Source organism: Vipera ursinii (assembly GCF_947247035.1).
Source record: "Vipera ursinii genome assembly, chromosome: 6".
NCBI classification, from domain to species: Eukaryota; Metazoa; Chordata; class Lepidosauria; order Squamata; family Viperidae; genus Vipera; species Vipera ursinii.
In genome coordinates this window covers 33442167-33514255 of record NC_139515.1, presented here as the reverse complement: position 1 = coordinate 33514255, position 72089 = coordinate 33442167, and positions in this window count along the sequence as shown.

Here is a 72089-nt window from a genome sequence, read left to right as displayed (position 1 = left end):
CGGAGATAGCCCATGTTATATCTTGCATTTGTTAGGAAAAACTGCTTATAGCATGAAAAGTGCCCTTTGCAGATAGAGCTCAAATTCGAAAAACAAACACGTATTCATGTTCCCCAACCTCCCCGAAGACCAAAAAACCATGCGTTTTGCAGTTCTGATGTCTCCTTGCGTAGATAGCCCATGTTATATCTTGCATTTGTTAGGAAAAACTGCTTATAGCATGAAAAGTGCCCTTTGCAGATAGAGCTCAAATTCGAAAACCAAACACGTATTCATGTTCCCCAACATCCCCGAAGACCAAAAAACCATGCGGTTTGCAGTTCTGATGTCTCCTTGCGGAGATAGCCCATGTTATATCTTGCATTTGTTAGGAAAAACTGCTTTTAGCAAGAATAGTGCCCTTTGCAGATAGAGCTCAAATTCGAAAAACAAACACATATTCATGTTCCCCCGGCTCACCGAAGACCAAAAAACCATGAGTTTTGCAGATCTGATGTCTCCTTGCGGAGATAGCCCATGTTATAATTTGCATTTGTTAGGAAAAACTGCTTTTAGCAAGAAAAGTGCCCTTTGCAGATAGAGCTCAATTTCGAAAAACAAACACATATTCATGTTCCCCCGGCTCACCGAAGACCAAAAAACCATGCGTTTTGCAGTTCTGATGTCTCCTTGCGTAGATAGCCCATGTTATATCTTGCATTTGTTAGGAAAAACTGCTTATAGCATGAAAAGTGCCCTTTGCAGATAGAGCTCAAATTCGAAAAACAAACACATATTCATGTTCCCCCGGCTCACCGAAGACCAAAAAACCATCAGTTATGCAGATCTGATGTCTCCTTGCGGACATAGCCCATGTTGCATTTGTTCGGAAAAACTCCTTATAGCAAGAAAAGTGCCCTTTGCAGATAGAGCTCAAATTCGAAAAACAAACACATATTCATGTTCCCCCGGCTCACCGAAGACCAAAAAATCATGAGTTTTACAGATCTGATGTCTCCTTGCGGATATAGCCCATGTTATATCTTGCATTTGTTAGTAAAAACTGCTTTTAGCAAGAAAAGTGCCCTTTGCAGATAGAGCTCAAATTCGAAAAACAAACACATACTCATGTTCCCCCGGCTCACTGAAGACCAAAAAAACATGAGTTATGCAGATCTGATATCTCCTTGCCCAGATAGCTCATGTTATATCTTGCATTTGTTAGGAAAAACTGCTTTTAGCAAGAAAAGTGCCCTTTGCAGATAGAGCTCAAATTCGAAAAACAAACACATATTCATGTTCCCCCGGCTCACCGAAGACCAAAAAACCATGAGTTTTACAGATCTGATGTCTCCTTGCGGAGATAGCCCATGTTATATCTTGCATTTGTTAGGAAAAACTGCTTATAGCATGAAAAGTGCCCTTTGCAGATAGAGCTCAAATTCGAAAAACAAACACACATTCATGTTCCCCCGGCTCACCGAAGACCAAAAAACCATGAGTTTTACAGATCTGATGTCTCCTTGCGGAGATAGCCCATGTTATATCTTGCATTTGTTAGGAAAAACTGCTTAAAGCATGAAAAGTGCCCTTTACAGATAGAGCTCAAATTCGAAAAACAAACACATATTCATGTTCCCCCGGCTCAACGAAGACCAAAAAACCATGAGTTATGCAGATCTGATGTCTCCTTGCGGAGATAGCCCATGTTATATCTTGCATTTGTTAGGAAAAACTGCTTTTAGCAAGAAAAGTGCCCTTTGCAGATAGAGCTCAAATTCGAAAAACAAACACATATTCATGTTCCCCTGGCTCACCGAAGACCACAAAACCATGAGTTTTACAGATCTGATGTCTCCTTGCGGAGATAGCCCATGTTATATCTTGAATTTGTTAGGAAAAACTGCTTATAGCAAGAAAAGTGCCCTTTGCAGATAGAGCTCAAATTCGAAAAACAAACACATATTCATGTTCCCCCGGCTCACCGAAGACCAAAAAACCATGAGTTTTACAGATCTGATGTCTCCTTGCGGAGATAGCCCATGTTATATCTTGCATTTGTTAGGAAAAACTGCTTAAAGCATGAAAAGTGCCCTTTGCAGATAGAGCTCAAATTCGAAAAACAAACACGTATTCATGTTCCCCCGGCTCACCGAATACGAAAAAACCATGAGTTTTGCAGATCTGATGTCTCCTTACGGAGATAGCCCATGTTATATCTTGCATTTGTTAGGAAAAACTGCTTTTAGCAAGAAAAGTGCCCTTAGCAGATAGAGCTCAAATTCGAAAAACGAACACATATTCATGTTCCCCCGGCTCACCGAAGACCAAAAAACCATCAGTTATGCAGATCTGATGTCTCCTTGCGGAGATAGCCCATGTTATATCTTGCATTTGTTAGGAAAAACTGCTTTTAGCAAGAAAAGTGCCCTTTGCAGATAGAGCTCAAATTCGAAAAACAAAAACGTATTCATGTTCCCCCGGCTCACCGAAGACCAAAAAACCATGAGTTTTGCAGATCTGATGTCTCCTTGCGGAGATAGCCCATGTTATAACTTGCATTTGTTAGGAAAAACTGCTTATAGCAAGAAAAGTGCCCTTTGCAGATAGAGCTCAATTTCGAAAAACAAACACATATTCATGTTCACCCGGCTCACCGAAGACCAAAAAACCATGAGTTATGCAGATCTGATGTCTCCTTGTGGAGATAGCCCATGTTATATCTTGCATTTGTTAGGAAAAACTGCTTTTAGCAAGAAAAGTGCCCTTTGCAGATAGAGCTCAATTTCGAAAAACAAACACGTATTCATGTTCCCCAACCTCCCCGAAGACCAAAAAACCATGCGTTTTGCAGTTCTGATGTCTCCTTGCGGAGATAGCCCATGTTATATCTTGCATTTGTTAGGAAAAACTGCTTATAGCATGAAAAGTGCCCTTTGCAGATAGAGCTCAAATTCGAAAAACAAACACGTATTCATGTTCCCCCGGCTCACCGAAGACCAAAAAACCATGAGTTTTGCAGATCTGATGTCTCTTTGCGGAGATAGCCCATTTTATATCTTGCATTTGTTAGGAAAAACTGCTTATAGCATGAAAAGTGCCCTTTGCAGATAGAGCTCAAATTCGAAAAACAAACACGTATTCATGTTCCCCAACCTCCCCGAAGACCAAAAAACCATGCGTTTTGCAGTTCTGATGTCTCCTTGCGTAGATAGCCCATGTTATATCTTGCATTTGTTAGGAAAAACTGCTTATAGCATGAAAAGTGCCCTTTGCAGATAGAGCTCAAATTCGAAAACCAAACACGTATTCATGTTCCCCAACCTCCCCGAAGACCAAAAAACCATGCGGTTTGCAGTTCTGATGTCTCCTTGCGGAGATAGCCCATGTTATAATTTGCATTTGTTAGGAAAAACTGCTTATAGCATGAAAAGTGCCCTTTGCAGATAGAGCTCAAATTCGAAAAACAAACACGTATTCATGTTCCCCCGGCTCACCAAAGACGAAAAAACCTTGAGTTTTGCAGATCTGATGTCTCCTTACGGAGATAGCCCATGTTATATCTTGCATTTGTTAGGAAAAACTGCTTTTCGCAAGAAAAGTGCCCATAGCAGATAGAGCTCAAATTCGAAAACGAACACATATTCATGTTCCCCCGGCTCACCGAAGACCAAAAAACCATCAGTTATGCAGATCTGATGTCTCCTTGCGGAGATAGCCCATGTTATAACTTGCATTTGTTAGGAAAAACTGCTTTTAGCAAGAAAAGTGCCCTTTGCAGGTAGAGCTCAATTTCGAAAAACAAACACATATTCATGTTCCCCCGGCTCACCGAAGACCAAAAAACCATGAGTTTTGCAGATCTGATGTCTCTTTGCGGAGATAGCCCATGTTATATCTTGCATTTGTTAGGAAAAACTGCTTATAGCATGAAAAGTGCCCTTTGCAGATAGAGCTCAAATTCGAAAAACAAACACGTATTCATGTTCCCCAACCTCCCCGAAGACCAAAAAACCATGCGTTTTGCAGTTCTGATGTCTCCTTGCGGAGATAGCCCATGTTATATCTTGCATTTGTTAGGAAAAACTGCTTTTAGCAAGAAAAGTGCCCTTTGCAGATAGAGCTCAAATTCGAAAATCAAACACATATTCATGTTCCCCCGGCTCACCGAAGACCAAAAAACCATCAGTTATACAGATCTGATGTCTCCTTGCGGAGATAGCCCATGTTATATCTTGCATTTGTTAGGAAAAACTGCTTTTAGCAAGAAAAGTGCCCTTTGCAGATAGAGCTCAAATTCGAAAAACAAACACATATTCATGTTCCCCCGGCTCACCGAAGACCAAAAAACCATGAGTTTTGCAGATCTGATGTCTCCTTGCGGAGATAGCTCATGTTATAACTTGCATTTGTTAGGAAAAACTGCTTTTAGCAAGAAAAGTGCCCTTTGCAGATAGAGCTCAATTTCGAAAAACAAACACATATTCATGTTCCCCCGGCTCACCGAAGACCAAAAAACCATGCGTTTTGCAGTTCTGATGTCTCCTTGCAGAGATAGCCCATGTTATATCTTGCATTTGTTAGTAAAAACTGTTTATAGCATGAAAAGTTCCCATTGCAGATAGAGCTCAAATTCGAAAAACAAACACATATTCATGTTCCCCCGGCTCACCGAAGATTAAAAAACCATGAGTTTTGCAGATCTGATGTCTCCTTGCGGAGATAGCCCATGTTATATCTTGCATTTGTTAGGAAAAACTGCTTTTAGCAAGAAAAGTGCCCTTTGCAGGTAGAGCTCAATTTCGAAAAACAAACACATATTCATGTTCCCCCGGCTCACCGAAGACCAAAAAACCATGAGTTTTGCAGATCTGATGTCTCTTTGCGGAGATAGCCCATGTTATATCTTGCATTTGTTAGGAAAAACTGCTTATAGCATGAAAAGTGCCCTTTGCAGATAGAGCTCAAATTCGAAAAACAAACACGTATTCATGTTCCCCAACCTCCCCGAAGACCAAAAAACCATGCGTTTTGCAGTTCTGATGTCTCCTTGCGTAGATAGCCCATGTTATATCTTGCATTTGTTAGGAAAAACTGCTTATAGCATGAAAAGTGCCCTTTGCAGATAGAGCTCAAATTCGAAAACCAAACACGTATTCATGTTCCCCAACATCCCCGAAGACCAAAAAACCATGCGGTTTGCAGTTCTGATGTCTCCTTGCGGAGATAGCCCATGTTATATCTTGCATTTGTTAGGAAAAACTGCTTTTAGCAAGAATAGTGCCCTTTGCAGATAGAGCTCAAATTCGAAAAACAAACACATATTCATGTTCCCCCGGCTCACCGAAGACCAAAAAACCATGAGTTTTGCAGATCTGATGTCTCCTTGCGGAGATAGCCCATGTTATAATTTGCATTTGTTAGGAAAAACTGCTTTTAGCAAGAAAAGTGCCCTTTGCAGATAGAGCTCAATTTCGAAAAACAAACACATATTCATGTTCCCCCGGCTCACCGAAGACCAAAAAACCATGCGTTTTGCAGTTCTGATGTCTCCTTGCGTAGATAGCCCATGTTATATCTTGCATTTGTTAGGAAAAACTGCTTATAGCATGAAAAGTGCCCTTTGCAGATAGAGCTCAAATTCGAAAAACAAACACATATTCATGTTCCCCCGGCTCACCGAAGACCAAAAAACCATCAGTTATGCAGATCTGATGTCTCCTTGCGGACATAGCCCATGTTGCATTTGTTCGGAAAAACTCCTTATAGCAAGAAAAGTGCCCTTTGCAGATAGAGCTCAAATTCGAAAAACAAACACATATTCATGTTCCCCCGGCTCACCGAAGACCAAAAAATCATGAGTTTTACAGATCTGATGTCTCCTTGCGGATATAGCCCATGTTATATCTTGCATTTGTTAGTAAAAACTGCTTTTAGCAAGAAAAGTGCCCTTTGCAGATAGAGCTCAAATTCGAAAAACAAACACATACTCATGTTCCCCCGGCTCACTGAAGACCAAAAAAACATGAGTTATGCAGATCTGATATCTCCTTGCCCAGATAGCTCATGTTATATCTTGCATTTGTTAGGAAAAACTGCTTTTAGCAAGAAAAGTGCCCTTTGCAGATAGAGCTCAAATTCGAAAAACAAACACATATTCATGTTCCCCCGGCTCACCGAAGACCAAAAAACCATGAGTTTTACAGATCTGATGTCTCCTTGCGGAGATAGCCCATGTTATATCTTGCATTTGTTAGGAAAAACTGCTTATAGCATGAAAAGTGCCCTTTGCAGATAGAGCTCAAATTCGAAAAACAAACACACATTCATGTTCCCCCGGCTCACCGAAGACCAAAAAACCATGAGTTTTACAGATCTGATGTCTCCTTGCGGAGATAGCCCATGTTATATCTTGCATTTGTTAGGAAAAACTGCTTAAAGCATGAAAAGTGCCCTTTACAGATAGAGCTCAAATTCGAAAAACAAACACATATTCATGTTCCCACGGCTCAACGAAGACCAAAAAACCATGAGTTATGCAGATCTGATGTCTCCTTGCGGAGATAGCCCATGTTATATCTTGCATTTGTTAGGAAAAACTGCTTTTAGCAAGAAAAGTGCCCTTTGCAGATAGAGCTCAAATTCGAAAAACAAACACATATTCATGTTCCCCTGGCTCACCGAAGACCACAAAACCATGAGTTTTACAGATCTGATGTCTCCTTGCGGAGATAGCCCATGTTATATCTTGAATTTGTTAGGAAAAACTGCTTATAGCAAGAAAAGTGCCCTTTGCAGATAGAGCTCAAATTCGAAAAACAAACACATATTCATGTTCCCCCGGCTCACCGAAGACCAAAAAACCATGAGTTTTACAGATCTGATGTCTCCTTGCGGAGATAGCCCATGTTATATCTTGCATTTGTTAGGAAAAACTGCTTAAAGCATGAAAAGTGCCCTTTGCAGATAGAGCTCAAATTCGAAAAACAAACACGTATTCATGTTCCCCCGGCTCACCGAATACGAAAAAACCATGAGTTTTGCAGATCTGATGTCTCCTTACGGAGATAGCCCATGTTATATCTTGCATTTGTTAGGAAAAACTGCTTTTAGCAAGAAAAGTGCCCTTAGCAGATAGAGCTCAAATTCGAAAAACGAACACATATTCATGTTCCCCCGGCTCACCGAAGACCAAAAAACCATCAGTTATGCAGATCTGATGTCTCCTTGCGGAGATAGCCCATGTTATATCTTGCATTTGTTAGGAAAAACTGCTTTTAGCAAGAAAAGTGCCCTTTGCAGATAGAGCTCAAATTCGAAAAACAAAAACGTATTCATGTTCCCCCGGCTCACCGAAGACCAAAAAACCATGAGTTTTGCAGATCTGATGTCTCCTTGCGGAGATAGCCCATGTTATAACTTGCATTTGTTAGGAAAAACTGCTTATAGCAAGAAAAGTGCCCTTTGCAGATAGAGCTCAATTTCGAAAAACAAACACATATTCATGTTCACCCGGCTCACCGAAGACCAAAAAACCATGAGTTATGCAGATCTGATGTCTCCTTGTGGAGATAGCCCATGTTATATCTTGCATTTGTTAGGAAAAACTGCTTTTAGCAAGAAAAGTGCCCTTTGCAGATAGAGCTCAATTTCGAAAAACAAACACGTATTCATGTTCCCCAACCTCCCCGAAGACCAAAAAACCATGCGTTTTGCAGTTCTGATGTCTCCTTGCGGAGATAGCCCATGTTATATCTTGCATTTGTTAGGAAAAACTGCTTATAGCATGAAAAGTGCCCTTTGCAGATAGAGCTCAAATTCGAAAAACAAACACGTATTCATGTTCCCCCGGCTCACCGAAGACCAAAAAACCATGAGTTTTGCAGATCTGATGTCTCTTTGCGGAGATAGCCCATTTTATATCTTGCATTTGTTAGGAAAAACTGCTTATAGCATGAAAAGTGCCCTTTGCAGATAGAGCTCAAATTCGAAAAACAAACACGTATTCATGTTCCCCAACCTCCCCGAAGACCAAAAAACCATGCGTTTTGCAGTTCTGATGTCTCCTTGCGTAGATAGCCCATGTTATATCTTGCATTTGTTAGGAAAAACTGCTTATAGCATGAAAAGTGCCCTTTGCAGATAGAGCTCAAATTCGAAAACCAAACACGTATTCATGTTCCCCAACCTCCCCGAAGACCAAAAAACCATGCGGTTTGCAGTTCTGATGTCTCCTTGCGGAGATAGCCCATGTTATAATTTGCATTTGTTAGGAAAAACTGCTTTTAGCAAGAAAAGTGCCCTTTGCAGATAGAGCTCAATTTCGAAAAACAAACACATATTCATGTTCCCCCGGCTCACCGAAGACCAAAAAACCATGCGTTTTGCAGTTCTGATGTCTCCTTGCGTAGATAGCCCATGTTATATCTTGCATTTGTTAGGAAAAACTGCTTATAGCATGAAAAGTGCCCTTTGCAGATAGAGCTCAAATTCGAAAAACAAACACGTATTCATGTTCCCCCGGCTCACCAAAGACGAAAAAACCTTGAGTTTTGCAGATCTGATGTCTCCTTACGGAGATAGCCCATGTTATATCTTGCATTTGTTAGGAAAAGCTGCTTTTAGCAAGAAAAGTGCCCTTTGCAGATAGAGCTCAAATTCAAAAAACGAACACATATTCATGTTCCCCCGGCTCACCGAAGACCAAAAAACCATCAGTTATGCAGATCTGATGTCTCCTTGCGGAGATAGCCCATGTTATATCTTGCATTTGTTAGGAAAAACTGCTTTTAGCAAGAAAAGTGCCCTTTGCAGATAGAGCTCAAATTCGAAAAACAAACACATATTCATGTTCCCCCGGCTCACCGAAGACCAAAAAACCATGAGTTTTGCAGATCTGATGTCTCCTTGCGGAGATAGTCCATGTTATAACTTGCATTTGTTAGGAAAAACTGCTTTTAGCAAGAAAAGTGCCCTTTGCAGATAGAGCTCAATTTCGAAAAACAAACACATATTCATGTTCCCCCGGCTCACCGAAGACCAAAAAACCATGCGTTTTGCAGTTCTGATGTCTCCTTGCAGAGATAGCCCATGTTATATCTTGCATTTGTTAGTAAAAACTGTTTATAGCATGAAAAGTTCCCATTGCAGATAGAGCTCAAATTCGAAAAACAAACACATATTCATGTTCCCCCGGCTCACCGAAGATTAAAAAACCATGAGTTTTGCAGATCTGATGTCTCCTTGCGGAGATAGCCCATGTTATATCTTGCATTTGTTAGGAAAAACTGCTTTTAGCAAGAAAAGTGCCCTTTGCAGATAGAGCTCAAATTCGAAAACCAAACACGTATTCATGTTCCCCAACCTCCCCGAAGACCAAAAAACCATGCGGTTTGCAGTTCTGATGTCTCCTTGCGGAGATAGCCCATGTTATAATTTGCATTTGTTAGGAAAAACTGCTTATAGCATGAAAAGTGCCCTTTGCAGATAGAGCTCAAATTCGAAAAACAAACACGTATTCATGTTCCCCCGGCTCACCAAAGACGAAAAAACCTTGAGTTTTGCAGATCTGATGTCTCCTTACGGAGATAGCCCATGTTATATCTTGCATTTGTTAGGAAAAACTGCTTTTCGCAAGAAAAGTGCCCATAGCAGATAGAGCTCAAATTCGAAAACGAACACATATTCATGTTCCCCCGGCTCACCGAAGACCAAAAAACCATCAGTTATGCAGATCTGATGTCTCCTTGCGGAGATAGCCCATGTTATAACTTGCATTTGTTAGGAAAAACTGCTTTTAGCAAGAAAAGTGCCCTTTGCAGGTAGAGCTCAATTTCGAAAAACAAACACATATTCATGTTCCCCCGGCTCACCGAAGACCAAAAAACCATGAGTTTTGCAGATCTGATGTCTCTTTGCGGAGATAGCCCATGTTATATCTTGCATTTGTTAGGAAAAACTGCTTATAGCATGAAAAGTGCCCTTTGCAGATAGAGCTCAAATTCGAAAAACAAACACGTATTCATGTTCCCCAACCTCCCCGAAGACCAAAAAACCATGCGTTTTGCAGTTCTGATGTCTCCTTGCGGAGATAGCCCATGTTATATCTTGCATTTGTTAGGAAAAACTGCTTTTAGCAAGAAAAGTGCCCTTTGCAGATAGAGCTCAAATTCGAAAATCAAACACATATTCATGTTCCCCCGGCTCACCGAAGACCAAAAAACCATCAGTTATACAGATCTGATGTCTCCTTGCGGAGATAGCCCATGTTATATCTTGCATTTGTTAGGAAAAACTGCTTTTAGCAAGAAAAGTGCCCTTTGCAGATAGAGCTCAAATTCGAAAAACAAACACATATTCATGTTCCCCCGGCTCACCGAAGACCAAAAAACCATGAGTTTTGCAGATCTGATGTCTCCTTGCGGAGATAGCTCATGTTATAACTTGCATTTGTTAGGAAAAACTGCTTTTAGCAAGAAAAGTGCCCTTTGCAGATAGAGCTCAATTTCGAAAAACAAACACATATTCATGTTCCCCCGGCTCACCGAAGACCAAAAAACCATGCGTTTTGCAGTTCTGATGTCTCCTTGCAGAGATAGCCCATGTTATATCTTGCATTTGTTAGTAAAAACTGTTTATAGCATGAAAATTTCCCATTGCAGATAGAGCTCAAATTCGAAAAACAAACACATATTCATGTTCCCCCGGCTCACCGAAGATTAAAAAACCATGAGTTTTGCAGATCTGATGTCTCCTTGCGGAGATAGCCCATGTTATATCTTGCATTTGTTAGGAAAAACTGCTTTTAGCAAGAAAAGTGCCCTTTGCAGGTAGAGCTCAATTTCGAAAAACAAACACATATTCATGTTCCCCCGGCTCACCGAAGACCAAAAAACCATGAGTTTTGCAGATCTGATGTCTCTTTGCGGAGATAGCCCATGTTATATCTTGCATTTGTTAGGAAAAACTGCTTATAGCATGAAAAGTGCCCTTTGCAGATAGAGCTCAAATTCGAAAAACAAACACGTATTCATGTTCCCCAACCTCCCCGAAGACCAAAAAACCATGCGTTTTGCAGTTCTGATGTCTCCTTGCGTAGATAGCCCATGTTATATCTTGCATTTGTTAGGAAAAACTGCTTATAGCATGAAAAGTGCCCTTTGCAGATAGAGCTCAAATTCGAAAACCAAACACGTATTCATGTTCCCCAACATCCCCGAAGACCAAAAAACCATGCGGTTTGCAGTTCTGATGTCTCCTTGCGGAGATAGCCCATGTTATATCTTGCATTTGTTAGGAAAAACTGCTTTTAGCAAGAATAGTGCCCTTTGCAGATAGAGCTCAAATTCGAAAAACAAACACATATTCATGTTCCCCCGGCTCACCGAAGACCAAAAAACCATGAGTTTTGCAGATCTGATGTCTCCTTGCGGAGATAGCCCATGTTATAATTTGCATTTGTTAGGAAAAACTGCTTTTAGCAAGAAAAGTGCCCTTTGCAGATAGAGCTCAATTTCGAAAAACAAACACATATTCATGTTCCCCCGGCTCACCGAAGACCAAAAAACCATGCGTTTTGCAGTTCTGATGTCTCCTTGCGTAGATAGCCCATGTTATATCTTGCATTTGTTAGGAAAAACTGCTTATAGCATGAAAAGTGCCCTTTGCAGATAGAGCTCAAATTCGAAAAACAAACACATATTCATGTTCCCCCGGCTCACCGAAGACCAAAAAACCATCAGTTATGCAGATCTGATGTCTCCTTGCGGACATAGCCCATGTTGCATTTGTTCGGAAAAACTCCTTATAGCAAGAAAAGTGCCCTTTGCAGATAGAGCTCAAATTCGAAAAACAAACACATATTCATGTTCCCCCGGCTCACCGAAGACCAAAAAATCATGAGTTTTACAGATCTGATGTCTCCTTGCGGATATAGCCCATGTTATATCTTGCATTTGTTAGTAAAAACTGCTTTTAGCAAGAAAAGTGCCCTTTGCAGATAGAGCTCAAATTCGAAAAACAAACACATACTCATGTTCCCCCGGCTCACTGAAGACCAAAAAAACATGAGTTATGCAGATCTGATATCTCCTTGCCCAGATAGCTCATGTTATATCTTGCATTTGTTAGGAAAAACTGCTTTTAGCAAGAAAAGTGCCCTTTGCAGATAGAGCTCAAATTCGAAAAACAAACACATATTCATGTTCCCCCGGCTCACCGAAGACCAAAAAACCATGAGTTTTACAGATCTGATGTCTCCTTGCGGAGATAGCCCATGTTATATCTTGCATTTGTTAGGAAAAACTGCTTATAGCATGAAAAGTGCCCTTTGCAGATAGAGCTCAAATTCGAAAAACAAACACACATTCATGTTCCCCCGGCTCACCGAAGACCAAAAAACCATGAGTTTTACAGATCTGATGTCTCCTTGCGGAGATAGCCCATGTTATATCTTGCATTTGTTAGGAAAAACTGCTTAAAGCATGAAAAGTGCCCTTTACAGATAGAGCTCAAATTCGAAAAACAAACACATATTCATGTTCCCCCGGCTCAACGAAGACCAAAAAACCATGAGTTATGCAGATCTGATGTCTCCTTGCGGAGATAGCCCATGTTATATCTTGCATTTGTTAGGAAAAACTGCTTTTAGCAAGAAAAGTGCCCTTTGCAGATAGAGCTCAAATTCGAAAAACAAACACATATTCATGTTCCCCTGGCTCACCGAAGACCACAAAACCATGAGTTTTACAGATCTGATGTCTCCTTGCGGAGATAGCCCATGTTATATCTTGAATTTGTTAGGAAAAACTGCTTATAGCAAGAAAAGTGCCCTTTGCAGATAGAGCTCAAATTCGAAAAACAAACACATATTCATGTTCCCCCGGCTCACCGAAGACCAAAAAACCATGAGTTTTACAGATCTGATGTCTCCTTGCGGAGATAGCCCATGTTATATCTTGCATTTGTTAGGAAAAACTGCTTAAAGCATGAAAAGTGCCCTTTGCAGATAGAGCTCAAATTCGAAAAACAAACACGTATTCATGTTCCCCCGGCTCACCGAATACGAAAAAACCATGAGTTTTGCAGATCTGATGTCTCCTTACGGAGATAGCCCATGTTATATCTTGCATTTGTTAGGAAAAACTGCTTTTAGCAAGAAAAGTGCCCTTAGCAGATAGAGCTCAAATTCGAAAAACGAACACATATTCATGTTCCCCCGGCTCACCGAAGACCAAAAAACCATCAGTTATGCAGATCTGATGTCTCCTTGCGGAGATAGCCCATGTTATATCTTGCATTTGTTAGGAAAAACTGCTTTTAGCAAGAAAAGTGCCCTTTGCAGATAGAGCTCAAATTCGAAAAACAAAAACGTATTCATGTTCCCCCGGCTCACCGAAGACCAAAAAACCATGAGTTTTGCAGATCTGATGTCTCCTTGCGGAGATAGCCCATGTTATAACTTGCATTTGTTAGGAAAAACTGCTTATAGCAAGAAAAGTGCCCTTTGCAGATAGAGCTCAATTTCGAAAAACAAACACATATTCATGTTCCCCCGGCTCACCGAAGACCAAAAAACCATGAGTTATGCAGATCTGATGTCTCCTTGTGGAGATAGCCCATGTTATATCTTGCATTTGTTAGGAAAAACTGCTTTTAGCAAGAAAAGTGCCCTTTGCAGATAGAGCTCAATTTCGAAAAACAAACACGTATTCATGTTCCCCAACCTCCCCGAAGACCAAAAAACCATGCGTTTTGCAGTTCTGATGTCTCCTTGCGGAGATAGCCCATGTTATATCTTGCATTTGTTAGGAAAAACTGCTTATAGCATGAAAAGTGCCCTTTGCAGATAGAGCTCAAATTCGAAAAACAAACACGTATTCATGTTCCCCCGGCTCACCGAAGACCAAAAAACCATGAGTTTTGCAGATCTGATGTCTCTTTGCGGAGATAGCCCATTTTATATCTTGCATTTGTTAGGAAAAACTGCTTATAGCATGAAAAGTGCCCTTTGCAGATAGAGCTCAAATTCGAAAAACAAACACGTATTCATGTTCCCCAACCTCCCCGAAGACCAAAAAACCATGCGTTTTGCAGTTCTGATGTCTCCTTGCGTAGATAGCCCATGTTATATCTTGCATTTGTTAGGAAAAACTGCTTATAGCATGAAAAGTGCCCTTTGCAGATAGAGCTCAAATTCGAAAACCAAACACGTATTCATGTTCCCCAACCTCCCCGAAGACCAAAAAACCATGCGGTTTGCAGTTCTGATGTCTCCTTGCGGAGATAGCCCATGTTATAATTTGCATTTGTTAGGAAAAACTGCTTTTAGCAAGAAAAGTGCCCTTTGCAGATAGAGCTCAATTTCGAAAAACAAACACATATTCATGTTCCCCCGGCTCACCGAAGACCAAAAAACCATGCGTTTTGCAGTTCTGATGTCTCCTTGCGTAGATAGCCCATGTTATATCTTGCATTTGTTAGGAAAAACTGCTTATAGCATGAAAAGTGCCCTTTGCAGATAGAGCTCAAATTCGAAAAACAAACACGTATTCATGTTCCCCCGGCTCACCAAAGACGAAAAAACCTTGAGTTTTGCAGATCTGATGTCTCCTTACGGAGATAGCCCATGTTATATCTTGCATTTGTTAGGAAAAGCTGCTTTTAGCAAGAAAAGTGCCCTTTGCAGATAGAGCTCAAATTCAAAAAACGAACACATATTCATGTTCCCCCGGCTCACCGAAGACCAAAAAACCATCAGTTATGCAGATCTGATGTCTCCTTGCGGAGATAGCCCATGTTATATCTTGCATTTGTTAGGAAAAACTGCTTTTAGCAAGAAAAGTGCCCTTTGCAGATAGAGCTCAAATTCGAAAAACAAACACATATTCATGTTCCCCCGGCTCACCGAAGACCAAAAAACCATGAGTTTTGCAGATCTGATGTCTCCTTGCGGAGATAGTCCATGTTATAACTTGCATTTGTTAGGAAAAACTGCTTTTAGCAAGAAAAGTGCCCTTTGCAGATAGAGCTCAATTTCGAAAAACAAACACATATTCATGTTCCCCCGGCTCACCGAAGACCAAAAAACCATGCGTTTTGCAGTTCTGATGTCTCCTTGCAGAGATAGCCCATGTTATATCTTGCATTTGTTAGTAAAAACTGTTTATAGCATGAAAAGTTCCCATTGCAGATAGAGCTCAAATTCGAAAAACAAACACATATTCATGTTCCCCCGGCTCACCGAAGATTAAAAAACCATGAGTTTTGCAGATCTGATGTCTCCTTGCGGAGATAGCCCATGTTATATCTTGCATTTGTTAGGAAAAACTGCTTTTAGCAAGAAAAGTGCCCTTTGCAGGTAGAGCTCAATTTCGAAAAACAAACACATATTCATGTTCCCCCGGCTCACCGAAGACCAAAAAACCATGAGTTTTGCAGATCTGATGTCTCTTTGCGGAGATAGCCCATGTTATATCTTGCATTTGTTAGGAAAAACTGCTTATAGCATGAAAAGTGCCCTTTGCAGATAGAGCTCAAATTCGAAAAACAAACACGTATTCATGTTCCCCAACCTCCTCGAAGACCAAAAAACCATGCGTTTTGCAGTTCTGATGTCTCCTTGCGTAGATAGCCCATGTTATATCTTGCATTTGTTAGGAAAAACTGCTTATAGCATGAAAAGTGCCCTTTGCAGATAGAGCTCAAATTCGAAAACCAAACACGTATTCATGTTCCCCAACCTCCCCGAAGACCAAAAAACCATGCGGTTTGCAGTTCTGATGTCTCCTTGCGGAGATAGCCCATGTTATATCTTGCATTTGTTAGGAAAAACTGCTTTTAGCAAGAAAAGTGCCCTTTGCAGATAGAGCTCAAATTCGAAAAACAAACACATATTCATGTTCCCCCGGCTCACCGAAGACCAAAAAACCATGAGTTTTGCAGATCTGATGTCTCCTTGCGGAGATAGCCCATGTTATAACTTGCATTTGTTAGGAAAAACTGCTTTTAGCAAGAAAAGTGCCCTTTGCAGATAGAGCTCAATTTCGAAAAACAAACACATATTCATGTTCCCCCGGCTCACCGAAGACCAAAAAACCATGCGTTTTGCAGTTCTGATGTCTCCTTGCAGAGATAGCCCAAGTTATATCTTGCATTTGTTAGTAAAAACTGTTTATAGCATGAAAAGTTCCCATTGCAGATAGAGCTCAAATTCGAAAAACAAACACATATTCATGTTCCCCCGGCTCACCGAAGATGAAAAAACCATGAGTTTTGCAGATCTGATGTCTCCTTGCGGAGATAGCCCATGTTATATCTTGCATTTGTTAGGAAAAACTGCTTTTAGCAAGAAAAGTGCCCTTTGCAGGTAGAGCTCAATTTCGAAAAACAAACACATATTCATGTTCCCCCGGCTCACCGAAGACCAAAAAACCATGAGTTTTGCAGATCTGATGTCTCTTTGCGGAGATAGCCCATGTTATATCTTGCATTTGCTAGGAAAAACTGCTTATAGCATGAAAAGTGCCCTTTGCAGATAGAGCTCAAATTCGAAAAACAAACACGTATTCATGTTCCCCAACCTCCCCGAAGACCAAAAAACCATGCGGTTTGCAGTTCTGATGTCTCCTTGCGGAGATAGCCCATGTTATAATTTGCATTTGTTAGGAAAAACTGCTTTTAGCAAGAAAAGTGCCCTTTGCAGATAGAGCTCAAATTCGAAAAACAAACACGTATTCATGTTCCCCCGGCTCACCAAAGACGAAAAAACCTTGAGTTTTGCAGATCTGATGTCTCCTTACGGAGATAGCCCATGTTATATCTTGCATTTGTTAGGAAAAGCTGCTTTTAGCAAGAAAAGTGCCCTTTGCAGATAGAGCTCAAATTCAAAAAACGAACACATATTCATGTTCCCCCGGCTCACCGAAGACCAAAAAACCATCAGTTATGCAGATCTGATGTCTCCTTGCGGAGATAGCCCATGTTATCTCTTGCATTTGTTAGGAAAAACTTAGCAAGAAAAGTGCCCTTTGCAGATAGAGCTCAAATTCGAAAAACAAACACATATTCATGTTCCCCCGGCTCACCGAAGACCAAAAAACCATGAGTTTTGCAGATCTGATGTCTCCTTGCGGAGATAGCCCATGTTATAATTTGCATTTGTTAGGAAAAACTGCTTTTAGCAAGAAAAGTGCCCTTTGCAGATAGAGCTCAATTTCGAAAAACAAACACGTATTCATGTTCCCCCGGCTCACCAAAGACGAAAAAACCATGAGTTTTGCAGATCTGATGTCTCCTTACGGAGATAGCCCATGTTATATCTTGCATTTGTTAGGAAAAACTGCTTTTAGCAAGAAAAGTGCCCTTTGCAGATAGAGCTCAAATTCGAAAAACGAACACATATTCATGTTCCCCCGGCTCACCGAAGACCAAAAAACCATCAGTTATGCAGATCTGATGTCTCCTTGCGGAGATAGCCCATGTTATATCTTGCATTTGTTAGGAAAAACTGCTTTTAGCAGGAATAGTGCCCTTTGCAGATAGAGCTCAAATTCGAAAAACAAACACATATTCATGTTCCCCCGGCTCACCGAAGACCAAAAAACCAAGAGTTTTGCAGATCTGATGTCTCCTTGCGGAGATAGCCCATGTTATAATTTGCATTTGTTAGGAAAAACTGCTTTTAGCAAGAAAAGTGCCCTTTGCAGATAGAGCTCAATTTCGTAAAACAAACACATATTCATGTTCCCCCGGCTCACCGAAGACCAAAAAACCATGCGTTTTGCAGTTCTGATGTCTCCTTGCGTAGATAGCCCATGTTATATCTTGCATTTGTTAGGAAAAACTGCTTATAGCATGAAAAGTGCCCTTTGCAGATAGAGCTCAAATTCGAAAAACAAACACATATTCATGTTCCCCCGGCTCACCGAAGACCAAAAAACCATCAGTTATGCAGATCTGATGTCTCCTTGCGGAGATAGCCCATGTTGCATTTGTTCGGAAAAACTCCTTATAGCAAGAAAAGTGCCCTTTGCAGATAGAGCTCAAATTCGAAAAACAAACACATATTCATGTTCCCCCGGCTCACCGAAGACCAAAAAATCATGAGTTTTACAGATCTGATGTCTCCTTGCGGATATAGCCCATGTTATATCTTGCATTTGTTAGGAAAAACTGCTTATAGCATGAAAAGTGCCCTTTGCAGATAGAGCTCAAATTCGAAAAACAAACACGTATTCTTGTTCCCCAACCTCCCCGAAGACCAAAAAACCATGCGTTTTGCAGTTCTGACGTCTCCTTGCGGAGATAGCCCATGTTATATCTTGCATTTGTTAGGAAAAACTGCTTAAAGCATGAAAAGTGCCCTTTGCAGATAGAGCTCAAATTCGAAAAACAAACACATATTCATTTTCCCCCGGCTCACCGAAGACCAAAAAACCATGAGTTTTACAGATCTGATGTCTCCTTGCGGAGATAGCCCATGTTATATCTTGCATTTGTTAGGAAAAACTGCTTAAAGCATGAAAAGTGCCCTTTGCAGATAGAGCTCAAATTCGAAAAACAAACACATATTCATGTTCCCCCGGCTCAACGAAGACCAAAAAACCATGAGTTATGCAGATCTGATGTCTCCTTGCGGAGATAGCCCATGTTATATCTTGCATTTGTTAGGAAAAACTGCTTTTAGCAAGAAAAGTGCCCTTTGCAGATAGAGCTCAAATTCGAAAAACAAACACATATTCATGTTCCCCTGGCTCACCGAAGACCACAAAACCATGAGTTTTACAGATCTGATGTCTCCTTGCGGAGATAGCCCATGTTATATCTTGCATTTGTTAGGAAAAACTGCTTATAGCAAGAAAAGTGCCCTTTGCAGATAGAGCTCAAATTCGAAAAACAAACACATATTCATGTTCCCCCGGCTCACCGAAGACCAAAAAACCATGAGTTTTACAGATCTGATGTCTCCTTGCGGAGATAGCCCATGTTATATCTTGCATTTGTTAGGAAAAACTGCTTAAAGCATGAAAAGTGCCCTTTGCAGATAGAGCTCAAATTCGAAAAACAAACACGTATTCATGTTCCCCCGGCTCACCAAAGACGAAAAAACCATGAGTTTTGCAGATCTGATGTCTCCTTACGGAGATAGCCCATGTTATATCTTGCATTTGTTAGGAAAAACTGCTTTTAGCAAGAAAATTGCCCTTTGCAGATAGAGCTCAAATTCGAAAAACGAACACATATTCATGTTCCCCCGGCTCACCGAAGACCAAAAAACCATCAGTTATGCAGATCTGATGTCTCCTTGCGGAGATAGCCCATGTTATATCTTGCATTTGTTAGGAAAAACTGCTTTTAGCAAGAAAAGTGCCCTTTGCAGATAGAGCTCAAATTCGAAAAAGAAACACGTATTCATGTTCCCCAACCTCCCCGAAGACCAAAAAACCATGCGTTTTGCAGTTCTGATGTCTCCTTGCAGATATAGCCCATGTTATATCTTGCATTTTTTAGTAAAAACTGTTTATAGAATGAAAAGTGCCCATTGCAGATAGAGCTCAAATTCGAAAAACAAACACATATTCATGTTCCCCCGGCTCACCAAAGATGAAAAAACCATGAGTTTTGCAGGTCTGATGTCTCCTTGCGGAGATAGCCCATGTTATATCTTGCATTTGTTAGGAAAAACTGCAAGAAAAGTGCCCTTTGCAGATAGAGCTCAATTTCGAAAAACAAACACGTATTCATGTTCCCCAACCTCCCCGAAGACCAAAAAACCATGCGTTTTGCAGTTCTGATGTCTCCTTGCGGAGATAGCCAATGTTATATCTTGCATTTGTTAGGAAAAACTGCTTATAGCATGAAAAGTGCCCTTTGCAGATAGAGCTCAAATTCGAAAAACAAACACGTATTCATGTTCCCCCGGTTCACCGAAGACAAAAAAACCATGAGTTTTGCAGATCTGATGTCTCTTTGCGGAGATAGCCCATGTTATATCTTGCATTTGTTAGGAAAAACTGCTTATAGCATGAAAAGTGCCCTTTGCAGATAGAGCTCAAATTCGAAAAACAAACACGTATTCATGTTCCCCAACCTCCCCGAAGACCAAAAAACCATGCGTTTTGCAGTTCTGATGTCTCCTTGCGTAGATAGCCCATGTTATATCTTGCATTTGTTAGGAAAAACTGCTTATAGCATGAAAAGTGCCCTTTGCAGATAGAGCTCAAATTCGAAAACCAAACACGTATTCATGTTCCCCAACCTCCCCGAAGACCAAAAAACCATGCGGTTTGCAGTTCTGATGTCTCCTTGCGGAGATAGCCCATGTTATAATTTGCATTTGTTAGGAAAAACTGCTTTTAGCAAGAAAAGTGCCCTTTGCAGATAGAGCTCAATTTCGAAAAACAAACACATATTCATGTTCCCCCGGCTCACCGAAGACCAAAAAACCATGCGTTTTGCAGTTCTGATGTCTCCTTGCGTAGATAGCCCATGTTATATCTTGCATTTGTTAGGAAAAACTGCTTTTAGCAAGAAAAGTGCCCTTTGCAGATAGAGCTCAAATTCGAAAAACAAACACATATTCATGTTCCCCCGGCTCACCGAAGACCAAAAAACCATGAGTTTTGCAGATCTGATGTCTCCTTGCGGAGATAGCCCATGTTATAACTTGCATTTGTTAGGAAAAACTGCTTTTAGCAAGAAAAGTGCCCTTTGCAGATAGAGCTCAATTTCGAAAAACAAACACATATTCATGTTCCCCCGGCTCACCGAAGACCAAAAAACCATGCGTTTTGCAGTTCTGATGTCTCCTTGCAGAGATAGCCCAAGTTATATCTTGCATTTGTTAGTAAAAACTGTTTATAGCATGAAAAGTTCCCATTGCAGATAGAGCTCAAATTCGAAAAACAAACACATATTCATGTTCCCCCGGCTCACCGAAGATTAAAAAACCATGAGTTTTGCAGATCTGATGTCTCCTTGCGGAGATAGCCCATGTTATATCTTGCATTTGTTAGGAAAAACTGCTTTTAGCAAGAAAAGTGCCCTTTGCAGGTAGAGCTCAATTTCGAAAAACAAACACATATTCATGTTCCCCCGGCTCACCGAAGACCAAAAAACCATGAGTTTTGCAGATCTGATGTCTCTTTGCGGAGATAGCCCATGTTATATCTTGCATTTGTTAGGAAAAACTGCTTATAGCATGAAAAGTGCCCTTTGCAGATAGAGCTCAAATTCGAAAAACAAACACGTATTCATGTTCCCCAACCTCCCCGAAGACCAAAAAACCATGCGTTTTGCAGTTCTGATGTCTCCTTGCGTAGATAGCCCATGTTATATCTTGCATTTGTTAGGAAAAACTGCTTATAGCATGAAAAGTGCCCTTTGCAGATAGAGCTCAAATTCGAAAACCAAACACGTATTCATGTTCCCCAACCTCCCCGAAGACCAAAAAACCATGCGGTTTGCAGTTCTGATGTCTCCTTGCGGAGATAGCCCATGTTATAATTTGCATTTGTTAGGAAAAACTGCTTTTAGCAAGAAAAGTGCCCTTTGCAGATAGAGCTCAAATTCGAAAAACAAACACGTATTCATGTTCCCCCGGCTCACCAAAGACGAAAAAACCTTGAGTTTTGCAGATCTGATGTCTCCTTACGGAGATAGCCCATGTTATATCTTGCATTTGTTAGGAAAAGCTGCTTTTAGCAAGAAAAGTTCCCTTTGCAGATAGAGCTCAAATTCAAAAAACGAACACATATTCATGTTCCCCCGGCTCACCGAAGACCAAAAAACCATCAGTTATGCAGATCTGATGTCTCCTTGCGGAGATAGCCCATGTTATCTCTTGCATTTGTTAGGAAAAACTTAGCAAGAAAAGTGCCCTTTGCAGATAGAGCTCAAATTCGAAAAACAAACACATATTCATGTTCCCCCGGCTCACCGAAGACCAAAAAACCATGAGTTTTGCAGATCTGATGTCTCCTTGCGGAGATAGCCCATGTTATAATTTGCATTTGTTAGGAAAAACTGCTTTTAGCAAGAAAAGTGCCCTTTGCAGATAGAGCTCAATTTCGAAAAACAAACACGTATTCATGTTCCCCCGGCTCACCAAAGACGAAAAAACCATGAGTTTTGCAGATCTGATGTCTCCTTACGGAGATAGCCCATGTTATATCTTGCATTTGTTAGGAAAAACTGCTTTTAGCAAGAAAAGTGCCCTTTGCAGATAGAGCTCAAATTCGAAAAACGAACACATATTCATGTTCCCCCGGCTCACCGAAGACCAAAAAACCATCAGTTATGCAGATCTGATGTCTCCTTGCGGAGATAGCCCATGTTATATCTTGCATTTGTTAGGAAAAACTGCTTTTAGCAGGAATAGTGCCCTTTGCAGATAGAGCTCAAATTCGAAAAACAAACACATATTCATGTTCCCCCGGCTCACCGAAGACCAAAAAACCATGAGTTTTGCAGATCTGATGTCTCCTTGCGGAGATAGCCCATGTTATAATTTGCATTTGTTAGGAAAAACTGCTTTTAGCAAGAAAAGTGCCCTTTGCAGATAGAGCTCAAATTCGAAAAACAAACACATATTCATGTTCCCCCGGCTCACCGAAGACCAAAAAACCATCAGTTATGCAGATCTGATGTCTCCTTGCGGAGATAGCCCATGTTGCATTTGTTCGGAAAAACTCCTTATAGCAAGAAAAGTGCCCTTTGCAGATAGAGCTCAAATTCGAAAAACAAACACATATTCATGTTCCCCCGGCTCACCGAAGACCAAAAAATCATGAGTTTTACAGATCTGATGTCTCCTTGCGGATATAGCCCATGTTATATCTTGCATTTGTTAGGAAAAACTGCTTATAGCATGAAAAGTGCCCTTTGCAGATAGAGCTCAAATTCGAAAAACAAACACGTATTCTTGTTCCCCAACCTCCCCGAAGACCAAAAAACCATGCGTTTTGCAGTTCTGACGTCTCCTTGCGGAGATAGCCCATGTTATATCTTGCATTTGTTAGGAAAAACTGCTTTTAGCAAGAAAAGTGCCCTTTGCAGATAGAGCTCAAATTCGAAAAACAAACACATATTCATGTTCCCCCGGCTCAACGAAGACCAAAAAACCATGAGTTATGCAGATCTGATGTCTCCTTGCGGAGATAGCCCATGTTATATCTTGCATTTGTTAGGAAAAACTGCTTTTAGCAAGAAAAGTGCCCTTTGCAGATAGAGCTCAAATTCGAAAAACAAACACATATTCATGTTCCCCTGGCTCACCGAAGACCACAAAACCATGAGTTTTACAGATCTGATGTCTCCTTGCGGAGATAGCCCATGTTATATCTTGCATTTGTTAGGAAAAACTGCTTATAGCAAGAAAAGTGCCCTTTGCAGATAGAGCTCAAATTCGAAAAACAAACACATATTCATGTTCCCCCGGCTCACCGAAGACCAAAAAACCATGAGTTTTACAGATCTGATGTCTCCTTGCGGAGATAGCCCATGTTATATCTTGCATTTGTTAGGAAAAACTGCTTAAAGCATGAAAAGTGCCCTTTGCAGATAGAGCTCAAATTCGAAAAACAAACACGTATTCATGTTCCCCCGGCTCACCAAAGACGAAAAAACCATGAGTTTTGCAGATCTGATGTCTCCTTACGGAGATAGCCCATGTTATATCTTGCATTTGTTAGGAAAAACTGCTTTTAGCAAGAAAAGTGCCCTTTGCAGATAGAGCTCAAATTCGAAAAAGAAACACGTATTCATGTTCCCCAACCTCCCCGAAGACCAAAAAACCATGCGTTTTGCAGTTCTGATGTCTCCTTGCAGATATAGCCCATGTTATATCTTGCATTTTTTAGTAAAAACTGTTTATAGAATGAAAAGTGCCCATTGCAGATAGAGCTCAAATTCGAAAAACAAACACATATTCATGTTCCCCCGGCTCACCAAAGATGAAAAAACCATGAGTTTTGCAGGTCTGATGTCTCCTTGCGGAGATAGCCCATGTTATATCTTGCATTTGTTAGGAAAAACTGCTTTTAGCAAGAAAAGTGCCCTTTGCAGATAGAGCTCAATTTCGAAAAACAAACACGTATTCATGTTCCCCAACCTCCCCGAAGACCAAAAAACCATGCGTTTTGCAGTTCTGATGTCTCCTTGCGGAGATAGCCCATGTTATATCTTGCATTTGTTAGGAAAAACTGCTTATAGCATGAAAAGTGCCCTTTGCAGATAGAGCTCAAATTCGAAAAACAAACACGTATTCATGTTCCCCCGGCTCACCGAAGACAAAAAAACCATGAGTTTTGCAGATCTGATGTCTCTTTGCGGAGATAGCCCATGTTATATCTTGCATTTGTTAGGAAAAACTGCTTATAGCATGAAAAGTGCCCTTTGCAGATAGAGCTCAAATTCGAAAAACAAACACGTATTCATGTTCCCCAACCTCCCCGAAGACCAAAAAACCATGCGTTTTGCAGTTCTGATGTCTCCTTGCGTAGATAGCCCATGTTATATCTTGCATTTGTTAGGAAAAACTGCTTATAGCATGAAAAGTGCCCTTTGCAGATAGAGCTCAAATTCGAAAACCAAACACGTATTCATGTTCCCCAACCTCCCCGAAGACCAAAAAACCATGCGGTTTGCAGTTCTGATGTCTCCTTGCGGAGATAGGCCATGTTATAATTTGCATTTGTTAGGAAAAACTGCTTTTAGCAAGAAAAGTGCCCTTTGCAGATAGAGCTCAATTTCGAAAAACAAACACATATTCATGTTCCCCCGGCTCACCGAAGACCAAAAAACCATGAGTTTTGCAGATCTGATGTCTCTTTGCGGAGATAGCCCATGTTATATCTTGCATTTGTTAGGAAAAACTGCTTATAGCATGAAAAGTGCCCTTTGCAGATAGAGCTCAAATTCGAAAAACAAACACGTATTCATGTTCCCCAACCTCCCCGAAGACCAAAAAACCATGCGTTTTGCAGTTCTGATGTCTCCTTGCGTAGATAGCCCATGTTATATCTTGCATTTGTTAGGAAAAACTGCTTATAGCATGAAAAGTGCCCTTTGCAGATAGAGCTCAAATTCGAAAACCAAACACGTATTCATGTTCCCCAACCTCCCCGAAGACCAAAAAACCATGCGGTTTGCAGTTCTGATGTCTCCTTGCGGAGATAGCCCATGTTATAATTTGCATTTGTTAGGAAAAACTGCTTTTAGCAAGAAAAGTGCCCTTTGCAGATAGAGCTCAAATTCGAAAAACAAACACGTATTCATGTTCCCCCGGCTCACCAAAGACGAAAAAACCTTGAGTTTTGCAGATCTGATGTCTCCTTACGGAGATAGCCCATGTTATATCTTGCATTTGTTAGGAAAAGCTGCTTTTAGCAAGAAAAGTTCCCTTTGCAGATAGAGCTCAAATTCAAAAAACGAACACATATTCATGTTCCCCCGGCTCACCGAAGACCAAAAAACCATCAGTTATGCAGATCTGATGTCTCCTTGCGGAGATAGCCCATGTTATCTCTTGCATTTGTTAGGAAAAACTTAGCAAGAAAAGTGCCCTTTGCAGATAGAGCTCAAATTCGAAAAACAAACACATATTCATGTTCCCCCGGCTCACCGAAGACCAAAAAACCATGAGTTTTGCAGATCTGATGTCTCCTTGCGGAGATAGCCCATGTTATAATTTGCATTTGTTAGGAAAAACTGCTTTTAGCAAGAAAAGTGCCCTTTGCAGATAGAGCTCAATTTCGAAAAACAAACACGTATTCATGTTCCCCCGGCTCACCAAAGACGAAAAAACCATGAGTTTTGCAGATCTGATGTCTCCTTACGGAGATAGCCCATGTTATATCTTGCATTTGTTAGGAAAAACTGCTTTTAGCAAGAAAAGTGCCCTTTGCAGATAGAGCTCAAATTCGAAAAACGAACACATATTCATGTTCCCCCGGCTCACCGAAGACCAAAAAACCATCAGTTATGCAGATCTGATGTCTCCTTGCGGAGATAGCCCATGTTATATCTTGCATTTGTTAGGAAAAACTGCTTTTAGCAGGAATAGTGCCCTTTGCAGATAGAGCTCAAATTCGAAAAACAAACACATATTCATGTTCCCCCGGCTCACCGAAGACCAAAAAACCATGAGTTTTGCAGATCTGATGTCTCCTTGCGGAGATAGCCCATGTTATAATTTGCATTTGTTAGGAAAAACTGCTTTTAGCAAGAAAAGTGCCCTTTGCAGATAGAGCTCAAATTCGAAAAACAAACACATATTCATGTTCCCCCGGCTCACCGAAGACCAAAAAACCATCAGTTATGCAGATCTGATGTCTCCTTGCGGAGATAGCCCATGTTGCATTTGTTCGGAAAAACTCCTTATAGCAAGAAAAGTGCCCTTTGCAGATAGAGCTCAAATTCGAAAAACAAACACATATTCATGTTCCCCCGGCTCACCGAAGACCAAAAAATCATGAGTTTTACAGATCTGATGTCTCCTTGCGGATATAGCCCATGTTATATCTTGCATTTGTTAGGAAAAACTGCTTATAGCATGAAAAGTGCCCTTTGCAGATAGAGCTCAAATTCGAAAAACAAACACGTATTCTTGTTCCCCAACCTCCCCGAAGACCAAAAAACCATGCGTTTTGCAGTTCTGACGTCTCCTTGCGGAGATAGCCCATGTTATATCTTGCATTTGTTAGGAAAAACTGCTTTTAGCAAGAAAAGTGCCCTTTGCAGATAGAGCTCAAATTCGAAAAACAAACACATATTCATGTTCCCCCGGCTCAACGAAGACCAAAAAACCATGAGTTATGCAGATCTGATGTCTCCTTGCGGAGATAGCCCATGTTATATCTTGCATTTGTTAGGAAAAACTGCTTTTAGCAAGAAAAGTGCCCTTTGCAGATAGAGCTCAAATTCGAAAAACAAACACATATTCATGTTCCCCTGGCTCACCGAAGACCACAAAACCATGAGTTTTACAGATCTGATGTCTCCTTGCGGAGATAGCCCATGTTATATCTTGCATTTGTTAGGAAAAACTGCTTATAGCAAGAAAAGTGCCCTTTGCAGATAGAGCTCAAATTCGAAAAACAAACACATATTCATGTTCCCCCGGCTCACCGAAGACCAAAAAACCATGAGTTTTACAGATCTGATGTCTCCTTGCGGAGATAGCCCATGTTATATCTTGCATTTGTTAGGAAAAACTGCTTAAAGCATGAAAAGTGCCCTTTGCAGATAGAGCTCAAATTCGAAAAACAAACACGTATTCATGTTCCCCCGGCTCACCAAAGACGAAAAAACCATGAGTTTTGCAGATCTGATGTCTCCTTACGGAGATAGCCCATGTTATATCTTGCATTTGTTAGGAAAAACTGCTTTTAGCAAGAAAAGTGCCCTTTGCAGATAGAGCTCAAATTCGAAAAAGAAACACGTATTCATGTTCCCCAACCTCCCCGAAGACCAAAAAACCATGCGTTTTGCAGTTCTGATGTCTCCTTGCAGATATAGCCCATGTTATATCTTGCATTTTTTAGTAAAAACTGTTTATAGAATGAAAAGTGCCCATTGCAGATAGAGCTCAAATTCGAAAAACAAACACATATTCATGTTCCCCCGGCTCACCAAAGATGAAAAAACCATGAGTTTTGCAGGTCTGATGTCTCCTTGCGGAGATAGCCCATGTTATATCTTGCATTTGTTAGGAAAAACTGCTTTTAGCAAGAAAAGTGCCCTTTGCAGATAGAGCTCAATTTCGAAAAACAAACACGTATTCATGTTCCCCAACCTCCCCGAAGACCAAAAAACCATGCGTTTTGCAGTTCTGATGTCTCCTTGCGGAGATAGCCCATGTTATATCTTGCATTTGTTAGGAAAAACTGCTTATAGCATGAAAAGTGCCCTTTGCAGATAGAGCTCAAATTCGAAAAACAAACACGTATTCATGTTCCCCCGGCTCACCGAAGACAAAAAAACCATGAGTTTTGCAGATCTGATGTCTCTTTGCGGAGATAGCCCATGTTATATCTTGCATTTGTTAGGAAAAACTGCTTATAGCATGAAAAGTGCCCTTTGCAGATAGAGCTCAAATTCGAAAAACAAACACGTATTCATGTTCCCCAACCTCCCCGAAGACCAAAAAACCATGCGTTTTGCAGTTCTGATGTCTCCTTGCGTAGATAGCCCATGTTATATCTTGCATTTGTTAGGAAAAACTGCTTATAGCATGAAAAGTGCCCTTTGCAGATAGAGCTCAAATTCGAAAACCAAACACGTATTCATGTTCCCCAACCTCCCCGAAGACCAAAAAACCATGCGGTTTGCAGTTCTGATGTCTCCTTGCGGAGATAGGCCATGTTATAATTTGCATTTGTTAGGAAAAACTGCTTTTAGCAAGAAAAGTGCCCTTTGCAGATAGAGCTCAATTTCGAAAAACAAACACATATTCATGTTCCCCCGGCTCACCGAAGACCAAAAAACCATGCGTTTTGCAGATCTGATGTCTCCTTGCGTAGATAGCCCATGTTATATCTTGCATTTGTTAGGAAAAACTGCTTATAGCATGAAAAGTGCCCTTTGCAGATAGAGCTCAAATTCGAAAAACAAACACGTATTCATGTTCCCCCGGCTCACCAAAGACGAAAAAACCTTGAGTTTTGCAGATCTGATGTCTCCTTACGGAGATAGCCCATGTTATATCTTGCATTTGTTAGGAAAAGCTGCTTTTAGCAAGAAAAGTGCCCTTTGCAGATAGAGCTCAAATTCAAAAAACGAACACATATTCATGTTCCCCCGGCTCACCGAAGACCAAAAAACCATCAGTTATGCAGATCTGATGTCTCCTTGCGGAGATAGCCCATGTTATCTCTTTCATTTGTTAGGAAAAACTTAGCAAGAAAAGTGCCCTTTGCAGATAGAGCTCAAATTCGAAAAACAAACACATATTCATGTTCCCCCGGCTCACCGAAGACCAAAAAACCATGAGTTTTGCAGATCTGATGTCTCCTTGCGGAGATAGCCCATGTTATAATTTGCATTTATTAGGAAAAACTGCTTTTAGCAAGAAAAGTGCCCTTTGCAGATAGAGCTCAATTTCGAAAAACAAACACGTATTCATGTTCCCCCGGCTCACCAAAGACGAAAAAACCATGAGTTTTGCAGATCTGATGTCTCCTTACGGAGATAGCCCATGTTATATCTTGCATTTGTTAGGAAAAACTGCTTTTAGCAAGAAAAGTGCCCTTTGCAGATAGAGCTCAAATTCGAAAAACGAACACATATTCATGTTCCCCCGGCTCACCGAAGACCAAAAAACCATCAGTTATGCAGATCTGATGTCTCCTTGCGGAGATAGCCCATGTTATATCTTGCATTTGTTAGGAAAAACTGCTTTTAGCAAGAATAGTGCCCTTTGCAGATAGAGCTCAAATTCGAAAAACAAACACATATTCATGTTCCCCCAGCTCACCGAAGACCAAAAAACCATGAGTTTTGCAGATCTGATGTCTCCTTGCGGAGATAGCCCATGTTATAATTTGCATTTGTTAGGAAAAACTGCTTTTAGCAAGAAAAGTGCCCTTTGCAGATAGAGCTCAATTTCGAAAAACAAACACATATTCATGTTCCCCCGGCTCACCGAAGACCAAAAAACCATGCGTTTTGCAGTTCTGATGTCTCCTTGCGTAGATAGCCCATGTTATATCTTGCATTTGTTAGGAAAAACTGCTTTTAGCAAGAATAGTGCCCTTTGCAGATAGAGCTCAAATTCGAAAAACAAACACATATTCATGTTCCCCCGGCTCACCGAAGACCAAAAAACCATCAGTTATGCAGATCTGATGTCTCCTTGCGGAGATAGCCCATGTTGCATTTGTTCGGAAAAACTCCTTATAGCAAGAAAAGTGCCCTTTGCAGATAGAGCTCAAATTCGAAAAACAAACACATATTCATGTTCCCCCGGCTCACCGAACACCAAAAAATCATGAGTTTTACAGATCTGATGTCTCCTTGCGGATATAGCCCATGTTATATCTTGCATTTGTTAGGAAAAACTGCTTATAGCATGAAAAGTGCCCTTTGCAGATAGAGCTCAAATTCGAAAAACAAACACGTATTCTTGTTCCCCAACCTCCCCGAAGACCAAAAAACCATGCGTTTTGCAGTTCTGACGTCTCCTTGCGGAGATAGCCCATGTTATATCTTGCATTTGTTAGTAAAAACTGCTTTTAGCAAGAAAAGTGCCCTTTGCAGATAGAGCTCAAATTCGAAAAACAAACACATATTCATGTTCCCCCGGCTCACTGAAGACCAAAAAAACATGAGTTATGCAGATCTGATATCTCCTTGCCCAGATAGCTCATGTTATATCTTGCATTTGTTAGGAAAAACTGCTTTTAGCAAGAAAAGTGCCCTTTGCAGATAGAGCTCAAATTCGAAAAACAAACACATATTCATTTTCCCCCGGCTCACCGAAGACCAAAAATCCATCAGTTATGCAGATCTGATGTCTCCTTGCGCACATAGCCCATGTTATATCTTGCATTTGTTAGGAAAAACTGCTTATAGCAAGAAAAGTGCCCTTTGCAGATAGAGCTCAAATTCGAAAAACGAACACATATTCATGTTCCCCCGGCTCACCAAAGATGAAAAAACCATGCGTTTTGCAGTTCTGATGTCTCCTTACGGAGATAGCCCATGTTATATCTTGGATTTGTTAGGAAAAACTGCTTTTAGCAAGATAAGTGCCCTTTGCAGATAGAGCTCAATTTCGAAAAACAAACACATATTCATGTTCCCCCGGCTCACCGAAGACCAAAAAACCATGAGTTATGCAGATCTGATGTCTCCTTGCGGAGATAGCCCATGTTATATCTTGCATTTGTTAGGAAAAAGTGCTTTTAGCAAGAAAAGTGCCCTTTGCAGATAGAGCTCAATTTCGAAAAACAAACACATATTCATGTTCCCCCGGCTCACCGAAGACCAAAAAACCATGAGTTTTACAGATCTGATGTCTCCTTGCGGAGATAGCCCATGTTATATCTTGCATTTGTTAGGAAAAACTGCTTAAAGCATGAAAAGTGCCCTTTGCAGATAGAGCTCAAATTCGAAAAACAAACACGTATTCATGTTCCCCCGGCTCACCGAAGACGAAAAAACCATGAGTTTTGCAGATCTGATGTCTCCTTACGGAGATAGCCCATGTTATATCTTGCATTTGTTAGGAAAAACTGCTTTTAGCAAGAAAAGTGCCCTTTGCAGATAGAGCTCAAATTCGAAAAACAAACACGTATTCATGTTCCCCCGGTTCACCGAAGACAAAAAAACCATGAGTTTTGCAGATCTGATGTCTCTTTGCGGAGATAGCCCATGTTATATCTTGCATTTGTTAGGAAAAACTGCTTATAGCATGAAAAGTGCCCTTTGCAGATAGAGCTCAAATTCGAAAAACAAACACGTATTCATGTTCCCCAACCTCCCCGAAGACCAAAAAACCATGCGTTTTGCAGTTCTGATGTCTCCTTGCGTAGATAGCCCATGTTATATCTTGCATTTGTTAGGAAAAACTGCTTATAGCATGAAAAGTGCCCTTTGCAGATAGAGCTCAAATTCGAAAACCAAACACGTATTCATGTTCCCCAACCTCCCCGAAGACCAAAAAACCATGCGGTTTGCAGTTCTGATGTCTCCTTGCGGAGATAGCCCATGTTATAATTTGCATTTGTTAGGAAAAACTGCTTTTAGCAAGAAAAGTGCCCTTTGCAGATAGAGCTCAATTTCGAAAAACAAACACATATTCATGTTCCCCCAGCTCACCGAAGACCAAAAAACCATGCGTTTTGCAGTTCTGATGTCTCCTTGCGGAGATAGCCCATGTTATATCTTGCATTTGTTAGGAAAAACTGCTTTTAGCAAGAAAAGTGCCCTTTGCAGATAGAGCTCAAATTCGAAAAACAAACACATATTCATGTTCCCCCGGCTCACCGAAGACCAAAAAACCATGCGTTTTGCAGTTCTGATGTCTCCTTGCAGAGATAGCCCAAGTTATATCTTGCATTTGTTAGTAAAAACTGTTTATAGCATGAAAAGTTCCCATTGCAGATAGAGCTCAAATTCGAAAAACAAACACATATTCATGTTCCCCCGGCTCACCGAAGATGAAAAAACCATGAGTTTTGCAGATCTGATGTCTCCTTGCGGAGATAGCCCATGTTATATCTTGCATTTGTTAGGAAAAACTGCTTTTAGCAAGAAAAGTGCCCTTTGCAGGTAGAGCTCAATTTCGAAAAACAAACACATATTCATGTTCCCCCGGCTCACCGAAGACCAAAAAACCATGAGTTTTGCAGATCTGATGTCTCTTTGCGGAGATAGCCCATGTTATATCTTGCATTTGTTAGGAAAAACTGCTTATAGCATGAAAAGTGCCCTTTGCAGATAGAGCTCAAATTCGAAAAACAAACACGTATTCATGTTCCCCAACCTCCCCGAAAACCAAAAAACCATGCGTTTTGCAGTTCTGATGTCTCCTTGCGTAGATAGCCCATGTTATATCTTGCATTTGTTAGGAAAAACTGCTTATAGCATGAAAAGTGCCCTTTGCAGATAGAGCTCAAATTCGAAAACCAAACACGTATTCATGTTCCCCAACCTCCCCGAAGACCAAAAAACCATGCGGTTTGCAGTTCTGATGTCTCCTTGCGGAGATAGCCCATGTTATAATTTGCATTTGTTAGGAAAAACTGCTTTTAGCAAGAAAAGTGCCCTTTGCAGATAGAGCTCAAATTCGAAAAACAAACACGTATTCATGTTCCCCCGGCTCACCAAAGACGAAAAAACCTTGAGTTTTGCAGATCTGATGTCTCCTTACGGAGATAGCCCATGTTATATCTTGCATTTGTTAGGAAAAGCTGCTTTTAGCAAGAAAAGTTCCCTTTGCAGATAGAGCTCAAATTCAAAAAACGAACACATATTCATGTTCCCCCGGCTCACCGAAGACCAAAAAACCATCAGTTATGCAGATCTGATGTCTCCTTGCGGAGATAGCCCATGTTATCTCTTGCATTTGTTAGGAAAAACTTAGCAAGAAAAGTGCCCTTTGCAGATAGAGCTCAAATTCGAAAAACAAACACATATTCATGTTCCCCCGGCTCACCGAAGACCAAAAAACCATGAGTTTTGCAGATCTGATGTCTCCTTGCGGAGATAGCCCATGTTATAATTTGCATTTGTTAGGAAAAACTGCTTTTAGCAAGAAAAGTGCCCTTTGCAGATAGAGCTCAATTTCGAAAAACAAACACGTATTCATGTTCCCCCGGCTCACCAAAGACGAAAAAACCATGAGTTTTGCAGATCTGATGTCTCCTTACGGAGATAGCCCATGTTATATCTTGCATTTGTTAGGAAAAACTGCTTTTAGCAAGAAAAGTGCCCTTTGCAGATAGAGCTCAAATTCGAAAAACGAACACATATTCATGTTCCCCCGGCTCACCGAAGACCAAAAAACCATCAGTTATGCAGATCTGATGTCTCCTTGCGGAGATAGCCCATGTTATATCTTGCATTTGTTAGGAAAAACTGCTTTTAGCAGGAATAGTGCCCTTTGCAGATAGAGCTCAAATTCGAAAAACAAACACATATTCATGTTCCCCCGGCTCACCGAAGACCAAAAAACCATGAGTTTTGCAGATCTGATGTCTCCTTGCGGAGATAGCCCATGTTATAATTTGCATTTGTTAGGAAAAACTGCTTTTAGCAAGAAAAGTGCCCTTTGCAGATAGAGCTCAAATTCGAAAAACAAACACATATTCATGTTCCCCCGGCTCACCGAAGACCAAAAAACCATCAGTTATGCAGATCTGATGTCTCCTTGCGGAGATAGCCCATGTTGCATTTGTTCGGAAAAACTCCTTATAGCAAGAAAAGTGCCCTTTGCAGATAGAGCTCAATTTCGAAAAACAAACACGTATTCATGTTCCCCAACCTCCCCGAAGACCAAAAAACCATGCGTTTTGCAGTTCTGATGTCTCCTTGCGGAGATAGCCCATGTTATATCTTGCATTTGTTAGGAAAAACTGCTTATAGCATGAAAAGTGCCCTTTGCAGATAGAGCTCAAATTCGAAAAACAAACACGTATTCATGTTCCCCAACCTCCCCGAAGACCAAAAAACCATGCGTTTTGCAGTTCTGATGTCTCCTTGCGGAGATAGCCCATGTTATATCTTGCATTTGTTAGGAAAAACTGCTTTTAGAAAGAAAAGTGCCCTTTGCAGATAGAGCTCAAATTCGAAAAACAAACACATGTTCATGTTCCCCCGGCTCACCGAACACCAAAAAACCATGCGTTTTGCAGTTCTGATGTCTCCTTTCGGAGATAGCCCATGTTATTTCTTGCATTTGTTAGTAAAAACTGTTTATAGCATGAAAAGTGCCCATTGCAGATAGAGCTCAAATTCGAAAAAGAAACACATATTCATGTCCCCCCGGCTCACCGAAGATGAAAAAACCATGAGTTTAACAGATCTGATGTCTCCTTGCGGAGATAGCCCATGTTATATCTTGCATTTGTTAGGAAAAACTGCTTTTAGCAAGAAAAGTGCCCTTTGCAGATAGAGCTCAAATTCGAAAAACAAACACATATTCATGTTCCCCTGGCTCACCGAAGACCAAAAAACCATGAGTTATGCAGATCTGATATCTCCTTGCGGAGATAGCCCATGTTATATCTTGCATTTGTTAGGAAAAACTGCTTTTAGAAAGAAAAGTGCCCTTTGCAGATAGAGCTCAAATTCGAAAAACAAACACATATTCATGTTCCCCCGGCTCACCAAAGATGAAAAAACCATGCGTTTTGCAGTTCTGATGTCTCCTTACGGAGATAGCCCATGTTATATCTTGGATTTGTTAGGAAAAACTGCTTTTAGCAAGATAAGTGCCCTTTGCAGATAGAGCTCAATTTCGAAAAACAAACACATATTCATGTTCCCCCGGCTCACCGAAGACCAAAAAACCATGAGTTATGCAGATCTGATGTCTCCTTGCGGAGATAGCCCATGTTATATCTTGCATTTGTTAGGAAAAAGTGCTTTTAGCAAGAAAAGTGCCCTTTGCAGATAGAGCTCAATTTCGAAAAACAAACACATATTCATGTTCCCCCGGCTCACCGAAGACCAAAAAACCATGAGTTTTACAGATCTGATGTCTCCTTGCGGAGATAGCCCATGTTATATCTTGCATTTGTTAGGAAAAACTGCTTAAAGCATGAAAAGTGCCCTTTGCAGATAGAGCTCAAATTCGAAAAACAAACACGTATTCATGTTCCCCCGGCTCACCGAAGACGAAAAAACCATGAGTTTTGCAGATCTGATGTCTCCTTACGGAGATAGCCCATGTTATATCTTGCATTTGTTAGGAAAAACTGCTTTTAGCAAGAAAAGTGCCCTTTGCAGATAGAGCTCAAATTCGAAAAACAAACACGTATTCATGTTCCCCCGGTTCACCGAAGACAAAAAAACCATGAGTTTTGCAGATCTGATGTCTCTTTGCGGAGATAGCCCATGTTATATCTTGCATTTGTTAGGAAAAACTGCTTATAGCATGAAAAGTGCCCTTTGCAGATAGAGCTCAAATTCGAAAAACAAACACGTATTCATGTTCCCCAACCTCCCCGAAGACCAAAAAACCATGCGTTTTGCAGTTCTGATGTCTCCTTGCGTAGATAGCCCATGTTATATCTTGCATTTGTTAGGAAAAACTGCTTATAGCATGAAAAGTGCCCTTTGCAGATAGAGCTCAAATTCGAAAACCAAACACGTATTCATGTTCCCCAACCTCCCCGAAGACCAAAAAACCATGCGGTTTGCAGTTCTGATGTCTCCTTGCGGAGATAGCCCATGTTATAATTTGCATTTGTTAGGAAAAACTGCTTTTAGCAAGAAAAGTGCCCTTTGCAGATAGAGCTCAATTTCGAAAAACAAACACATATTCATGTTCCCCCAGCTCACCGAAGACCAAAAAACCATGCGTTTTGCAGTTCTGATGTCTCCTTGCGTAGATAGCCCATGTTATATCTTGCATTTGTTAGGAAAAACTGCTTTTAGCAAGAAAAGTGCCCTTTGCAGATAGAGCTCAAATTCGAAAAACAAACACATATTCATGTTCCCCCGGCTCACCGAAGACCAAAAAACCATGCGTTTTGCAGTTCTGATGTCTCCTTGCAGAGATAGCCCAAGTTATATCTTGCATTTGTTAGTAAAAACTGTTTATAGCATGAAAAGTTCCCATTGCAGATAGAGCTCAAATTCGAAAAACAAACACATATTCATGTTCCCCCGGCTCACCGAAGATGAAAAAACCATGAGTTTTGCAGATCTGATGTCTCCTTGCGGAGATAGCCCATGTTATATCTTGCATTTGTTAGGAAAAACTGCTTTTAGCAAGAAAAGTGCCCTTTGCAGGTAGAGCTCAATTTCGAAAAACAAACACATATTCATGTTCCCCCGGCTCACCGAAGACCAAAAAACCATGAGTTTTGCAGATCTGATGTCTCTTTGCGGAGATAGCCCATGTTATATCTTGCATTTGTTAGGAAAAACTGCTTATAGCATGAAAAGTGCCCTTTGCAGATAGAGCTCAAATTCGAAAAACAAACACGTATTCATGTTCCCCAACCTCCCCGAAGACCAAAAAACCATGCGTTTTGCAGTTCTGATGTCTCCTTGCGTAGATAGCCCATGTTATATCTTGCATTTGTTAGGAAAAACTGCTTATAGCATGAAAAGTGCCCTTTGCAGATAGAGCTCAAATTCGAAAACCAAACACGTATTCATGTTCCCCAACCTCCCCGAAGACCAAAAAACCATGCGGTTTGCAGTTCTGATGTCTCCTTGCGGAGATAGCCCATGTTATAATTTGCATTTGTTAGGAAAAACTGCTTTTAGCAAGAAAAGTGCCCTTTGCAGATAGAGCTCAAATTCGAAAAACAAACACGTATTCATGTTCCCCCGGCTCACCAAAGACGAAAAAACCTTGAGTTTTGCAGATCTGATGTCTCCTTACGGAGATAGCCCATGTTATATCTTGCATTTGTTAGGAAAAGCTGCTTTTAGCAAGAAAAGTTCCCTTTGCAGATAGAGCTCAAATTCAAAAAACGAACACATATTCATGTTCCCCCGGCTCACCGAAGACCAAAAAACCATCAGTTATGCAGATCTGATGTCTCCTTGCGGAGATAGCCCATGTTATCTCTTGCATTTGTTAGGAAAAACTTAGCAAGAAAAGTGCCCTTTGCAGATAGAGCTCAAATTCGAAAAACAAACACATATTCATGTTCCCCCGGCTCACCGAAGACCAAAAAACCATGAGTTTTGCAGATCTGATGTCTCCTTGCGGAGATAGCCCATGTTATAATTTGCATTTGTTAGGAAAAACTGCTTTTAGCAAGAAAAGTGCCCTTTGCAGATAGAGCTCAATTTCGAAAAACAAACACGTATTCATGTTCCCCCGGCTCACCAAAGACGAAAAAACCATGAGTTTTGCAGATCTGATGTCTCCTTACGGAGATAGCCCATGTTATATCTTGCATTTGTTAGGAAAAACTGCTTTTAGCAAGAAAAGTGCCCTTTGCAGATAGAGCTCAAATTCGAAAAACGAACACATATTCATGTTCCCCCGGCTCACCGAAGACCAAAAAACCATCAGTTATGCAGATCTGATGTCTCCTTGCGGAGATAGCCCATGTTATATCTTGCATTTGTTAGGAAAAACTGCTTTTAGCAGGAATAGTGCCCTTTGCAGATAGAGCTCAAATTCGAAAAACAAACACATATTCATGTTCCCCCGGCTCACCGAAGACCAAAAAACCATGAGTTTTGCAGATCTGATGTCTCCTTGCGGAGATAGCCCATGTTATAATTTGCATTTGTTAGGAAAAACTGCTTTTAGCAAGAAAAGTGCCCTTTGCAGATAGAGCTCAAATTCGAAAAACAAACACATATTCATGTTCCCCCGGCTCACCGAAGACCAAAAAACCATCAGTTATGCAGATCTGATGTCTCCTTGCGGAGATAGCCCATGTTGCATTTGTTCGGAAAAACTCCTTATAGCAAGAAAAGTGCCCTTTGCAGATAGAGCTCAAATTCGAAAAACAAACACATATTCATGTTCCCCCGGCTCACCGAAGACCAAAAAATCATGAGTTTTACAGATCTGATGTCTCCTTGCGGATATAGCCCATGTTATATCTTGCATTTGTTAGGAAAAACTGCTTATAGCATGAAAAGTGCCCTTTGCAGATAGAGCTCAAATTCGAAAAACAAACACGTATTCTTGTTCCCCAACCTCCCCGAAGACCAAAAAACCATGCGTTTTGCAGTTCTGACGTCTCCTTGCGGAGATAGCCCATGTTATATCTTGCATTTGTTAGGAAAAACTGCTTTTAGCAAGAAAAGTGCCCTTTGCAGATAGAGCTCAAATTCGAAAAACAAACACATATTCATGTTCCCCCGGCTCAACGAAGACCAAAAAACCATGAGTTATGCAGATCTGATGTCTCCTTGCGGAGATAGCCCATGTTATATCTTGCATTTGTTAGGAAAAACTGCTTTTAGCAAGAAAAGTGCCCTTTGCAGATAGAGCTCAAATTCGAAAAACAAACACATATTCATGTTCCCCTGGCTCACCGAAGACCACAAAACCATGAGTTTTACAGATCTGATGTCTCCTTGCGGAGATAGCCCATGTTATATCTTGCATTTGTTAGGAAAAACTGCTTATAGCAAGAAAAGTGCCCTTTGCAGATAGAGCTCAAATTCGAAAAACAAACACATATTCATGTTCCCCCGGCTCACCGAAGACCAAAAAACCATGAGTTTTACAGATCTGATGTCTCCTTGCGGAGATAGCCCATGTTATATCTTGCATTTGTTAGGAAAAACTGCTTAAAGCATGAAAAGTGCCCTTTGCAGATAGAGCTCAAATTCGAAAAACAAACACGTATTCATGTTCCCCCGGCTCACCAAAGACGAAAAAACCATGAGTTTTGCAGATCTGATGTCTCCTTACGGAGATAGCCCATGTTATATCTTGCATTTGTTAGGAAAAACTGCTTTTAGCAAGAAAAGTGCCCTTTGCAGATAGAGCTCAAATTCGAAAAAGAAACACGTATTCATGTTCCCCAACCTCCCCGAAGACCAAAAAACCATGCGTTTTGCAGTTCTGATGTCTCCTTGCAGATATAGCCCATGTTATATCTTGCATTTTTTAGTAAAAACTGTTTATAGAATGAAAAGTGCCCATTGCAGATAGAGCTCAAATTCGAAAAACAAACACATATTCATGTTCCCCCGGCTCACCAAAGATGAAAAAACCATGAGTTTTGCAGGTCTGATGTCTCCTTGCGGAGATAGCCCATGTTATATCTTGCATTTGTTAGGAAAAACTGCTTTTAGCAAGAAAAGTGCCCTTTGCAGATAGAGCTCAATTTCGAAAAACAAACACGTATTCATGTTCCCCAACCTCCCCGAAGACCAAAAAACCATGCGTTTTGCAGTTCTGATGTCTCCTTGCGGAGATAGCCCATGTTATATCTTGCATTTGTTAGGAAAAACTGCTTATAGCATGAAAAGTGCCCTTTGCAGATAGAGCTCAAATTCGAAAAACAAACACGTATTCATGTTCCCCCGGCTCACCGAAGACAAAAAAACCATGAGTTTTGCAGATCTGATGTCTCTTTGCGGAGATAGCCCATGTTATATCTTGCATTTGTTAGGAAAAACTGCTTATAGCATGAAAAGTGCCCTTTGCAGATAGAGCTCAAATTCGAAAAACAAACACGTATTCATGTTCCCCAACCTCCCCGAAGACCAAAAAACCATGCGTTTTGCAGTTCTGATGTCTCCTTGCGTAGATAGCCCATGTTATATCTTGCATTTGTTAGGAAAAACTGCTTATAGCATGAAAAGTGCCCTTTGCAGATAGAGCTCAAATTCGAAAACCAAACACGTATTCATGTTCCCCAACCTCCCCGAAGACCAAAAAACCATGCGGTTTGCAGTTCTGATGTCTCCTTGCGGAGATAGCCCATGTTATAATTTGCATTTGTTAGGAAAAACTGCTTTTAGCAAGAAAAGTGCCCTTTGCAGATAGAGCTCAATTTCGAAAAACAAACACATATTCATGTTCCCCCGGCTCACCGAAGACCAAAAAACCATGCGTTTTGCAGATCTGATGTCTCCTTGCGTAGATAGCCCATGTTATATCTTGCATTTGTTAGGAAAAACTGCTTATAGCATGAAAAGTGCCCTTTGCAGATAGAGCTCAAATTCGAAAAACAAACACGTATTCATGTTCCCCCGGCTCACCAAAGACGAAAAAACCTTGAGTTTTGCAGATCTGATGTCTCCTTACGGAGATAGCCCATGTTATATCTTGCATTTGTTAGGAAAAGCTGCTTTTAGCAAGAAAAGTGCCCTTTGCAGATAGAGCTCAAATTCAAAAAACGAACACATATTCATGTTCCCCCGGCTCACCGAAGACCAAAAAACCATCAGTTATGCAGATCTGATGTCTCCTTGCGGAGATAGCCCATGTTATCTCTTTCATTTGTTAGGAAAAACTTAGCAAGAAAAGTGCCCTTTGCAGATAGAGCTCAAATTCGAAAAACAAACACATATTCATGTTCCCCCGGCTCACCGAAGACCAAAAAACCATGAGTTTTGCAGATCTGATGTCTCCTTGCGGAGATAGCCCATGTTATAATTTGCATTTATTAGGAAAAACTGCTTTTAGCAAGAAAAGTGCCCTTTGCAGATAGAGCTCAATTTCGAAAAACAAACACGTATTCATGTTCCCCCGGCTCACCAAAGACGAAAAAACCATGAGTTTTGCAGATCTGATGTCTCCTTACGGAGATAGCCCATGTTATATCTTGCATTTGTTAGGAAAAACTGCTTTTAGCAAGAAAAGTGCCCTTTGCAGATAGAGCTCAAATTCGAAAAACGAACACATATTCATGTTCCCCCGGCTCACCGAAGACCAAAAAACCATCAGTTATGCAGATCTGATGTCTCCTTGCGGAGATAGCCCATGTTATATCTTGCATTTGTTAGGAAAAACTGCTTTTAGCAAGAATAGTGCCCTTTGCAGATAGAGCTCAAATTCGAAAAACAAACACATATTCATGTTCCCCCGGCTCACCGAAGACCAAAAAACCATGAGTTTTGCAGATCTGATGTCTCCTTGCGGAGATAGCCCATGTTATAATTTGCATTTGTTAGGAAAAACTGCTTTTAGCAAGAAAAGTGCCCTTTGCAGATAGATCTCAATTTCGAAAAACAAACACATATTCATGTTCCCCCGGCTCACCGAAGACCAAAAAACCATGCGTTTTGCAGTTCTGATGTCTCCTTGCGTAGATAGCCCATGTTATATCTTGCATTTGTTAGGAAAAACTGCTTTTAGCAAGAATAGTGCCCTTTGCAGATAGAGCTCAAATTCGAAAAACAAACACATATTCATGTTCCCCCGGCTCACCGAAGACCAAAAAACCATCAGTTATGCAGATCTGATGTCTCCTTGCGGAGATAGCCCATGTTGCATTTGTTAGGAAAAACTCCTTATAGCAAGAAAAGTGCCCTTTGCAGATAGAGCTCAAATTCGAAAAACAAACACATATTCATGTTCCCCCGGCTCACCGAAGACCAAAAAATCATGAGTTTTACAGATCTGATGTCTCCTTGCGGATATAGCCCATGTTATATCTTGCATTTGTTAGGAAAAACTGCTTATAGCATGAAAAGTGCCCTTTGCAGATAGAGCTCAAATTCGAAAAACAAACACGTATTCTTGTTCCCCAACATCCCCGAAGACCAAAAAACCATGCGTTTTGCAGTTCTGACGTCTCCTTGCGGAGATAGCCCATGTTATATCTTGCATTTGTTAGTAAAAACTGCTTTTAGCAAGAAAAGTGCCCTTTGCAGATAGAGCTCAAATTCGAAAAACAAACACATATTCATGTTCCCCCGGCTCACTGAAGACCAAAAAAACATGAGTTATGCAGATCTGATATCTCCTTGCCCAGATAGCTCATGTTATATCTTGCATTTGTTAGGAAAAACTGCTTTTAGCAAGAAAAGTGCCCTTTGCAGATAGAGCTCAAATTCGAAAAACAAACACATATTCATTTTCCCCCGGCTCACCGAAGACCAAAAATCCATCAGTTATGCAGATCTGATGTCTCCTTGCGCACATAGCCCATGTTATATCTTGCATTTGTTAGGAAAAACTGCTTATAGCAAGAAAAGTGCCCTTTGCAGATAGAGCTCAAATTCGAAAAACGAACACATATTCATGTTCCCGCGGCTCACTGAAGACCAAAAAACCATCAGTTATGCAGATCTGATGTCTCCTTGCGGAGATAGCCCATGTTATATCTTGCATTTGTTAGGAAAAACTGCTTATAGCATGAAAAGTGCCCTTTGCAGATAGAGCTCAAATTCGAAAAACAAACACACATTCATGTTCCCCCGGCTCACCGAAGACCAAAAAACCATGAGTTTTACAGATCTGATGTCTCCTTGCGGAGATAGCCCATGTTATATCTTGCATTTGTTAGGAAAAACTGCTTAAAGCATGAAAAGTGCCCTTTGCAGATAGAGCTCAAATTCGAAAAACAAACACATATTCATGTTCCCCCGGCTCAACGAAGACCAAAAAACCATCAGTTATGCAGATCTGATGTCTCCTTGCGGAGATAGCCCATGTTATATCTTGCATTTGTTAGGAAAAACTGCTTTTAGCAAGAAAAGTGCCCTTTGCAGATAGAGCTCAAATTCGAAAAACAAACACATATTCATGTTCCCCTGGCTCACCGAAGACCACAAAACCATGAGTTTTACAGATCTGATGTCTCCTTGCGGAGATAGCCCATGTTATATCTTGCATTTGTTAGGAAAAACTGCTTATAGCAAGAAAAGTGCCCTTTGCAGATAGAGCTCAAATTCGAAAAACAAACACATATTCATGTTCCCCCGGCTCACCGAAGACCAAAAAACCATGAGTTTTACAGATCTGATGTCTCCTTGCGGAGATAGCCCATGTTATATCTTGCATTTGTTAGGAAAAACTGCTTAAAGCATGAAAAGTGCCCTTTGCAGATAGAGCTCAAATTCGAAAAACAAACACGTATTCATGTTCCCCCGGCTCACCGAAGACGAAAAAACCATGAGTTTGGCAGATCTGATGTCTCCTTACGGAGATAGCCCATGTTATATCTTGCATTTGTTAGGAAAAACTGCTTTTAGCAAGAAAAGTGCCCTTTGCAGATAGAGCTCAAATTCGAAAAACGAACACATATTCATGTTCCCCCGGCTCACCGAAGACCAAAAAACCATCAGTTATGCAGATCTGATGTCTCCTTGCGGAGATAGCCCATGTTATATCTTGCATTTGTTAGGAAAAACTGCTTTTAGCAAGAAAAGTGCCCTTTGCAGATAGAGCTCAAATTCGAAAAAGAAACACGTATTCATGTTCCCCAACCTCCCCGAAGACCAAAAAACCATGCGTTTTGCAGTTCTGATGTCTCCTTGCAGATATAGCCCATGTTATATCTTGCATTTTTTAGTAAAAACTGTTTATAGAATGAAAAGTGCCCATTGCAGATAGAGCTCAAATTCGAAAAACAAACACATATTCATGTTCCCGCGGCTCACTGAAGACCAAAAAACCATCAGTTATGCAGATCTGATGTCTCCTTGCGGAGATAGCCCATGTTATATCTTGCATTTGTTAGGAAAAACTGCTTATAGCATGAAAAGTGCCCTTTGCAGATAGAGCTCAAATTCGAAAAACAAACACACATTCATGTTCCCCCGGCTCACCGAAGACCAAAAAACCATGAGTTTTACAGATCTGATGTCTCCTTGCGGAGATAGCCCATGTTATATCTTGCATTTGTTAGGAAAAACTGCTTAAAGCATGAAAAGTGCCCTTTGCAGATAGAGCTCAAATTCGAAAAACAAACACATATTCATGTTCCCCCGGCTCAACGAAGACCAAAAAACCATCAGTTATGCAGATCTGATGTCTCCTTGCGGAGATAGCCCATGTTATATCTTGCATTTGTTAGGAAAAACTGCTTTTAGCAAGAAAAGTGCCCTTTGCAGATAGAGCTCAAATTCGAAAAACAAACACATATTCATGTTCCCCTGGCTCACCGAAGACCACAAAACCATGAGTTTTACAGATCTGATGTCTCCTTGCGGAGATAGCCCATGTTATATCTTGCATTTGTTAGGAAAAACTGCTTATAGCAAGAAAAGTGCCCTTTGCAGATAGAGCTCAAATTCGAAAAACAAACACATATTCATGTTCCCCCGGCTCACCGAAGACCAAAAAACCATGAGTTTTACAGATCTGATGTCTCCTTGCGGAGATAGCCCATGTTATATCTTGCATTTGTTAGGAAAAACTGCTTAAAGCATGAAAAGTGCCCTTTGCAGATAGAGCTCAAATTCGAAAAACAAACACGTATTCATGTTCCCCCGGCTCACCGAAGACGAAAAAACCATGAGTTTGGCAGATCTGATGTCTCCTTACGGAGATAGCCCATGTTATATCTTGCATTTGTTAGGAAAAACTGCTTTTAGCAAGAAAAGTGCCCTTTGCAGATAGAGCTCAAATTCGAAAAACGAACACATATTCATGTTCCCCCGGCTCACCGAAGACCAAAAAACCATCAGTTATGCAGATCTGATGTCTCCTTGCGGAGATAGCCCATGTTATATCTTGCATTTGTTAGGAAAAACTGCTTTTAGCAAGAAAAGTGCCCTTTGCAGATAGAGCTCAAATTCGAAAAAGAAACACGTATTCATGTTCCCCAACCTCCCCGAAGACCAAAAAACCATGCGTTTTGCAGTTCTGATGTCTCCTTGCAGATATAGCCCATGTTATATCTTGCATTTTTTAGTAAAAACTGTTTATAGAATGAAAAGTGCCCATTGCAGATAGAGCTCAAATTCGAAAAACAAACACATATTCATGTTCCCCCGGCTCACCAAAGATGAAAAAACCATGAGTTTTGCAGGTCTGATGTCTCCTTGCGGAGATAGCCCATGTTATATCTTGCATTTGTTAGGAAAAACTGCTTTTAGCAAGAAAAGTGCCCTTTGCAGATAGAGCTCAATTTCGAAAAACAAACACGTATTCATGTTCCCCAACCTCCCCGAAGACCAAAAAACCATGCGTTTTGCAGTTCTGATGTCTCCTTGCGGAGATAGCCCATGTTATATCTTGCATTTGTTAAGAAAAACTGCTTATAGCATGAAAAGTGCCCTTTGCAGATAGAGCTCAAATTCGAAAAACAAACACGTATTCATGTTCCCCAACCTCCCCGAAGACCAAAAAACCATGCGTTTTGCAGTTCTGATGTCTCCTTGCGGAGATAGCCCATGTTATATCTTGCATTTGTTAGGAAAAACTGCTTTTAGAAAGAAAAGTGCCCTTTGCAGATAGAGCTCAAATTCGAAAAACAAACACATGTTCATGTTCCCCCGGCTCACCGAACACCAAAAAACCATGCGTTTTGCAGTTCTGATGTCTCCTTTCGGAGATAGCCCATGTTATTTCTTGCATTTGTTAGTAAAAACTGTTTATAGCATGAAAAGTGCCCATTGCAGATAGAGCTCAAATTCGAAAAAGAAACACATATTCATGTCCCCCCGGCTCACCGAAGATGAAAAAACCATGAGTTTAACAGATCTGATGTCTCCTTGCGGAGATAGCCCATGTTATATCTTGCATTTGTTAGGAAAAACTGCTTTTAGCAAGAAAAGTGCCCTTTGCAGATAGAGCTCAAATTCGAAAAACAAACACATATTCATGTTCCCCTGGCTCACCGAAGACCAAAAAACCATGAGTTATGCAGATCTGATATCTCCTTGCGGAGATAGCCCATGTTATATCTTGCATTTGTTAGGAAAAACTGCTTTTAGAAAGAAAAGTGCCCTTTGCAGATAGAGCTCAAATTCGAAAAACAAACACATATTCATGTTCCCCCGGCTCACCAAAGATGAAAAAACCATGCGTTTTGCAGTTCTGATGTCTCCTTACGGAGATAGCCCATGTTATATCTTGGATTTGTTAGGAAAAACTGCTTTTAGCAAGATAAGTGCCCTTTGCAGATAGAGCTCAATTTCGAAAAACAAACACATATTCATGTTCCCCCGGCTCACCGAAGACCAAAAAACCATGAGTTATGCAGATCTGATGTCTCCTTGCGGAGATAGCCCATGTTATATCTTGCATTTGTTAGGAAAAAGTGCTTTTAGCAAGAAAAGTGCCCTTTGCAGATAGAGCTCAATTTCGAAAAACAAACACATATTCATGTTCCCCCGGCTCACCGAAGACCAAAAAACCATGAGTTTTACAGATCTGATGTCTCCTTGCGGAGATAGCCCATGTTATATCTTGCATTTGTTAGGAAAAACTGCTTAAAGCATGAAAAGTGCCCTTTGCAGATAGAGCTCAAATTCGAAAAACAAACACGTATTCATGTTCCCCCGGCTCACCGAAGACGAAAAAACCATGAGTTTTGCAGATCTGATGTCTCCTTACGGAGATAGCCCATGTTATATCTTGCATTTGTTAGGAAAAACTGCTTTTAGCAAGAAAAGTGCCCTTTGCAGATAGAGCTCAAATTCGAAAAACGAACACATATTCATGTTCCCCCGGCTCACCGAAGACCAAAAAACCATCAGTTATGCAGATCTGATGTCTCCTTGCGGAGATAGCCCATGTTATATCTTGCATTTGTTAGGAAAAACTGCTTTTAGCAAGAAAAGTGCCCTTTGCAGATAGAGCTCAAATTCGAAAAAGAAACACGTATTCATGTTCCCCAACCTCCCCGAAGACCAAAAAACCATGCGTTTTGCAGTTCTGATGTCTCCTTGCAGATATAGCCCATGTTATATCTTGCATTTTTTAGTAAAAACTGTTTATAGAATGAAAAGTGCCCATTGCAGATAGAGCTCAAATTCGAAAAACAAACACATATTCATGTTTCCCCGGCTCACCAAAGATGAAAAAACCATGAGTTTTGCAGGTCTGATGTCTCCTTGCGGAGATAGCCCATGTTATATCTTGCATTTGTTAGGAAAAACTGCTTTTAGCAAGAAAAGTGCCCTTTGCAGATAGAGCTCAATTTCGAAAAACAAACACGTATTCATGATCCCCAACCTCCCCGAAGACCAAAAAACCATGCGTTTTGCAGTTCTGATGTCTCCTTGCGGAGATAGCCCATGTTATATCTTGCATTTGTTAGGAAAAACTGCTTATAGCATGAAAAGTGCCCTTTGCAGATAGAGCTCAAATTCGAAAAACAAACACGTATTCATGTTCCCCAACCTCCCCGAAGACCAAAAAACCATGCGTTTTGCAGTTCTGATGTCTCCTTGCGGAGATAGCCCATGTTATATCTTGCATTTGTTAGGAAAAACTGCTTTTAGAAAGAAAAGTGCCCTTTGCAGATAGAGCTCAAATTCGAAAAACAAACACATATTCATGTTCCCCCGGCTCACCGAACACCAAAAAACCATGCGTTTTGCAGTTCTGATGTCTCCTTTCGGAGATAGCCCATGTTATATCTTGCATTTGTTAGGAAAAACTGCTTTTAGCAAGAAAAGTGCCCTTTGCAGATAGAGCTCAAATATGAAAAACAAACACATATTCATGTTCCCCCGGCTCACCAAAGATGAAAAAACCATGCGTTTTGCAGTTCTGATGTCTCCTTACGGAGATAGCCCATGTTATATCTTGCATTTGTTAGGAAAAACTGCTTTTAGCAAGAAAAGTGCCCTTTGCAGATAGAGCTCAATTTCGAAAAACAAACACATATTCATGTTCCCCCGGCTCACCGAAGACCAAAAAACCATGAGTTATGCAGATCTGATGTCTCCTTACGGAGATAGCCCATGTTATATCTTGCATTTCTTAGGAAAAACTGCTTTTAGCAAGAAAAGTGCCCTTTGCAGATAGAGCTCAAATTCGAAAAACAAACACATATTCATGTTCCCCTGGCTCACCGAAGACCACAAAACCATGAGGTTTACAGATCTGATGTCTCCTTGCGGAGATAGCCCATGTTATATCTTGCATTTGTTAGGAAAAACTGCTTATAGCAAGAAAAGTGTCCTTTGCAGATAGAGCTCAAATTCGAAAAACAAACACATATTCATGTTCCCCCGGCTCACCGAAAACCAAAAAACCATGAGTTTTACAGATCTGATGTCTCCTTGCGGAGATAGCCCATGTTATATCTTGCATTTGTTAGGAAAAACTGCTTAAAGCATGAAAAGTGCCCTTTGCAGATAGAGCTCAAATTCGAAAAACAAACACGTATTCATGTTCCCCCGGCTCACCGAAGACGAAAAAACCATGAGTTTTGCAGATCTGATGTCTCCTTACGGAGATAGCCCATGTTATATCTTGCATTTGTTAGGAAAAACTGCTTTTAGCAAGAAAAGTGCCCTTTGCAGATAGAGCTCAAATTCGAAAAACGAACACATATTCATGTTCCCCCGGCTCACCGAAGACCAAAAAACCATCAGTTATGCAGATCTGATGTCTCCTTGCGGAGATAGCCCATGTTATATCTTGCATTTGTTAGGAAAAACTGCTTTTAGCAAGAAAAGTGCCACTTGCAGATAGAGCTCAATTTCGAAAAACAAACACATATTCATGTTCCCCCAGCTCACCGAAGACCAAAAAACCATCAGTTATGCAGATCTGATGTCTCCTTGCGGAGATAGCCCATGTTATATCTTGCATTTGTTAGGAAAAACTGCTTTTAGCAAGAAAAGTGCCCTTTGCACATAGAGCTCAAATTCGAAAAACAAACACATATTCATGTTCCCCCGGCTCACCGAAGACCAAAAAACCATCAGTTATGCAGATCTGATGTCTCCTTGCGGAGATAGCCCATGTTGCATTTGTTAGGAAAAACTGCTTATAGCAAGAAAAGTGCCCTTTGCAGATAGAGCTCAAATTCGAAAAACAAACACATATTCATGTTCCCCCGGCTCACCGAACACCAAAAAATCATGAGTTTTACAGATCTGATGTCTCCTTGCGGAGATAGCCCATGTTATATCTTGCATTTGTTAGGAAAAACTGCTTAAAGCATGAAAAGTGCCCTTTGCAGATAGAGCTCAAATTCGAAAAACAAACACATATTCATGTTCCCCCGGCTCACCGAAGACCAAAAACCCATCAGTTATGCAGATCTCATGTCTCCTTGCGGAGATAGCCCATGTTATATCTTGCATTTGTTAGGAAAAACTTAGCAAGAAAAGTGCCCTTTGCAGATAGAGCTCAAATTCGAAAAACAAACACATATTCATGTTCCCCCGGCTCACCGAAGACCAAAAAACCATGAGTTTTGCAGATCTGATGTCTCCTTGCGGAGATAGCCCATGTTATAATTTGCATTTGTTAGGAAAAACTGCTTTTAGCAAGAAAAGTGCCCTTTGCAGATAGAGCTCAATTTCGAAAAACAAACACGTATTCATGTTCCCCCGGCTCACCAAAGACGAAAAAACCATGAGTTTTGCAGATCTGATGTCTCCTTACGGAGATAGCCCATGTTATATCTTGCATTTGTTAGGAAAAACTGCTTTTAGCAAGAAAAGTGCCCTTTGCAGATAGAGCTCAAATTCGAAAAACGAACACATATTCATGTTCCCCCGGCTCACCGAAGACCAAAAAACCATCAGTTATGCAGATCTGATGTCTCCTTGCGGAGATAGCCCATGTTATATCTTGCATTTGTTAGGAAAAACTGCTTTTAGCAAGAATAGTGCCCTTTGCAGATAGAGCTCAAATTCGAAAAACAAACACATATTCATGTTCCCCCGGCTCACCGAAGACCAAAAAACCATGCGTTTTGCAGTTCTGATGTCTCCTTGCGTAGATAGCCCATGTTATATCTTGCATTTGTTAGGAAAAACTGCTTATAGCATGAAAAGTGCCCTTTGCAGATAGAGCTCAAATTCGAAAAACAAACACATATTCATGTTCCCCCGGCTCACCGAAGACCAAAAAACCATCAGTTATGCAGATCTGATGTCTCCTTGCGGAGATAGCCCATGTTGCATTTGTTCGGAAAAACTCCTTATAGCAAGAAAAGTGCCCTTTGCAGATAGAGCTCAAATTCGAAAAACAAACACATATTCATGTTCCCCCGGCTCACCGAAGACCAAAAAATCATGAGTTTTACAGATCTGATGTCTCCTTGCGGATATAGCCCATGTTATATCTTGCATTTGTTAGGAAAAACTGCTTATAGCATGAAAAGTGCCCTTTGCAGATAGAGCTCAAATTCGAAAAACAAACACGTATTCTTGTTCCCCAAACTCCCCGAAGACCAAAAAACCATGCGTTTTGCAATTCTGACGTCTCCTTGCGGAGATAGCCCATGTTATATCTTGCATTTGTTAGTAAAAACTGCTTTTAGCAAGAAAAGTGCCCTTTGCAGATAGAGCTCAAATTCGAAAAACAAACACATATTCATGTTCCCCCGGCTCACTGAAGACCAAAAAAACATGAGTTATGCAGATCTGATATCTCCTTGCCCAGATAGCTCATGTTATATCTTGCATTTGTTAGGAAAAACTGCTTTTAGCAAGAAAAGTGCCCTTTGCAGATAGAGCTCAAATTCGAAAAACAAACACATATTCATTTTCCCCCGGCTCACCGAAGACCAAAAATCCATCAGTTATGCAGATCTGATGTCTCCTTGCGCACATAGCCCATGTTATATCTTGCATTTGTTAGGAAAAACTGCTTATAGCAAGAAAAGTGCCCTTTGCAGATAGAGCTCAAATTCGAAAAACGAACACATATTCATGTTCCCGCGGCTCACTGAAGACCAAAAAACCATCAGTTATGCAGATCTGATGTCTCCTTGCGGAGATAGCCCATGTTATATCTTGCATTTGTTAGGAAAAACTGCTTATAGCATGAAAAGTGCCCTTTGCAGATAGAGCTCAAATTCGAAAAACAAACACACATTCATGTTCCCCCGGCTCACCGAAGACCAAAAAACCATGAGTTTTACAGATCTGATGTCTCCTTGCGGAGATAGCCCATGTTATATCTTGCATTTGTTAGGAAAAACTGCTTAAAGCATGAAAAGTGCCCTTTGCAGATAGAGCTCAAATTCGAAAAACAAACACATATTCATGTTCCCCCGGCTCAACGAAGACCAAAAAACCATGAGTTATGCAGATCTGATGTCTCCTTGCGGAGATAGCCCATGTTATATCTTGCATTTGTTAGGAAAAACTGCTTTTAGCAAGAAAAGTGCCCTTTGCAGATAGAGCTCAAATTCGAAAAACAAACACATATTCATGTTCCCCTGGCTCACCGAAGACCACAAAACCATGAGTTTTACAGATCTGATGTCTCCTTGCGGAGATAGCCCATGTTATATCTTGCATTTGTTAGGAAAAACTGCTTATAGCAAGAAAAGTGCCCTTTGCAGATAGAGCTCAAATTCGAAAAACAAACACATATTCATGTTCCCCCGGCTCACCGAAGACCAAAAAACCATGAGTTTTACAGATCTGATGTCTCCTTGCGGAGATAGCCCATGTTATATCTTGCATTTGTTAGGAAAAACTGCTTAAAGCATGAAAAGTGCCCTTTGCAGATAGAGCTCAAATTCGAAAAACAAACACGTATTCATGTTCCCCCGGCTCACCGAAGACCAAAAAACCATCAGTTATGCAGATCTGATGTCTCCTTGCGGAGATAGCCCATGTTATATCTTGCATTTGTTAGGAAAAACTGCTTTTAGCAAGAAAAGTGCCCTTTGCAGATAGAGCTCAAATTCGAAAAACAAACACGTATTCATGTTCCCCAACCTCCCCGAAGACCAAAAAACCATGCGTTTTGCAGTTCTGATGTCTCCTTGCAGATATAGCCCATGTTATATCTTGCATTTTTTAGTAAAAACTGTTTATAGAATGAAAAGTGCCCATTGCAGATAGAGCTCAAATTCGAAAAACAAACACATATTCATGTTCCCCCGGCTCACCAAAGATGAAAAAACCATGAGTTTTGCAGGTCTGATGTCTCCTTGCGGAGATAGCCCATGTTATATCTTGCATTTGTTAGGAAAAACTGCTTTTAGCAAGAAAAGTGCCCTTTGCAGATAGAGCTCAATTTCGAAAAACAAACACGTATTCATGTTCCCCAACCTCCCCGAAGACCAAAAAACCATCAGTTATGCAGATCTGATGTCTCCTTGCGGAGATAGCCCATGTTATATCTTGCATTTGTTAGGAAAAACTGCTTTTAGCAAGAAAAGTGCCCTTTGCACATAGAGCTCAAATTCGAAAAACAAACACATATTCATGTTCCCCCGGCTCACCGAAGACCAAAAAACCATCAGTTATGCAGATCTGATGTCTCCTTGCGGAGATAGCCCATGTTGCATTTGTTAGGAAAAACTGCTTATAGCAAGAAAAGTGCCCTTTGCAGATAGAGCTCAAATTCGAAAAACAAACACATATTCATGTTCCCCCGGCTCACCGAACACCAAAAAATCATGAGTTTTACAGATCTGATGTCTCCTTGCGGAGATAGCCCATGTTATATCTTGCATTTGTTAGGAAAAACTGCTTAAAGCATGAAAAGTGCCCTTTGCAGATAGAGCTCAAATTCGAAAAACAAACACATATTCATGTTCCCCCGGCTCACCGAAGACCAAAAACCCATCAGTTATGCAGATCTCATGTCTCCTTGCGGAGATAGCCCATGTTATATCTTGCATTTGTTAGGAAAAACTTAGCAAGAAAAGTGCCCTTTGCAGATAGAGCTCAAATTCGAAAAACAAACACATATTCATGTTCCCCCGGCTCACCGAAGACCAAAAAACCATGAGTTTTGCAGATCTGATGTCTCCTTGCGGAGATAGCCCATGTTATAATTTGCATTTGTTAGGAAAAACTGCTTTTAGCAAGAAAAGTGCCCTTTGCAGATAGAGCTCAATTTCGAAAAACAAACACGTATTCATGTTCCCCCGGCTCACCAAAGACGAAAAAACCATGAGTTTTGCAGATCTGATGTCTCCTTACGGAGATAGCCCATGTTATATCTTGCATTTGTTAGGAAAAACTGCTTTTAGCAAGAAAAGTGCCCTTTGCAGATAGAGCTCAAATTCGAAAAACGAACACATATTCATGTTCCCCCGGCTCACCGAAGACCAAAAAACCATCAGTTATGCAGATCTGATGTCTCCTTGCGGAGATAGCCCATGTTATATCTTGCATTTGTTAGGAAAAACTGCTTTTAGCAAGAATAGTGCCCTTTGCAGATAGAGCTCAAATTCGAAAAACAAACACATATTCATGTTCCCCCGGCTCACCGAAGACCAAAAAACCATGCGTTTTGCAGTTCTGATGTCTCCTTGCGTAGATAGCCCATGTTATATCTTGCATTTGTTAGGAAAAACTGCTTATAGCATGAAAAGTGCCCTTTGCAGATAGAGCTCAAATTCGAAAAACAAACACATATTCATGTTCCCCCGGCTCACCGAAGACCAAAAAACCATCAGTTATGCAGATCTGATGTCTCCTTGCGGAGATAGCCCATGTTGCATTTGTTCGGAAAAACTCCTTATAGCAAGAAAAGTGCCCTTTGCAGATAGAGCTCAAATTCGAAAAACAAACACATATTCATGTTCCCCCGGCTCACCGAAGACCAAAAAATCATGAGTTTTACAGATCTGATGTCTCCTTGCGGATATAGCCCATGTTATATCTTGCATTTGTTAGGAAAAACTGCTTATAGCATGAAAAGTGCCCTTTGCAGATAGAGCTCAAATTCGAAAAACAAACACGTATTCTTGTTCCCCAAACTCCCCGAAGACCAAAAAACCATGCGTTTTGCAATTCTGACGTCTCCTTGCGGAGATAGCCCATGTTATATCTTGCATTTGTTAGTAAAAACTGCTTTTAGCAAGAAAAGTGCCCTTTGCAGATAGAGCTCAAATTCGAAAAACAAACACATATTCATGTTCCCCCGGCTCACTGAAGACCAAAAAAACATGAGTTATGCAGATCTGATATCTCCTTGCCCAGATAGCTCATGTTATATCTTGCATTTGTTAGGAAAAACTGCTTTTAGCAAGAAAAGTGCCCTTTGCAGATAGAGCTCAAATTCGAAAAACAAACACATATTCATTTTCCCCCGGCTCACCGAAGACCAAAAATCCATCAGTTATGCAGATCTGATGTCTCCTTGCGCACATAGCCCATGTTATATCTTGCATTTGTTAGGAAAAACTGCTTATAGCAAGAAAAGTGCCCTTTGCAGATAGAGCTCAAATTCGAAAAACGAACACATATTCATGTTCCCGCGGCTCACTGAAGACCAAAAAACCATCAGTTATGCAGATCTGATGTCTCCTTGCGGAGATAGCCCATGTTATATCTTGCATTTGTTAGGAAAAACTGCTTATAGCATGAAAAGTGCCCTTTGCAGATAGAGCTCAAATTCGAAAAACAAACACACATTCATGTTCCCCCGGCTCACCGAAGACCAAAAAACCATGAGTTTTACAGATCTGATGTCTCCTTGCGGAGATAGCCCATGTTATATCTTGCATTTGTTAGGAAAAACTGCTTAAAGCATGAAAAGTGCCCTTTGCAGATAGAGCTCAAATTCGAAAAACAAACACATATTCATGTTCCCCCGGCTCAACGAAGACCAAAAAACCATGAGTTATGCAGATCTGATGTCTCCTTGCGGAGATAGCCCATGTTATATCTTGCATTTGTTAGGAAAAACTGCTTTTAGCAAGAAAAGTGCCCTTTGCAGATAGAGCTCAAATTCGAAAAACAAACACATATTCATGTTCCCCTGGCTCACCAAAGACCACAAAACCATGAGTTTTACAGATCTGATGTCTCCTTGCGGAGATAGCCCATGTTATATCTTGCATTTGTTAGGAAAAACTGCTTATAGCAAGAAAAGTGCCCTTTGCAGATAGAGCTCAAATTCGAAAAACAAACACATATTCATGTTCCCCCGGCTCACCGAAGACCAAAAAACCATGAGTTTTACAGATCTGATGTCTCCTTGCGGAGATAGCCCATGTTATATCTTGCATTTGTTAGGAAAAACTGCTTAAAGCATGAAAAGTGCCCTTTGCAGATAGAGCTCAAATTCGAAAAACAAACACGTATTCATGTTCCCCCGGCTCACCGAAGACCAAAAAACCATCAGTTATGCAGATCTGATGTCTCCTTGCGGAGATAGCCCATGTTATATCTTGCATTTGTTAGGAAAAACTGCTTTTAGCAAGAAAAGTGCCCTTTGCAGATAGAGCTCAAATTCGAAAAACAAACACGTATTCATGTTCCCCAACCTCCCCGAAGACCAAAAAACCATGCGTTTTGCAGTTCTGATGTCTCCTTGCAGATATAGCCCATGTTATATCTTGCATTTTTTAGTAAAAACTGTTTATAGAATGAAAAGTGCCCATTGCAGATAGAGCTCAAATTCGAAAAACAAACACATATTCATGTTCCCCCGGCTCACCAAAGATGAAAAAACCATGAGTTTTGCAGGTCTGATGTCTCCTTGCGGAGATAGCCCATGTTATATCTTGCATTTGTTAGGAAAAACTGCTTTTAGCAAGAAAAGTGCCCTTTGCAGATAGAGCTCAATTTCGAAAAACAAACACGTATTCATGTTCCCCAACCTCCCCGAAGACCAAAAAACCATGCGTTTTGCAGTTCTGATGTCTCCTTGCGGAGATAGCCCATGTTATATCTTGCATTTGTTAGGAAAAACTGCTTATAGCATGAAAAGTGCCCTTTGCAGATAGAGCTCAAATTCGAAAAACAAACACGTATTCATGTTCCCCAACCTCCCCGAAGACCAAAAAACCATGCGTTTTGCAGTTCTGATGTCTCCTTGCGGAGATAGCCCATGTTATATCTTGCATTTGTTAGGAAAAACTGCTTTTAGAAAGAAAAGTGCCCTTTGCAGATAGAGCTCAAATTCGAAAAAGAAACACATATTCATGTCCCCCCGGCTCACCGAAGATGAAAAAACCATGAGTTTAACAGATCTGATGTCTCCTTGCGGAGATAGCCCATGTTATATCTTGCATTTGTTAGGAAAAACTGCTTTTAGCAAGAAAAGTGCCCTTTGCAGATAGAGCTCAAATTCGAAAAACAAACACATATTCATGTTCCCCTGGCTCACCAAAGACCAAAAAACCATGAGTTATGCAGATCTGATGTCTCCTTGCGGAGATAGCCCATGTTATATCTTGCATTTGTTAGGAAAAACTGCTTTTAGAAAGAAAAGTGCCCTTTGCAGATAGAGCTCAAATTCGAAAAACAAACACATATTCATGTTCCCCCGGCTCACCAAAGATGAAAAAACCATGAGTTTTGCAGGTCTGATGTCTCCTTGCGGAGATAGCCCATGTTATATCTTGCATTTGTTAGGAAAAACTGCTTTTAGCAAGAAAAGTGCCCTTTGCAGATAGAGCTCAATTTCGAAAAACAAACACGTATTCATGTTCCCCAACCTCCCCGAAGACCAAAAAACCATGCGTTTTGCAGTTCTGATGTCTCCTTGCGGAGATAGCCCATGTTATATCTTGCATTTGTTAGGAAAAACTGCTTATAGCATGAAAAGTGCCCTTTGCAGATAGAGCTCAAATTCGAAAAACAAACACGTATTCATGTTCCCCAACCTCCCCGAAGACCAAAAAACCATGCGTTTTGCAGTTCTGATGTCTCCTTGCGGAGATAGCCCATGTTATATCTTGCATTTGTTAGGAAAAACTGCTTTTAGAAAGAAAAGTGCCCTTTGCAGATAGAGCTCAAATTCGAAAAAGAAACACATATTCATGTCCCCCCGGCTCACCGAAGATGAAAAAACCATGAGTTTAACAGATCTGATGTCTCCTTGCGGAGATAGCCCATGTTATATCTTGCATTTGTTAGGAAAAACTGCTTTTAGCAAGAAAAGTGCCCTTTGCAGATAGAGCTCAAATTCGAAAAACAAACACATATTCATGTTCCCCTGGCTCACCGAAGACCAAAAAACCATGAGTTATGCAGATCTGATGTCTCCTTGCGGAGATAGCCCATGTTATATCTTGCATTTGTTAGGAAAAACTGCTTTTAGAAAGAAAAGTGCCCTTTGCAGATAGAGCTCAAATTCGAAAAACAAACACATATTCATGTTCCCCCGGCTCACCAAAGATGAAAAAACCATGCGTTTTGCAGTTCTGATGTCTCCTTACGGAGATAGCCCATGTTATATCTTGCATTTGTTAGGAAAAACTGCTTATAGCATGAAAAGTGCCCTTTGCAGATAGAGCTCAAATTCGAAAAACAAACACGTATTCATGTTCCCCAACCTCCCCGAAGACCAAAAAACCATGTGTTTTGCAGTTCTGATGTCTCCTTGCGTAGATAGCCCATGTTATATCTTGCATTTGTTAGGAAAAACTGCTTATAGCATGAAAAGTGCCCTTTGCAGATAGAGCTCAAATTCGAAAACCAAACACGTATTCATGTTCCCCAACCTCCCCGAAGACCAAAAAACCATGCGGTTTGCAGTTCTGATGTCTCCTTGCGGAGATAGCCCATGTTATAATTTGCATTTGTTAGGAAAAACTGCTTTTAGCAAGAAAAGTGCCCTTTGCAGATAGAGCTCAATTTCGAAAAACAAACACATATTCATGTTCCCCCGGCTCACCGAAGACCAAAAAACCATGCGTTTTGCAGTTCTGATGTCTCCTTGCGTAGATAGCCCATGTTATATCTTGCATTTGTTAGGAAAAACTGCTTTTAGCAAGAAAAGTGCCCTTTGCAGATAGAGCTCAAATTCGAAAAACAAACACATATTCATGTTCCCCCGGCTCACCGAAGACCAAAAAACCATGAGTTTTGCAGATCTGATGTCTCCTTGCGGAGATAGCCCATGTTATAACTTGCATTTGTTAGGAAAAACTGCTTTTAGCAAGAAAAGTGCCCTTTGCAGATAGCGCTCAATTTCGAAAAACAAACACATATTCATGTTCCCCCGGCTCACCGAAGACCAAAAAACCATGCGTTTTGCAGTTCTGATGTCTCCTTGCAGAGATAGCCCAAGTTATATCTTGCATTTGTTAGTAAAAACTGTTTATAGCATGAAAAGTTCCCATTGCAGATAGAGCTCAAATTCGAAAAACAAACACATATTCATGTTCCCCCGGCTCACCGAAGATGAAAAAACCATGAGTTTTGCAGATCTGATGTCTCCTTGCGGAGATAGCCCATGTTATATCTTGCATTTGTTAGGAAAAACTGCTTTTAGCAAGAAAAGTGCCCTTTGCAGGTAGAGCTCAATTTCGAAAAACTAACACATATTCATGTTCCCCCGGCTCACCGAAGACCAAAAAACCATGAGTTTTGCAGATCTGATGTCTCTTTGCGGAGATAGCCCATGTTATATCTTGCATTTGTTAGGAAAAACTGCTTATAGCATGAAAAGTGCCCTTTGCAGATAGAGCTCAAATTCGAAAACCAAACACGTATTCATGTTCCCCAACCTCCCCGAAGACCAAAAAACCATGCGTTTTGCAGTTCTGATGTCTCCTTGCGTAGATAGCCCATGTTATAATTTGCATTTGTTAGGAAAAACTGCTTTTAGCAAGAAAAGTGCCCTTTGCAGATAGAGCTCAAATTCGAAAAACAAACACGTATTCATGTTCCCCCGGCTCACCAAAGACGAAAAAACCTTGAGTTTTGCAGATCTGATGTCTCCTTACGGAGATAGCCCATGTTATATCTTGCATTTGTTAGGAAAAGCTGCTTTTAGCAAGAAAAGTGCCCTTTGCAGATAGAGCTCAAATTCAAAAAACGAACACATATTCATGTTCCCCCGGCTCACCGAAGACCAAAAAACCATCAGTTATGCAGATCTGATGTCTCCTTGCGGAGATAGCCCATGTTATCTCTTGCATTTGTTAGGAAAAACTTAGCAAGAAAAGTGCCCTTTGCAGATAGAGCTCAAATTCGAAAAACAAACACATATTCATGTTCCCCCGGCTCACCGAAGACCAAAAAACCATGAGTTTTGCAGATCTGATGTCTCCTTGCGGAGATAGCCCATGTTATAATTTGCATTTGTTAGGAAAAACTGCTTTTAGCAAGAAAAGTGCCCTTTGCAGATAGAGCTCAATTTCGAAAAACAAACACGTATTCATGTTCCCCCGGCTCACCAAAGACGAAAAAACCATGAGGTTTGCAGATCTGATGTCTCCTTACGGAGATAGCCCATGTTATATCTTGCATTTGTTAGGAAAAACTGCTTTTAGCAAGAAAAGTGCCCTTTGCAGATAGAGCTCAAATTCGAAAAACGAACACATATTCATGTTCCCCCGGCTCACCGAAGACCAAAAAACCATCAGTTATGCAGATCTGATGTCTCCTTGCGGAGATAGCCCATGTTATATCTTGCATTTGTTAGGAAAAACTGCTTTTAGCAGGAATAGTGCCCTTTGCAGATAGAGCTCAAATTCGAAAAACAAACACATATTCATGTTCCCCCGGCTCACCGAAGACCAAAAAACCATGAGTTTTGCAGATCTGATGTCTCCTTGCGGAGATAGCCCATGTTATAATTTGCATTTGTTAGGAAAAACTGCTTTTAGCAAGAAAAGTGCCCTTTGCAGATAGAGCTCAATTTCGTAAAACAAACACATATTCATGTTCCCCCGGCTCACCGAAGACCAAAAAACCATGCGTTTTGCAGTTCTGATGTCTCCTTGCGTAGATAGCCCATGTTATATCTTGCATTTGTTAGGAAAAACTGCTTATAGCATGAAAAGTGCCCTTTGCAGATAGAGCTCAAATTCGAAAAACAAACACATATTCATGTTCTCCCGGCTCACCGAAGACCAAAAAACCATCAGTTATGCAGATCTGATGTCTCCTTGCGGAGATAGCCCATGTTGCATTTGTTCGGAAAAACTCCTTATAGCAAGAAAAGTGCCCTTTGCAGATAGAGCTCAAATTCGAAAAACAAACACATATTCATGTTCCCCCGGCTCACCGAAGACCAAAAAATCATGAGTTTTACAGATCTGATGTCTCCTTGCGGATATAGCCCATGTTATATCTTGCATTTGTTAGGAAAAACTGCTTATAGCATGAAAAGTGCCCTTTGCAGATAGAGCTCAAATTCGAAAAACAAACACGTATTCTTGTTCACCAACCTCCCCGAAGACCAAAAAACCATGCGTTTTGCAGTTCTGACGTCTCCTTGCAGAGATAGCCCATGTTATATCTTGCATTTGTTAGGAAAAACTGCTTTTAGCAAGAAAAGTGCCCTTTGCAGATAGAGCTCAAATTCGAAAAACAAACACATATTCATGTTCCCCCGGCTCAACGAAGACCAAAAAACCATGAGTTATGCAGATCTGATGTCTCCTTGCGGAGATAGCCCATGTTATATCTTGCATTTGTTAGGAAAAACTGCTTTTAGCAAGAAAAGTGCCCTTTGCAGATAGAGCTCAAATTCGAAAAACAAACACATATTCATGTTCCCCTGGCTCACCGAAGACCACAAAACCATGAGTTTTACAGATCTGATGTCTCCTTGCGGAGATAGCCCATGTTATATCTTGCATTTGTTAGGAAAAACTGCTTATAGCAAGAAAAGTGCCCTTTGCAGATAGAGCTCAAATTCGAAAAACAAACACATATTCATGTTCCCCCGGCTCACCGAAGACCAAAAAACCATGAGTTTTACAGATCTGATGTCTCCTTGCGGAGATAGCCCATGTTATATCTTGCATTTGTTAGGAAAAACTGCTTAAAGCATGAAAAGTGCCCTTTGCAGATAGAGCTCAAATTCGAAAAACAAACACGTATTCATGTTCCCCCGGCTCACCAAAGACGAAAAAACCATGAGTTTTGCAGATCTGATGTCTCCTTACGGAGATAGCCCATGTTATATCTTGCATTTGTTAGGAAAAACTGCTTTTAGCAAGAAAAGTGCCCTTTGCAGATAGAGCTCAAATTCGAAAAAGAAACACGTATTCATGTTCCCCAACCTCCCCGAAGACCAAAAAACCATGCGTTTTGCAGTTCTGATGTCTCCTTGCAGATATAGCCCATGTTATATCTTGCATTTTTTAGTAAAAACTGTTTATAGAATGAAAAGTGCCCATTGCAGATAGAGCTCAAATTCGAAAAACAAACACATATTCATGTTCCCCCGGCTCACCAAAGATGAAAAAACCATGAGTTTTGCAGGTCTGATGTCTCCTTGCGGAGATAGCCCATGTTATATCTTGCATTTGTTAGGAAAAACTGCTTTTAGCAAGAAAAGTGCCCTTTGCAGATAGAGCTCAATTTCGAAAAACAAACACGTATTCATGTTCCCCAACCTCCCCGAAGACCAAAAAACCATGCGTTTTGCAGTTCTGATGTCTCCTTGCGGAGATAGCCCATGTTATATCTTGCATTTGTTAGGAAAAACTGCTTATAGCATGAAAAGTGCCCTTTGCAGATAGAGCTCAAATTCGAAAAACAAACACGTATTCATGTTCCCCCGGCTCACCGAAGACAAAAAAACCATGAGTTTTGCAGATCTGATGTCTCTTTGCGGAGATAGCCCATGTTATATCTTGCATTTGTTAGGAAAAACTGCTTATAGCATGAAAAGTGCCCTTTGCAGATAGAGCTCAAATTCGAAAAACAAACACGTATTCATGTTCCCCAACCTCCCCGAAGACCAAAAAACCATGCGTTTTGCAGTTCTGATGTCTCCTTGCGTAGATAGCCCATGTTATATCTTGCATTTGTTAGGAAAAACTGCTTATAGCATGAAAAGTGCCCTTTGCAGATAGAGCTCAAATTCGAAAACCAAACACGTATTCATGTTCCCCAACCTCCCCGAAGACCAAAAAACCATGCGGTTTGCAGTTCTGATGTCTCCTTGCGGAGATAGCCCATGTTATAATTTGCATTTGTTAGGAAAAACTGCTTTTAGCAAGAAAAGTGCCCTTTGCAGATAGAGCTCAATTTCGAAAAACAAACACATATTCATGTTCCCCCGGCTCACCGAAGACCAAAAAACCATGCGTTTTGCAGTTCTGATGTCTCCTTGCGTAGATAGCCCATGTTATATCTTGCATTTGTTAGGAAAAACTGCTTATAGCATGAAAAGTGCCCTTTGCAGATAGAGCTCAAATTCGAAAAACAAACACGTATTCATGTTCCCCCGGCTCACCAAAGACGAAAAAACCTTGAGTTTTGCAGATCTGATGTCTCCTTACGGAGATAGCCCATGTTATATCTTGCATTTGTTAGGAAAAGCTGCTTTTAGCAAGAAAAGTGCCCTTTGCAGATAGAGCTCAAATTCAAAAAACGAACACATATTCATGTTCCCCCGGCTCACCGAAGACCAAAAAACCATCAGTTTTGCAGATCTGATGTCTCCTTGCGGAGATAGCCCATGTTATCTCTTTCATTTGTTAGGAAAAACTTAGCAAGAAAAGTGCCCTTTGCAGATAGAGCTCAAATTCGAAAAACAAACACATATTCATGTTCCCCCGGCTCACCGAAGACCAAAAAACCATGAGTTTTGCAGATCTGATGTCTCCTTGCGGAGATAGCCCATGTTATATCTTGCATTTGTTAGGAAAAACTGCTTATAGCATGAAAAGTGCCCTTTGCAGATAGAGCTCAAATTCGAAAAACAAACACGTATTCTTGTTCCCCAACCTCCCCGAAGACCAAAAAACCATGCGTTTTGCAGTTCTGACGTCTCCTTGCGGAGATAGCCCATGTTATATCTTGCATTTGTTAGTAAAAACTGCTTTTAGCAAGAAAAGTGCCCTTTGCAGATAGAGCTCAAATTCGAAAAACAAACACATATTCATGTTCCCCCGGCTCACTGAAGACCAAAAAAACATGAGTTATGCAGATCTGATATCTCCTTGCCCAGATAGCTCATGTTATATCTTGCATTTGTTAGGAAAAACTGCTTTTAGCAAGAAAAGTGCCCTTTGCAGATAGAGCTCAAATTCGAAAAACAAACACATTCATTTTCCCCCGGCTCACCGAAGACCAAAAATCCATCAGTTATGCAGATCTGATGTCTCCTTGCGCACATAGCCCATGTTATATCTTGCATTTGTTAGGAAAAACTGCTTATAGCAAGAAAAGTGCCCTTTGCAGATAGAGCTCAAATTCGAAAAACGAACACATATTCATGTTCCCGCGGCTCACTGAAGACCAAAAAACCATCAGTTATGCAGATCTGATGTCTCCTTGCGGAGATAGCCCATGTTATATCTTGCATTTGTTAGGAAAAACTGCTTATAGCATGAAAAGTGCCCTTTGCAGATAGAGCTCAAATTCGAAAAACAAACACACATTCATGTTCCCCCGGCTCACCGAAGACCAAAAAACCATGAGTTTTACAGATCTGATGTCTCCTTGCGGAGATAGCCCATGTTATATCTTGCATTTGTTAGGAAAAACTGCTTAAAGCATGAAAAGTGCCCTTTGCAGATAGAGCTCAAATTCGAAAAACAAACACATATTCATGTTCCCCGGGCTCAACGAAGACCAAAAAACCATGAGTTATGCAGATCTGATGTCTCCTTGCGGAGATAGCCCATGTTATATCTTGCATTTGTTAGGAAAAACTGCTTTTAGCAAGAAAAGTGCCCTTTGCAGATAGAGCTCAAATTCGAAAAACAAACACATATTCATGTTCCCCTGGCTCACCGAAGACCACAAAACCATGAGTTTTACAGATCTGATGTCTCCTTGCGGAGATAGCCCATGTTATATCTTGCATTTGTTAGGAAAAACTGCTTATAGCAAGAAAAGTGCCCTTTGCAGATAGAGCTCAAATTCGAAAAACAAACACATATTCATGTTCCCCCGGCTCACCGAAGACCAAAAAACCATGAGTTTTACAGATCTGATGTCTCCTTGCGGAGATAGCCCATGTTATATCTTGCATTTGTTAGGAAAAACTGCTTAAAGCATGAAAAGTGCCCTTTGCAGATAGAGCTCAAATTCGAAAAACAAACACGTATTCATGTTCCCCCGGCTCACCGAAGACGAAAAAACCATGAGTTTTGCAGATCTGATGTCTCCTTACGGAGATAGCCCATGTTATATCTTGCATTTGTTAGGAAAAACTGCTTTTAGCAAGAAAAGTGCCCTTTGCAGATAGAGCTCAAATTCGAAAAACGAACACATATTCATGTTCCCCCGGCTCACCGAAGACCAAAAAACCATCAGTTATGCAGATCTGATGTCTCCTTGCGGAGATAGCCCATGTTATATCTTGCATTTGTTAGGAAAAACTGCTTTTAGCAAGAAAAGTGCCCTTTGCAGATAGAGCTCAAATTCGAAAAAGAAACACGTATTCATGTTCCCCAACCTCCCCGAAGACCAAAAAACCATGCGTTTTGCAGTTCTGATGTCTCCTTGCAGATATAGCCCATGTTATATCTTGCATTTTTTAGTAAAAACTGTTTATAGAATGAAAAGTGCCCATTGCAGATAGAGCTCAAATTCGAAAAACAAACACATATTCATGTTCCCCCGGCTCACCAAAGATGAAAAAACCATGAGTTTTGCAGGTCTGATGTCTCCTTGCGGAGATAGCCCATGTTATATCTTGCATTTGTTAGGAAAAACTGCTTTTAGCAAGAAAAGTGCCCTTTGCAGATAGAGCTCAATTTCGAAAAACAAACACGTATTCATGTTCCCCAACCTCCCCGAAGACCAAAAAACCATGCGTTTTGCAGTTCTGATGTCTCCTTGCGGAGATAGCCCATGTTATATCTTGCATTTGTTAGGAAAAACTGCTTAAAGCATGAAAAGTGCCCTTTGCAGATAGAGCTCAAATTCGAAAAACAAACACGTATTCATGTTCCCCAACCTCCCCGAAGACCAAAAAACCATGCGTTTTGCAGTTCTGATGTCTCCTTGCGGAGATAGCCCATGTTATATCTTGCATTTGTTAGGAAAAACTGCTTTTAGAAAGAAAAGTGCCCTTTGCAGATAGAGCTCAAATTCGAAAAACAAACACATATTCATGTTCCCCCGGCTCACCGAACACCAAAAAACCATGCGTTTTGCAGTTCTGATGTCTCCTTTCGGAGATAGCCCATGTTATTTCTTGCATTTGTTAGTAAAAACTGTTTATAGCATGAAAAGTGCCCATTGCAGATAGAGCTCAAATTCGAAAAAGAAACACATATTCATGTCCCCCCGGCTCACCGAAGATGAAAAAACCATGAGTTTAACAGATCTGATGTCTCCTTGCGGAGATAGCCCATGTTATATCTTGCATTTGTTAGGAAAAACTGCTTTTAGCAAGAAAAGTGCCCTTTGCAGATAGAGCTCAAATTCGAAAAACAAACACATATTCATGTTCCCCTGGCTCACCGAAGACCAAAAAACCATGAGTTATGCAGATCTGATGTCTCCTTGCGGAGATAGCCCATGTTATATCTTGCATTTGTTAGGAAAAACTGCTTTTAGAAAGAAAAGTGCCCTTTGCAGATAGAGCTCAAATTCGAAAAACAAACACATATTCATGTTCCCCCGGCTCACCAAAGATGAAAAAACCATGCGTTTTGCAGTTCTGATGTCTCCTTACGGAGATAGCCCATGTTATATCTTGGATTTGTTAGGAAAAACTGCTTTTAGCAAGATAAGTGCCCTTTGCAGATAGAGCTCAATTTCGAAAAACAAACACATATTCATGTTCCCCCGGCTCACCGAAGACCAAAAAACCATGAGTTATGCAGATCTGATGTCTCCTTGCGGAGATAGCCCATGTTATATCTTGCATTTGTTAGGAAAAACTGCTTTTAGCAAGAAAAGTGCCCTTTGCAGATAGAGCTCAAATTCGAAAAACAAACACATATTCATGTTCCCCTGCCTCACCGAAGACCAAAAAACCATGAGGTTTACAGATCTGATGTCTCCTTGCGGAGATAGCCCATGTTATATCTTGCATTTGTTAGGAAAAACTGCTTATAGCAAGAAAAGTGTCCTTTGCAGATAGAGCTCAAATTCGAAAAACAAACACATATTCATGTTCCCCCGGCTCACCGAAGACCAAAAAACCATGAGTTTTACAGATCTGATGTCTCCTTGCGGAGATAGCCCATGTTATATCTTGCATTTGTTAGGAAAAACTGCTTAAAGCATGAAAAGTGCCCTTTGCAGATAGAGCTCAAATTCGAAAAACAAACACGTATTCATGTTCCCCCGGCTCACCGAAGACGAAAAAACCATGAGTTTTGCAGATCTGATGTCTCCTTACGGAGATAGCCCATGTTATATCTTGCATTTGTTAGGAAAAACTGCTTTTAGCAAGAAAAGTGCCCTTTGCAGATAGAGCTCAAATTCGAAAAACGAACACATATTCATGTTCCCCCGGCTCACCGAAGACCAAAAAACCATCAGTTATGCAGATCTGATGTCTCCTTGCGGAGATAGCCCATGTTATATCTTGCATTTGTTAGGAAAAACTGCTTTTAGCAAGAAAAGTGCCCTTTGCAGATAGAGCTCAAATTCGAAAAAGAAACACGTATTCATGTTCCCCAACCTCCCCGAAGACCAAAAAACCATGCGTTTTGCAGTTCTGATGTCTCCTTGCAGATATAGCCCATGTTATATCTTGCATTTTTTAGTAAAAACTGTTTATAGAATGAAAAGTGCCCATTGCAGATAGAGCTCAAATTCGAAAAACAAACACATATTCATGTTTCCCCGGCTCACCAAAGATGAAAAAACCATGAGTTTTGCAGGTCTGATGTCTCCTTGCGGAGATAGCCCATGTTATATCTTGCATTTGTTAGGAAAAACTGCTTTTAGCAAGAAAAGTGCCCTTTGCAGATAGAGCTCAATTTCGAAAAACAAACACGTATTCATGTTCCCCAACCTCCCCGAAGACCAAAAAACCATGCGTTTTGCAGTTCTGATGTCTCCTTGCGGAGATAGCCCATGTTATATCTTGCATTTGTTAGGAAAAACTGCTTATAGCATGAAAAGTGCCCTTTGCAGATAGAGCTCAAATTCGAAAAACAAACACGTATTCATGTTACCCAACCTCCCCGAAGACCAAAAAACCATGCGTTTTGCAGTTCTGATGTCTCCTTGCGGAGATAGCCCATGTTATATCTTGCATTTGTTAGGAAAAACTGCTTTTAGAAAGAAAAGTGCCCTTTGCAGATAGAGCTCAAATTCGAAAAACAAACACATATTCATGTTCCCCCGGCTCACCGAACACCAAAAAACCATGCGTTTTGCAGTTCTGATGTCTCCTTTCGGAGATAGCCCATGTTATATCTTGCATTTGTTAGGAAAAACTGCTTTTAGCAAGAAAAGTGCCCTTTGCAGATAGAGCTCAAATATGAAAAACAAACACATATTCATGTTCCCCCGGCTCACCAAAGATGAAAAAACCATGCGTTTTGCAGTTCTGATGTCTCCTTACGGAGATAGCCCATGTTATATCTTGCATTTGTTAGGAAAAACTGCTTTTAGCAAGAAAAGTGTCCTTTGCAGATAGAGCTCAAATTCGAAAAACAAACACATATTCATGTTCCCCCGGCTCACCGAAGACCAAAAAACCATGAGTTTTACAGATCTGATGTCTCCTTGCAGATATAGCCCATGTTATATCTTGCATTTTTTAGTAAAAACTGTTTATAGAATGAAAAGTGCCCATTGCAGATAGAGCTCAATTTCGAAAAACAAACACGTATTCATGTTCCCCAACCTCCCCGAAGACCAAAAAACCATGCGTTTTGCAGGTCTGATGTCTCCTTGCGGAGATAGCCCATGTTATATCTTGCATTTGTTAGGAAAAACTGCTTATAGCATGAAAAGTGCCCTTTGCAGATAGAGCTCAAATTCGAAAAACAAACACGTATTCATGTTACCCAACCTCCCCGAAGACCAAAAAACCATGCGTTTTGCAGTTCTGATGTCTCCTTGCGGAGATAGCCCATGTTATATCTTGCATTTGTTAGTAAAAACTGCTTTTAGCAAGAAAAGTGCCCTTTGCAGATAGAGCTCAAATTCGAAAAACAAACACATATTCATGTTCCCCCGGCTCACTGAAGACCAAAAAAACATGAGTTATGCAGATCTGATATCTCCTTGCCCAGATAGCTCATGTTATATCTTGCATTTGTTAGGAAAAACTGCTTTTAGCAAGAAAAGTGCCCTTTGCAGATAGAGCTCAAATTTGAAAAACAAACACATATTCATTTTCCCCCGGCTCACCGAAGACCAAAAATCCATCAGTTATGCAGATCTGATGTCTCCTTGCGCACATAGCCCATGTTATATCTTGCATTTGTTAGGAAAAACTGCTTATAGCAAGAAAAGTGCCCTTTGCAGATAGAGCTCAAATTCGAAAAACGAACACATATTCATGTTCCCGCGGCTCACTGAAGACCAAAAAACCATCAGTTATGCAGATCTGATGTCTCCTTGCGGAGATAGCCCATGTTATATCTTGCATTTGTTAGGAAAAACTGCTTATAGCATGAAAAGTGCCCTTTGCAGATAGAGCTCAAATTCGAAAAACAAACACACATTCATGTTCCCCCGGCTCACCGAAGACCAAAAAACCATGAGTTTTACAGATCTGATGTCTCCTTGCGGAGATAGCCCATGTTATATCTTGCATTTGTTAGGAAAAACTGCTTAAAGCATGAAAAGTGCCCTTTGCAGATAGAGCTCAAATTCGAAAAACAAACACATATTCATGTTCCCCCGGCTCAACGAAGACCAAAAAACCATGAGTTATGCAGATCTGATGTCTCCTTGCGGAGATAGCCCATGTTATATCTTGCATTTGTTAGGAAAAACTGCTTTTAGCAAGAAAAGTGCCCTTTGCAGATAGAGCTCAAATTCGAAAAACAAACACATATTCATGTTCCCCTGGCTCACCGAAGACCACAAAACCATGAGTTTTACAGATCTGATGTCTCCTTGCGGAGATAGCCCATGTTATATCTTGCATTTGTTAGGAAAAACTGCTTATAGCAAGAAAAGTGCCCTTTGCAGATAGAGCTCAAATTCGAAAAACAAACACATATTCATGTTCCCCCGGCTCACCGAAGACCAAAAAACCATGAGTTTTACAGATCTGATGTCTCCTTGCGGAGATAGCCCATGTTATATCTTGCATTTGTTAGGAAAAACTGCTTTTAGCAAGAAAAGTGCCCTTTGCAGATAGAGCTCAAATTCGAAAAACGAACACATATTCATGTTCCCCCGGCTCACCGAAGACCAAAAAACCATCAGTTATGCAGATCTGATGTCTCCTTGCGGAGATAGCCCATGTTATATCTTGCATTTGTTAGGAAAAACTGCTTTTAGCAAGAAAAGTGCCCTTTGCAGATAGAGCTCAAATTCGAAAAACAAACACGTATTCTTGTTCCCCAACCTCCCCGAAGACCAAAAAACCATGCGTTTTGCAATTCTGACGTCTCCTTGCGGAGATAGCCCATGTTATATCTTGCATTTGTTAGTAAAAACTGCTTTTAGCAAGAAAAGTGCCCTTTGCAGATAGAGCTCAAATTCGAAAAACAAACACATATTCATGTTCCCCCGGCTCACTGAAGACCAAAAAAACATGAGTTATGCAGATCTGATATCTCCTTGCCCAGATAGCTCATGTTATATCTTGCATTTGTTAGGAAAAACTGCTTTTAGCAAGAAAAGTGCCCTTTGCAGATAGAGCTCAAATTCGAAAAACAAACACATATTCATTTTCCCCCGGCTCACCGAAGACCAAAAATCCATCAGTTATGCAGATCTGATGTCTCCTTGCGCACATAGCCCATGTTATATCTTGCATTTGTTAGGAAAAACTGCTTATAGCAAGAAAAGTGCCCTTTGCAGATAGAGCTCAAATTCGAAAAACGAACACATATTCATGTTCCCGCGGCTCACTGAAGACCAAAAAACCATCAGTTATGCAGATCTGATGTCTCCTTGCGGAGATAGCCCATGTTATATCTTGCATTTGTTAGGAAAAACTGCTTATAGCATGAAAAGTGCCCTTTGCAGATAGAGCTCAAATTCGAAAAACAAACACACATTCATGTTCCCCCGGCTCACCGAAGACCAAAAAACCATGAGTTTTACAGATCTGATGTCTCCTTGCGGAGATAGCCCATGTTATATCTTGCATTTGTTAGGAAAAACTGCTTAAAGCATGAAAAGTGCCCTTTGCAGATAGAGCTCAAATTCGAAAAACAAACACATATTCATGTTCCCCCGGCTCAACGAAGACCAAAAAACCATGAGTTATGCAGATCTGATGTCTCCTTGCGGAGATAGCCCATGTTATATCTTGCATTTGTTAGGAAAAACTGCTTTTAGCAAGAAAAGTGCCCTTTGCAGATAGAGCTCAAATTCGAAAAACAAACACATATTCATGTTCCCCTGGCTCACCGAAGACCACAAAACCATGAGTTTTACAGATCTGATGTCTCCTTGCGGAGATAGCCCATGTTATATCTTGCATTTGTTAGGAAAAACTGCTTATAGCAAGAAAAGTGCCCTTTGCAGATAGAGCTCAAATTCGAAAAACAAACACATATTCATGTTCCCCCGGCTCACCGAAGACCAAAAAACCATGAGTTTTACAGATCTGATGTCTCCTTGCGGAGATAGCCCATGTTATATCTTGCATTTGTTAGGAAAAACTGCTTAAAGCATGAAAAGTGCCCTTTGCAGATAGAGCTCAAATTCGAAAAACAAACACGTATTCATGTTCCCCCGGCTCACCGAAGACGAAAAAACCATGAGTTTTGCAGATCTGATGTCTCCTTACGGAGATAGCCCATGTTATATCTTGCATTTGTTAGGAAAAACTGCTTTTAGCAAGAAAAGTGCCCTTTGCAGATAGAGCTCAAATTCGAAAAACGAACACATATTCATGTTCCCCCGGCTCACCGAAGACCAAAAAACCATCAGTTATTTAGATCTGATGTCTCCTTGCGGAGATAGCCCATGTTATATCTTGCATTTGTTAGGAAAAACTGCTTTTAGCAAGAAAAGTGCCCTTTGCAGATAGAGCTCAAATTCGAAAAACAAACACGTATTCATGTTCCCCAACCTCCCCGAAGACCAAAAAACCATGCGTTTTGCAGTTCTGATGTCTCCTTGCAGATATAGCCCATGTTATATCTTGCATTTTTTAGTAAAAACTGTTTATAGAATGAAAAGTGCCCATTGCAGATAGAGCTCAATTTCGAAAAACAAACACGTATTCATGTTCCCCAACCTCCCCGAAGACCAAAAAACCATGCGTTTTGCAGTTCTGATGTCTCCTTGCGGAGATAGCCCATGTTATATCTTGCATTTGTTAGGAAAAACTGCTTATAGCATGAAAAGTGCCCTTTGCAGATAGAGCTCAAATTCGAAAAACAAACACGTATTCATGTTCCCCAACCTCCCCGAAGACCAAAAAACCATGCGTTTTGCAGTTCTGATGTCTCCTTGCGGAGATAGCCCATGTTATATCTTGCATTTGTTAGGAAAAACTGCTTTTAGAAAGAAAAGTGCCCTTTGCAGATAGAGCTCAAATTCGAAAAACAAACACATATTCATGTTCCCCCGGCTCACCGAACACCAAAAAACCATGCGTTTTGCAGTTCTGATGTCTCCTTTCGGAGATAGCCCATGTTATTTCTTGCATTTGTTAGTAAAAACTGTTTATAGCATGAAAAGTGCCCATTGCAGATAGAGCTCAAATTCGAAAAAGAAACACATATTCATGTCCCCCCGGCTCACCGAAGATGAAAAAACCATGAGTTTAACAGATCTGATGTCTCCTTGCGGAGATAGCCCATGTTATATCTTGCATTTGTTAGGAAAAACTGCTTTTAGCAAGAAAAGTGCCCTTTGCAGATAGAGCTCAAATTCGAAAAACAAACACATATTCATGTTCCCCTGGCTCACCGAAGACCAAAAAACCATGAGTTATGCAGATCTGATGTCTCCTTGCGGAGATAGCCCATGTTATA